Raw genomic sequence first — 72,089 nt, forward strand, 5'->3', positions numbered from 1 at the left:
AAGCAATCATGAAATTCATCTGGAAGAATAAGCTACCCAGAATAGTTAAAGAAATCCTTAGCAGGAAGAGTGAAGCAGGAGGTATCGCTATACCAGACCTTCAATTGTAGTACAAAGCAATAGTAACAAAACAACATGGTTATGGCACCAAAATAGACAGGTGGGTCAATTGTACAGAATACAGGACATGAACACAAACCCAAATAAATACAATTTTCTCATACTAGACAAAGGGGCCAAAAATATGCAATGGAGAAAAGATAGCCTCTTCAACAAATGGTGCTGGGAAAACTGGAAATCCATATGCAACACAATGAAACTAAACCCCTATCACTCACCCTGCACAAAACTCAACTCAAAATGGATCAAGGAACTTGAAATCAGACCAGAGACCCTGCATCTTATAGAAGAAAAAGTAGGTTCAATTCTTCAACATGTTGGCGGAGGATCAGCCTCCCTTAACAGGACTCCCATAGCACAAGAAATAAAAGCAAGAATCAATAATTGGGATAGATTCAAACTAAAAAGCTTTCTCTCAGCAAAGGAAACTATCAGCAATTGGAAGAGATAACCTACAGAGTGGGAGAAAATCTTTGCCACACATTCTTCAGATAGAGCACTAATTTCCAGCATATATAAAGAACTCAAAAAACTCTACACCAAGATTACAAATAACCCAATCAACAAATGGGCTAAGGAAATGAACAGACACTTCATAGAAGAAGATCTACAAGCAATAATCAGACATATGAAAAAATGTTCAACATCTTTAGTAATAAGAGAAATGCAAATCAAAACTACCCTAAGATTCCATCAAACTCCAATTAGAATGGCAATTTTCAAGAATACAAGCAACAATAGGTGTTGGCGAAGATGTGGGGAAAAAGGTACCCTCATACATTGCTGGTGAGGTTTCAAATTAGTAAACTCGGAATTGAACTACCAGTTGACCCAGCTATCCCACTCCTGGTCTATACCCAAAAGACTTAAAATCAGCATACTACAGAGATACAGCCATATCAATGGTCATAGCTGTTCAATTCACAAAAGCCAGATTGTGGAACCAACCTAGATGTCTTTCCGTTGATGAATGGATAAAGAAACTGTGGTATATATATACCATGGAATATTACTCAGCCATAAAGCAGAATAAAATTATGGCATTTGCAGGCAAATGGATGAAATTGGAGAATATCATGCTAAGTGAGATAAGCGAATCTGAAAAAACCAAAGGAGGAATGCTATCTCTGATAAGCGGATGATGACACATAATGGGGGGTGGGACAGAGGCAAGAATGGAGGAAGGAGGGACTGTATAGAGGGATAAGAGGTGTGGGAAGGGTGGAGGAAGAGAAAAATTAAGAGAGTGAATCAAAAGTATTACCCTAGGCGAATGTATGATTACAAAAATGGTATGCCTCTACTTCATGTACAAACAGAGAAACACGATGTATACCATTTATTTACAATAAAAATGTAAAAAAGTTAAATATACTTTGTAGAGCTCCATTTAGAACAGAACTGTTTAAAAACTCTAATGAAAGGAATGAGTAGTAATTGACCTCTAATTCTTACTACCCAGAGTAAAGTTATAATGTGGTGACTTTCTAAATAAATAAATGTTTTTTGATGCATGGGGGAAAAAAAAGAAAATGCTAACTGAGATTATATTAACTCAATATACATAGTAGGGTTCTTCCTATATATGTGACTGAATGAACTGCAACCGAGACGAAGAAAATGTTGGTGCAAAGACCAGAAAGACCAAAATATTGATCTTTCCTTCCCTATTTAACCCCAAATGTTCAGGCAAAATGGTCACCTGAAGTTCAAAATATTTTGCTACTGAAGAGTAAGAAAGGCTGGGGCTGTAACTCAGTGGTAGAGTGCTTGCCGTGCATGTGTGAGGCAATGGGTTCAATGTTCAGCACATTAAAAATAAATAAATAAATAAATAAATAAATAAAGATATCATGTCCATCTGCAAGTAAAAAAAGCCAAGGGTGAATATTCTCTGATATGTTTACGCTAGCTCATAATAAGGGCAGGGTGATAGGGAAGAATAGAAGTATTTTTATTTAGATAAGGTGGAATGAAAGGAAGGGAGGAGGAATGGGAATAGGAGAGTTAGTAGAATGAGTTGGACATACTTTCCTATGTGCATATATGAATGAACGTTAATGTAATTCTACATCATGTACAACCAGAAGAATGGGAAGATGTACTCCATACATGCGTAGTATTTTAAAATACATTGCCATCTATAACTAATAAGAAGAAATAAAATATAAGATAAAATTTAAAAGTTGTTAAAAATTCAGAATGTTATTTACTTTCTCAGCTGGAACCATGGAACCCTTGTGAAATACACTGAATCACATTGAACAAATATGAACAAAATCTGATACTCATGCCCAGACCACCCGTATCCCTGCCAGTGCCTAGGAGACAGTGCATACTCATCCATGTCTGAAGACATTCATGAGTCCTACAATCTGAGTTCTTTCAGGGTCTCCAGTCCCTGTGGTATTCCATGTACCAATGGTGGCTGAAGTGCGATATGGCTGTGACTGACCCATAGTCACAACACTCAGTCTCACTTGCTGACAATAAGAGTTACAAACATGTGAACTGAGAAAGCTTGAAAACATGCATGCAAGTATCTTCTAAATGGCAACACATAAGATTTACAATAGGGTTTCTTGCCAAGTCCATGGTGAAAGGACCTTTGGACCAAAGTATTTGTTGTGGATAAAATAGATTGCACCCTGCACGCTAATAAAACCAGAAACCTTATGTTTACCTACTTAATTCTGATCTAAGAAGAATTTATATCAAAGATGCCATCTGAGTCTTGTAGAGGGAGGAGTCAAACGAACTATGCATATTCACTAATGATGAGTCTGAGGAAAGCAAGAAGGCTGCTCGAAGGTAATGGGGTGGTCACCTGAGTGGCTCACTGGCAGAGTCAGAGGGGATGTAGGACTGTGTCAGGGGCTCTGATCACAATGTCACCCAGTGATGTGTATGGGCATGGACAACAGGGGGCGCTGAAGACCAGTTAAGAGGCATCAGTAACCAGAACTGTCATGAGCCACCTGGCCCTGCCTGATCCTCCTTGTTAGGGCTCACAGCTGTGACCTCCCACACCCCTGAGCCAACACAACTCCACCCCTGCACACCCACTTGACATCTTTATGTACAGGAGTATGACACAGGGCCCAGGGTGCAATAGAAATCCTGGAGGAACCTAATTTGCATGAATAGACCCTCCCCTTCTCACAGTATGAAGAGGGCAAGGGAGAGACTTGAGGGAACCTCTGCTCAACTTCAGGAACAGAAGGCAGAGCTCAGGATGACCTTCACCACAGCCTGGTCCTGTCTCCTCCTGTCATTCCTTGTTCAGTGCACAGGTGACGTGATGTGGAGGAGGGATAGGGTCTGGGAGTTCTCTGATATGGGCCCTGATTCTCCTCTTGTTTCTAGACAAAAATCACCATCTCTGTTTCTCTCCCATTTCCAGGGTCCTGGGCCCAGCTGACTCAGCCGCCCTCACTGTCTGGGACTCCAGGACAGAGGGTCACCATCTCCTGCATTGGAAGCAGCACCAATATTGGGAATGGCTATAGTGTGAACTGGTATCAGCAGCTCCCAGGAACGGCTCCCAAACTCCTCATCTATGGTATTAGTAGTAGACCCTCAGGGATCCCTGATCGCTTCTCAGGCTCCAGATCTGGCAGCTCTGCTTCACTGACCATCGCTGGACTCCAGCCTGAGGATGAGGCTGACTATTTCTGTCAGTCTTATGACAACAGCCTCAGTGCTGACACAGTGCTCCAGTCTCATGGGGAAGTAAGACAAGAACCCCTTTAGCATCTGCCAGGAGGACAATCACCATGCAGCATTGCTCAGGCTTGACCTTTGGCTGCAGATGCTACCACTACTATAGGCCCAGCTGAATCTGCTGGTATTTCTCTGAATGAGGAGCCTCTTCTCTTCTGTCCTCAGAGTCATTCACAGCAGCATGCTCCTAGGAAAATGTCTCCATGTAAACAGAAATTCCTCCTCCTTTTTAGCTTGAGGAGTTGAACAGGATGCTGTGGTCTCTTTGCCCTGAAGTTCAGGTGAGGAGGCAGCCAGTGCAACCCTGATCATCTCAGACTTGACCTCTGATGGGCAATTCTGTGACTCCATCATTTATTGTTCCCTATTTCCAGGAATTCTAGAGCTGAATTATCTTCTCCTTAGCCCTTGTTATGCATGTTTATAATTAATCTTTTAGCCCAAATTTATATAAGTTTTCTAACATGAAGTATTTGACAGATAATAACACACACATGAGTGAAAATTTTGACAGATTTTGAGATATTTTCACACTTTTGTGAACATCTGCAGAATCAGGCCAAGGAATCCATCCCCCACCCCACAAGCCTTTTTGCCATTTGGAAATTCTCCCACCATCTCTGCTCACAGAACCTCCCAGGCAACAATCCATTTTTCTCTCTGTGACTATTGGTCAGGTATCTTTTTATATATCTTTTGTATTTGGAAACCCACAGCAGATATTCTTTCTTGAATGACTTCTTCCACTCTAAATATTCCTCTTGAGACCCTTCCACATTGTGTTTAGTTTCCCTTGATTCTACTGAAAACACATCATGTCCTCTGATGGACACTTCACTCTGATCATGTGAGCATTAAAATTTTACTTTACAACTACATCAGTATAGAGAGCAATATAATCCAGCTTTCAATCTATTCACTGTATTACTGATCTGATCTAAGATCTTTTCTTCAAATATTGATGGAAAACGAGCAGAATCCTATTCCTTTTTTATCTGCTCTCTGTTTGCTCTTCTCAGCATCTCCTCATCTGGCCTGTGGGCATGACTACCTGGGTCCTACCTCTCCTCACTCTGGAGAATGACTGTCCTACTTCAGGGCTTGTGGTGGGACTGAGCTAAAAGTCAAGAGTGCTGACATGGATGACTTCCAGGGAGTTAATTGGAAGCAGAAGACCATTGGAGGACAAGGCTCCTGTTCTTTGTGCTAAGGGATCAGAGAGTCTTGAGATATTGCAAGGACCTCTGCCAGGAACTCCACAACTGCAGCACATTTCCAGAAGCCCATTTCATGAGAAGAATAATCCTATGAAAATTGTGGTATCTGCATATGCTGATAAAACAGCTGACACATAGAAGAAGCTCAGGACAGGGACAGGTGATGAAGGTGTGGATTTCCTGCTGTGTCCAGGACTGTGACACATCCAGGAGAAAAGACGACAAAAGCCATCTTGGCACAAGTCCTGCCTGTGGAACCTCCATATGCAGTTTCTGAAGTTCACTGAGTTAAATAAGAAATGAGGTACTTTCATGTTTCTTTCTTAATCTCATGTCAGCTGAGATTCCCAGCGGTTATAACCCATGTCTGGCAAACATCTCATTTTCCAAGGAGATGTGGTAGGACATCTAAGGAGGATGGTTAAGTTGGCAAGATGTGGACCTTAGACTCTTCCCCTTAGTTCCTTTCAGGGATAAAATGTGGATTTGGGTAGTTGCAGCTAAAAGACAAAATGTTTAACAATCCAGGTGTTCTGAGTGCCATCCTGTTTGCTATGCTTTCGTGCATTCTCTCACGTTAAAACCTACTGAGGTGAATTCAAGGGACATACATGGGAGCCCAAAGTGTCCTTTGTATATTTGGAATACAATAGTCAGAAGATGTTTGGAATATCAAAAAAAGAAACAGGGCTCCCACCTTAGGTGGTCATGGTGAGACTGGAATAGTGTGCCTCCAGAGCTTGCTCTGTACAACAACCAGCTGGAGGAAAAGGTCAAGTGAGTGTTCTTTGTTTCCACGGACATAAGGTGAATACTGAGGAAGATAGCTAGCCAGGAAAACTGGACTACTTCCCATGAGACCCACTAGAGGGTCTTTCCGTGAACTCAACAGTAGGTTTATTTGTAAAGAATACACAGAGAGATGCTCCAGGTGATCTAGTGATTAGGATTTAGGTCTCTCACTGCCATGGCCCAAGTTTCACTTCTGGTCAAGCAAACCTTTCTTTTGTTGGTGCATACCTGTAATCCCAGATACTTTGAAGGCTGAGGCAGTGGGATAGCAGGGTGGAGGCAAGCTTCAACAACTCAGGGAGCACCTGTGCAAAACAAAAGAAAACAAAACAAAACCATAGAGAACCTATTCATCCTAATACTTAACTCAAGACATTGAAGTGGTTTCTTTTATTTTTTATTGTAAACAATGGGATACATGTTTTTTCTCTATTTGTACATGGAGTAATGGAATACCATTTGTGCAATCATAAATTTACATAGGGTAATGTTGTTTGATTCATTATGTCATTATTTTTCTGACCCTCCCACCCCACTTTTCCCTCTATACAGTCCTTCCTTCCTCCATTCTTGCCACTCTCCTTAACCCTAACCCTAACCCTAACGCTAACCCACCCACCTCCCATTGTATGTCATCATCAGCGAGATCATTTGTCCTTTGGTTTTTTGAGATTGTCTTATCTCACTTAGCATGATATTTTCCAATTTCATCCATTTGCCTGCAAATGCCATAATTTTATCATTCTTTATGGCAGAGTAATATTCCATTGTATATATATGCCACAGTTTCTTTATCCATTCGTCAATTGAAGGACTTCTAGGTTGGTTCCAAATCTAGCTATGGTTAATTGAGCAGCAATGAACATTGATGTGGCTGTATCTCTGTAGTATGCTGATTTTAAGTCCTTTGGGTATAGGTCAAGCAGTGGGATAGCTGGGTCAAATGGTGGTTCCATTCTAAGTTTTCTAAGGAATCTCCACACTGCTTTCCAGAGTGGCTGCACTAATTTGCAGCCCCACCAGCAATGTATGAGTGTACCTTTTTCCCCACATCGTCACCAACAACTATTGTTGCTTGTATTCTTAATAATTGCCATTCTAATTGGGGTGAGATGGAATCTTAGGGTAGTTTTGATTTGTATTTCTTTTATGACTAGAGATGCTGAACATTTTTTCATATATCTGTTGATTGCTTGTACATCTTCTTCTGTGAAGTGTATGTTCATATTCTTAGACCATTTGTTGATTGGATTATTTGTATTCTTGGTGTAGAGTTTTTTGAGTTCTTTATATATTCGGGAAATTTGTGCTCTATCTGAAATATGAGTGGCAAAGATTTTCTCCCACTCTCTAAGCTCTCTCTTCACATTACTGATAGTTTCCTTTGCTGAGAGAAAGCTTTTAAGTTTGAATCTATCCCAGTTGTTGATTCTTGCTTTTATTTCTTGTGCTATGGGAGCCCTTTTAAGGAAGTCTGATTGGAAGCCGAAATGTTGAAGATTTGTACCTACTTTTTCTTCTATAAGATGCAGGTTCTCTGGTCTGATTCCAAGGTCCTTGATCCATTTTGAGTTGAGTTTTGTGCAGGGTGAGAGATTGGGTTTTAATGTCACTCTTGCATATGGTTTTCCAGTTTTCCCAGCACCATTTGTTGAAGAGGCTATTTTTTCTCCATTGCATATTTTTGGCCCCTTTGTCTAGTATGAGAAAATTGTATTTATTTGGGTTTGTGTCCATGTCCTCTATTCTGTACCATTGATCTACCTGTCTATTTTGGTACCAATACTATGCGTTTTTTTTTCCTATTGCTTTGTAGTAGAGTTGAAGATCTGGTATTGCGATACCCCCTGCTTCGCTCTTTCTGCTAAGGATTGCTTTAGCTATTCTGGGTTTCTTATTCTTCCAGATGAATTTCATAATTGCTTGCTCTATTTCTGAAAGGTACGTCATTGGGATTTTAATTGGAATTGCACTGAATCTGTATAGCACTTTTGGTAGTATGTCGCTCCCGCCAGCAAGAACGACCCGGAGACGTGATGGGTGGCAAACTTCCTTATTAACAGCTGATTCTTCTTTTTATTTTTTTTAGGGAAGTTATTGTCACTTATATAGGTTATATCAACTAATTAGAATATTCATGATATGTGGGGAGAAGATAGACGTATATGGGTGTAACTTGAAGCACCTAAGAATCACGCAAGAATCATGCAGAGGCCCTGACCAATTACTGAGACTTCCTCAAGGTGAAGTTAGTTGTATACGTGCAGAATAGCAGTTTTTCAACCGCACTGGCAGTTTGCCAGGCGCCATCTTGGCCAGGCTCCACCTAGGGCCAGGGGTCCGGCCGAAACCCCGACAGTTCCCCCTTTTTTCTTTTAAAAGAAAAGCTCGGGACCAAGCCTGTCTTAGGCGGAGTGGTCAACCACTGTCCTTACCCGTCATCGGATAACTGCAGAGCATGCTACAGCTCCTGTCTTAGGTTGGTACGGCGTTACCTACTACCTTACCCGTCTGGTCAATGGTCCAGCCTCGCGAGCCACACTTGTGGGGAGCTGCCGGCCTCTAGGGCAGCCATGGCCTGATGGAAGATGATACGATCTCTCGCTTGACTCTGGCGCACACGCATGATAGTGCGTGAGAGGAAGATAACAGCAATGATCATAAGCATGCATAATGCTCCCGTACCAGCCCACTGCTTAATAAAACTGAAAGAGGAGGATAACCAATTTAGCACTTCAGACATTGGAGCTACATCAACTCTAGTAGCATTAAGGCTAGCAATTTGAGATCTAAGAATAGCAGTAAGATTATCAAATGTATAAGACCAATTTGTTTGTAGCTGAGCAGACAAGATTCTAGACAAGTTTGCTGCATAGCTGAAGTTATGATAAGCTATGGGTGTAACACAAAGTCCTCTTAGGTGATAAATGCATCCTACGCTTAACAGTTCCTGCAAAATGTCCATTTGTTCCTGGAGTAAGTCCACCCTCTGGTTCACCAAGAGAATTCCCGCTTTCATGTGTTGATCTACTGTTTGTTGAGTAGACAGAGCAGTAGCTGTCTGCTGGACCACTTCATTAAGCTTAGTTGCTGACTGTACTGATGTCGTCAAGGCTACAGCTGCTGCGGCTGCTGATGCAACTATGGTGGTAATGACTGCTGCGGTGATTCCAAAGTCTCTCTTGTTTCTAGAAAGCAATACTGGCAATTCATCATCTGTAACATAGACTGGGACTGGTAGGAAGGTAGGAACACACATTAAGTCTGCCAGCAGGAACCTAGAAGCATTTTAACATTGAGAGATAGCACAAATCTGAAGTACAATTGAGAGAAGCAGTTGTTTTGTTACATAGTTGAACTGTTCCTCCTAAGAGACTAAAAAGAGGTAGTAAGTTAGTTTATTCCGTGGAAACACACAAACTGAGCCGCAGCTCCAGTAAAGCACCGGGTTACCCTTATTTCCCAGAGTTAAAAAACCCCAAACAAAGAGACAAAGAGAAAGTTTATCTTTAGGGGACCTGAAGGTCTCCTCTATTCCCCCTTTTTGTTTATAAAGAGCATTTTTGAGGGTGAGATGTGTATGTTCAACAATACCTTGTTTTTGTGGGTTATAAGGTACATCTGTGGTTAGAGTTATTTTAATTTTAGTGAGGAATTGGTTCTTACCAATTTTAGTTTTTAGAGAAAAATTTAGACTTTATAATGCAGTACAATCTTTAACAGTTGCTTAACCATAATTGTATAAACCCCTATTTTTAAGACAATTGTTCTAAAGAATAAAACTTAAGAGACACAAAGTTAAGAGTAAATTAGTGTTTCTAAGAAATCCTTGTCATTTTACCATGTCATTTTACCCTATAGATTGAACTTTGGCTTATATCAGAACATTAGTATTTTACCTTAGGAAAAACCTTAAATAGCTTTAGCTGTTTTACATACATACAACCAACTTAGTTACACACAGATTTGTTGAAACTTGTCCTTTGTTACACACAGACTTTCTTACCCAGAAACATTTCCTTTTACCTTTACTAAATATATTTCTATACCCAAAACCTTTTATTTATTTATTTATTTTATTTTTTATTTTTTATTTTTATTTTTTTTTTATCTGTTGACACCTTTTTGTTCACATTTTGAAACAACTCTTATGAAATTTCTGAATTTAGATAAATCACCCTATTTTAATAAGATTAAATATTTTGTTGTTTATAGTACCCTTAATTGAAACACAGTTGAAACTTTTGGGACCCTTTGTATATAGAATTTCACTTGTTAGGACATAACTCTTAGTAACCTTGTTTCTAGTTTAGTGAGGACATAAAGTAATTGTAAACCCTTTTTATTTACCAACCTATGAAAACACCAATAATGTTTAAGTATGATACCCCATGTAATTTAAGAAGTTAAAAGTACTTGATGTTATTTAACAATTAGCATTTTAACTTTGTAAATTAACCAGACGTCTCTACAAACACATTTGAGTAATCCCATACATGTTAACTCCAATTTATTTATTTTATAAAAACCAAGATATCAGACAAGTGTCCTGAACAGGATCCGTTGCCTCTTTCCTGCTGAAGAAAAGTCCTAGAAGCAATTGATATTAGACATTGTTTAACATTAACATTTCATTAGTTTGACCACCTGGAGACTTGTAAGTTATTTTTAAAGATATTTTACTTTTATTAGTTTACCCAATTTAAATTGAACCTTTTTAAATCACGTGAATAAAAGTATTTGGATCCATTTTTAAATTTTAATTTTAAGAGCGCTCAGTTTTGACAAAACATGACATTAGACAGCACAACATAACACATAACACAAAATCAAAGGCCTTGTAACTTTATAGGTAAATGTTCATTGCAATGAAACAGCTGTTTAAAAACTTCAGTTGAATAAAAAATAGAACTGATCAAAAATAAAATCATTAACCTAGGTATGTAGGATCAAAATAATGAGCTCAAAAATACAGCATTAAAGAAAAAACAAAACAAAACAAGAATCCTGAAGAATAAGTTAGTTTTGTGTAGCGGCCCAGGAGTTTAAAACGGACACTTTTTTTTTTCTTTTCTTCTTATCTTTAGGTTACCCCCCTTTTCTCCTTGAGACGCTGTAGTTACATTCCAATGTGGCAGGGGGAGGGAGGATCACCCAGGACTTTACTTTTTAACCCCTTTTTTACCTGGTTGAGAAATCAGGTTAGGTTTGAATGCAGAAAATCACAAAACATTATTTTTTACTACTTTTAAGGAATGGAGCTGCTGAGCTCTCTGCCTAGGGGGACCCTCCCCTAAACTGATTTTTCTCTTTGTGCTCTGTTTGTGGTTTTATTTGTACTTTCTCCTTTTTTTTTTTTTTTTTTTTACTGTGCCACTGTATATTTTTGTAAGCTCAACTCTTGTAAAGCCTTTTGTAACGCCTTTTTTTTGTCTTCTAACTGCTGCCCTATGCTCTCCAATTCCCTTAATGCCTGTTGACTAATTGAACCAGCTTGAGAACACTTTGTTTCTTCACTAATTTTATTTAACTCCATCTCTGAGAGTCCCTCTTCGCTCTCATCAGAATCTGACTGAGCGCTAACAGAGCCCTTTTGTGACTCTTCTTTTACCTTTTCTAACACTTCCTCTCCCTGCGCAACTGCCTTTTGTAAAGTCTCCCGAGGGGAACGCAAACAAGTTCTGACTAATGACCAAACTGCTAACGTCCCTGGGAGCGTTACCGGACAGCGCTTTAAATCTTCCCCCGGGTGTTCCCACTGTGGGATAGTTAGCAATCCTTCCTCCAGAAACCAAGGTGAAATCTCCTCTACCTGCTTTAAAAATGCCCAAGCAGTTTGTCTTTAAGGAAGTGCCGTTAGCTTTAAGAATTTCTTTCAAGGGACCTTCCATTCTACATCTAGCAACCTCGTTCCCCATTTTTTGAGGAAACTTTAACCTCTCGTTCCTAGGAACTTTATCGCAATCACAATATTCTCGTCTCTAGGAAACTTCCCTGTCCACTGACAGATCTGGGTGCACACTTTCACCGATCCGTTGCTCACCTCACTCACCTCTCCGCGGCACGTAAGATTCCCGGGTTTCGGCACCACTTGTCGCTCCCGCCAGCAAGAACGACCCGGAGACGTGATGGGTGGCAAACTTCCTTATTAACAGCTGATTCTTCTTTTTATTTTTATTAGGGAAGTTATTGTCACTTATATAGGTTATATCAACTAATTAGAATATTCATGATATGTGGGGAGAAGATAGACTTATATGGGTATAACTTGAAGCACCTAAGAATCACGCAAGAATCATGCAGAGGCCCTGACCAATTACTGAGACTTCCTCAAGGTGAAGTTAGTTGTATACGTGCAGAATAGCAGTTTTTCAACCGCACTGGCAGCTTGCCAGGCGCCATCTTGGCCAGGCTCCACCTAGGGCCAGGGGTCCGGCCGAAACCCCGACAGTAGTATGGCCATTTTGACAAAATTAATTCTGCGTATCAAAGAACATGGGAGATCTTTTCATCTTCTAAGGTTTTCTTTAATTTCTTTCTTTAGTTCTCATTTAATTTCTTTCTGTAGTTCTCATTGTAGAGGTCTTTCACCTCTTTTGTTTGATTGATTCTCAAGCATTTTATTTTTTTCGAGGCTATTGTGAATGGGGTAGTTTTCCTAACTTCTCTCTCAGAAGATTCATCACTTATGTATGAAAGTGCATTATATTTATGAGCATTGATCTTGTAACCTGCTACTTTACTAAATTCACTTATGAGTTCTAAAAGTTTTCTGTTGGGATTTCCTGGCTCCTCTAAATATATAATCATGTCATCTGTGAACAGGGATTATTTGAGTTTTTCTATTCCTATTTGTATCCCTTTAATTTGTTTGGTTTGTCTAAATGCTCTGGCTAGAGTTTCAAGGACGATGTTGAATAGAAGCGGTGAAGGAGGGCATCCCTGCCTTGTTCCAGTTTTTAGGGGGAATGCTTTCAGTTTTTCACCATTTAGAATGATATTGATCATGGGCTTAGCGTGGATGGCCTTTATAATGATAAGGAATGTTCCCACTATCCCTATTTTTTCTAGTGTTTTGAGCATGAAGGGATGCTGTATTTTATCAAATGCTTTTTCTGCATCTATTGAAATAATCACGTGATTCTTAACTTTAAGTCTATTGATATGGTGAATGACATTTATTGATTTCCGGATGTTGAACCAACCTTGCATGCCTGGGATAAAACCCACTTGATCATGGTACACTATCTTTTTAAATATATTTTTGTATGCGATTTGCTAAAATTTTGTTGAGAAAATTTGCATCAATGTTCATGAAGGATATTGGTCTGAAATTTTCTTTCCTCGATGTGTCTCTGTCTGGTTTAGGTATCAGGGTGATATTGGCTTCATAAAATGAGTTTGGGAGGGTTCCCTCCTCTTCTACTTCATGGAATAGTTTGAGGAGTATTGGAATGAACTCTTCTTTAAGGGTTTTGTAGAACTCGGCTGAGAACCCATCTGGTCCTGGACGTTTCTTTGTTGGTAGGCTTTTGATGACCTTTTCTATTTCATTGCTTTAAATTGAATTATTTAAGTTGTGTATTTCCTCCTGATTCAGTTGAGGTAATTCATATGTCTCTAGAAACTTGTTGATATCTTTGAGGTTTTCTGTTTTGTTGGAATATAGATTTTCAAAATAGCTTTTAATTATGTTTTGTATTTCACTTGTGTCTGTTGTGATATTTCCTTTATTTCCTTGTTCATTCCAAATTTTAGTAATTTGAGTTTTCTCCCTCTTTCTCCTTGTTAGTGTGGCTAAGGGTTATTCAATTTTGTTTATTTTTTCAAAGAACCAACTATTTATTTTGTTAATTTTTCCAATTTTTTTTTTTGCTTCAATTTCGTTGATTTCAGCTCTGATTTTAACTATTTCCTGTCTTCTACTACTTTTGTTGTTGGTCTGCTCTTCTTTTTCTAGGGCTTTGAGCTGTAGTGTTAAGTGTTTTATTTGTTGATTTTTACTTCTTTTGTTGAATGCGCTCCATGAAATAAATGTTCCTCTAAGTACTGCTTTCATAGTGTCCCAGAGATTTTGATATGATGTGTCTTTGTTCTCGTTGACTTCTAAGAATTTTTTTATTTCCCTCCTGATGTCATCTGTTATCGATTCATTATATAATAGCATATTATTTAATCTGCAGGTATTGGAGACATTTCTGTTTTTTATTCTGTCATTTATTTCTAATTTCAACCCACTATGATCTGATAGAATAGAAGAGAGGATCTCTATTTTCTTGTATTTTCTAAGAGTAGCTTTGTGGCATAAAATATGGTCTATTTTAGAGAAGGATCCATGTGCTGCTGAGAAGAAAGTGTATTCGTTCTTTGTTGGATGGTATATTCTATATATGTCCGTTAAGTCTATATTGTTGATTGTGTTATTGGGATCTATGGTTTCTTTATTCAAATTTTGTTTGGAAGTTCTATCAAGTGGTGAGAGAAGTGTGTTAAAATCGCCTAGTATTATTGTGTTGTGGTCTATTTGATTTCTGGAATTGAGAAGGATTTGTTTGACATTTGTGGATGAGTCATTCTTCAGGACATAGATATTTATGATTGTTATTTCTTGCTGATTTATGCTTCCCTTAAGCAGTATGTAATGTCCCTCTTTATCCCTTCTGACTAGTTTTGGCTTAAAGTCCACATTATCTGAGATGAGGATGGATACTCCAGCTTTTTTGCTGTGTCCATGTGCATGGTATGTTTTTTTCCATCCTTTCACCTTTAGTCTATGGGTTTCTCTTTCTATGAACTGAATCTCTTGCAGGCAGCATATTGTTGTATTTTCTTTTTAATCCAATCTGCCAATCTATGTCTTTTGATTGATGAGTTCAGGCCATTAACATTCAGGGTTATTATTGTGATATGTTTTGTATTCCCAGTCATTTGACTAATTTTTTTTTTGGCATGATTTGGTTTCTCCTTTATTTGGCTATTCCTTTAGGGTTGTTCCTCCCTTTGCTGATTTGCATCGTTGTTTTTCAACTCTTCCTCATGGGATATTTTGCTGAGAATGTTCTGTAATGCCTGCTTTCTTTTTGTAAATTCCTTTAGCTTTTCTTTATCATGGAAGGATTTTATTTTGTCGTCAAATCTGAAAGTAAGTTTTGGTGGGTATAAGATTCTTGTTTAGCATCTGTTTTTTTTCAGGGCTTGGTAAATGTTATTCCAGGTCCTTCTAGCTTTTAGGGTCTTTATTGAAATATCTGCTGATATCCATATTGGTTTCCCTCTGAATGTAATTTGATTCTTTTCTCTTGTGGCATTTTAATTCTGTCTTTATTTTGTATGTTAGGTATTTTCATAATAACGTGTCTTGGTGTGGTTCTGTTGTAATTTTGTGTATTTGGAGTCCTATAAGCCTCTTTCACCTGGGTTTCCATTTCATTCTTCAGATTTGGGCAATTTTCTGATATTATTTTATTGAATAGATATTTCATTCCTTTGGTTTGTTTCTCTAAGCCTTCCTCAATCCCAATAATTCTTAAGTTTGGCCTTTTCATGATATCCCATAATTCTTGGAGATTCTGTTCATGATTTCTTACCATCTTCTCTGTTTGGTCAACTTTGTTTTCAAGATTAAATATTTTTTCTTCAATGTCTGAGGTTCTGTCCTTCAGGTGTTCTATCCTATTGGTTATGCTTTCTATGGAGTTTTTAACTTGGTTTATTGTTTCCTTCATTTCAAGGATTTCTGTTTGGTTTGTTTTTTCAGTATCTCTAACTCTTTATTGAAATGATCTCTTGCTTCCCCTATTTTCTCTCTTAAGTGTTGATTGGTGCGATTATTTAATGCCTGCATTTGCTCTTTCATCTCCTCCTTCAATGCCTGCATTTGCTCTTTCATCTCCTCATTTGCTTCCCTGATTGTTTTAATTATGTAGATTCTGAACTCCCTTTCTGACATTTCTTCTGCTGTGCTGTCATTGGGTTTTATTGATTTAGTATCTAGGTTTGCTTGGGACATTTTCTTCTCTTGTTTTCTCATAGTGGTCAGATGTCAGTGGGACTCTGAGATATTGCAGATTTCCTCTATTGGCTTATTGTCCCTATAGATTTCCAGTATATCACCTCCCAGTCTTCAGTAGCGTGAAGTCTTAGAGGAACTTGATAATGGAGTGCCTCCAAAGAAAGCTGCCCCTAGCCTGCTACTGGTTCCAGGGCTGGGGGTTGGCTCTGTGTTGAAAAGCTCTCACTGGGTGGCCTGCTCCAAGAAGCTGGCTGTGGATGGAGCCTGCTGCCGGAGGGAGCAGGGCTGCTTGGAGGAGTCTCTGGCTGCCCTGCCCTGGTCCCAGAAGCCACCTGCGGGCCGGGCCCCACTCCTGGGTCCGGGTCTTGGAGCTGGCTCTGTGCATAAAGGCTCTCACTGGGTGGCCTGCTCCAAGAAACTGGCTGTGGATCGAGTCTGATGCCGGAGGGAGCAGGGCTGCTTGGAGAAGCCTCTGGCTGCCCTGCTCTGGTCCCAGAAGCTGCCTGTGGGCCAGGGCCCCCTGCTGGGTCCAGGGTTTGGGGATTGGCTCTGTGCGGAAAGGCTCTCACTGGGCAGCCTGCTCCAAGAAGCTGGCTGTGTAACGAGCCTGCTGCTGGAGGGAGCAGGGCTGCTTGGAGAAGAATCTAGTTGCCCTGCTCTGCTCCGAGAAGCAGCTCCTATCCAGGCCTGCCGCTTGGGCCGAGCTTCACCCGGTGGGAGAGACTCACCCTGTGGCTCTATGTTAGTCCAAGTCTCTCAATGCCTCCCCTTCTTGAATCCTGGGTTCTGGAGGGACGGGAGATGCATTCACCCTCTAGTCCGCCATCTTGGATCCCCTGAAGTGGTTTCTGATCATTAATTTTTATGAATGTTGCTTTGGTGAGCAACTTGAAAGGTGTCCAGGAATTTGGTGGACATAAGACTGTGCATCAAATGTGTGCACATATAGTGTCATAGTTTCCAAATGCCAGATCTTTTAGAGGGCTAATCATAATTATCTGCCTCTGTATAGTATGCCTTGGCTCAGGGTCTGCTTTGCCCTATAAAGGAGAATCAGAGGTGGTTTGTGCTAGAGCTGGACATAGCATGACAGGTGGAAGAGCTATTGTCCTTCTTCTCCCCTGCAAGTTTTCTTCTGCATGCTGACAGGCATGTATTGAGTTAAGTATTGAGTTAAGTATCAGGATAAAAATGAACACATGGAGAATCATCATTCATCACACACAGTTGTAAAGTTGTGCGAGCAAAAATTTTGCTGTGTTATTTCACATCACAGAATTGCATTTTTTATTCATGAAGAATGACAAATGGTCTGATAACAAAGGACCATTTCTAAGCCTATGCATCTGAATGCTAATAGATATTGCCATAATGTGTATTTAGTGGGTGTTTGATTTAGTATAAAGCACTACTTGCTCCATATGGGCAGATCAGCAAGATTGAATTTAGATGAGGCAGATGCAAGCAGACAACAGGGAATCTGCTCCTCCTGATCAGCAGTGTGGGAAAGAGTGTCCTCTCTAATATGAGGCTTGTCTCTGACTGTCACCCACATTAGGCACTGGCTTGTGAACATTCTTCTCAATTAAACATGGATTAATTCACAGGTAGGTTATTGGCAGGCCACAAAACAAGTCTTAAGAAATTGAAGAGGAGGGAGTTCTTTTCATCTTTCTCTAAGAGGCTAGTTGTTTTCTCCTGGTATGTGTTACTGACATTGATAATTCTCCTAGAAACAATGTGTGCTGTCATGCATACAGCATTGTCAATTAGGAAAACCCTAAGAGCTGGGCATGTAGGCACACACTTGTAACTCCAGCAGTTTTGGAGGGCCAGGAAGAATGGTCACAAGTTCAAAGCCAGCCTCAGCAACATAGCAATGCCCTAAGAAAGTTAGCAAGACTCTCTTTCTAAAAAACAGCAGTTGTGGGTGTTGCTGGGTATATAGCTCAGTGACTAAGCTTCTCTGGGTTCAATCCCTTACCCCCAAAATGAAAAAACAAAAACAACAAACAAAAACACCAGTAAAGTCCTTCAGAGTTGCTTTTTATTGAGGAGTGTTGTCATGTAGTCTTGGTTGACCATTTGCATAACTGACTTTATCTCCACTGAAATAGTTAAAAAAATGAAAATGGTAAAAAAAGAAAATTTATCCCTCTAACTTGGAGCATTTCCTCTTTCTTTTTTCTTTTATATAACCCTGCAGATTAAATTATCAAAATAATTTTCCACTTAATCCTTCTCTACATCCAATGAGAAGCTCAAAATGAAGAACTTTATCCTCATATTGGCCATGAAAACAATTCCTTTACTCATTCAAAACATTCATGAGTGAGGTCCAATTTTAATTACCTTTTCCCTTGGTAACTTCCACTTATGAAAGAATGAATTGGGTACTTGAAGGGAGAAATGTTGAAGAGGAAGAAATACCAAGGAGGTGGAGAAAAAGAGGGAATGAGCAGTTACTGTGGAAGGACATCAAATGATGCTATGTGTAAATACCAATATATCATAGTGAATCACCATTTTATCAATAATTTCAGTGCAGTAAGTAAAGCAAACCAGAGATGAGATCAGCATAGTAGAGAAATGGGTTTAGGGGAGGGGGTAAGAAAAGAAAATGGAGAATACTGGGGAATGAAATTGATCAAATTATGTTTTCTGTATAAATGTATATGTGTACAGTGAATTCTTCTCTTACATATTATTATAATAAACTAATGAAGCATGTATACAAAATAAAGACAAGTATGTTAATGATAAAAAATTCAGATAAGTTTAAGAGCATGCAATATTAAAATTGAGTCACACACATCTGGGAATAATTTCAACAAACAAAAACAGACACTAGATATAAACGGGAATGCTCAAAAAAAACTCAAGAAAGGAATGTGAGATAGTCTTGGAAATACAGAAGCAATGCCATACAAATAATTCAACAATTCTTAATCCAATGAGTCCTCACAACTTTAGTACATGAGGCCTCCAGGGGGCACTGTGGATATACGTAGAAGTCTGTTAGAAACAAGTGGTTTAGCTTTATTGTGCATGAACAGTTGCTCAGTGGACCATGCACAATGTTAGTGCAGCTGCTTCATGCCATGGGGAAAATCCACAGCACACACCCTGAAAATCTAAGTGCTGTTAGGATGATGGATCTTGTTTTGGAAGTTGATGGTAAAAGGCTCATATTTATATAATACACTACCCAAACATGCCCTTCACCAGGCAATACAGTAGGAAATCACGGGTCAGCAGACGTCTGGCCTAAACCTTAGGGCCAGGGCATCCTTGCACAATGCACACCACAGCCTGGACACATCTTTCCTTCTCATTCAGTGTTCAGGATGATAGAGACGTCAGAGTCCAGCCATTGAAGTGGCCCTCTGTACTCCTTCCTCATTCTAGACACGTTTTGTTTCGATTTTAGTGTCTACTTCTCACATTGTGAGACTGAGGAGCCTTCACTTGCTCAGGAGGGACAGTCACTCTCATCTGTGACTCCATCAAAGCTTTGGTCACCAATGATCACTTCACATACTTGTTGCAGCAGAAGTCTAACCAAGGGCTTGGGAGTCTGATCTGAAACACAATTGACAGACACTCTTGGTCACTTTCCTGGCTATCAGGCTCCCTTGTTGAAGGCAAAGCTGCTTGACCCTCTCAGGTGCCCAGACTGAGGGTGAAACAGATTCAGTGTGTGATACATTACAGTGATGCTCAGCACAGTCAGACCCAGATGGGCAACAGAGACCTAAACCTGCATGTGACTTAGCCAGAATAGGAACGTGATCACAGTATTTGGGAATCAGAAGACCATAAGACAGACATTGACCGCTCTGGCAGCTCAATGATGACTGTCTCCAGAGAAAGGCTAAGAAAAAGGACTTGTTATGTTCTGTTCCTGTTTAAGTGCAAAATGGAGAGTATTTGTGAATTGTTTGTGAGGAAAGGTTCCACAAATTAGGGAATTCAATTATTTTTTGTTCCAAAAGGGTCATTAACATCTGAATCTGATCTGAAGACTGAGGCCAAAGCATTTCTTTTCCAGTGGTTAGCATCTCCAATGATGTTCATTTTGCAATAAGTCTGAAAGAGAAATACCTACTTTCATGTAGTAATAAAATTCATTTCATCGTACTTAATTTTTGTACAATGCAAGGATATACCATGTCACTTTAAAATATACTGAAGAACACATGCTTCCTGAGTTGTCCGTTAGCTTCTTTTAGGTCACCATTGTTAGGGACCTATAGCTGAGTGTTGTGCTGTGGTGTGCCTACCCAGCTAGCAGAGATCATGCCCTGTCCTCTGAATGATGTCTGAGTCCAGGCAGTGCCTCCAAGACACCTCCATCATAAGCAGGGACTGGCAGGCAGCCTGTGCACCCAGAGGACAGCTGCATGAGAAACCTGTGCACTACTTTCAGGGCCAAATCCTGTGGACCTTTAGCTCTGACTCCAAACAGCTGTGCATTGCCTCAGTTAATTTTCCTAAACAAGAGGTATATTATCTCTTAATCAATATATTCACTGGCATTTATTATTGGTCAGCAATGGAAGTGGGGAAATCCATAAGATAGTGGTGAGCATAGGATGGAACCATACTATAACAATATGAAAACGTCTTTCTATCAGAAAAGTCATGGAATGTTTTGACATCTTTCCTTGAAAACCCATCCTCTGCTCTTTCTTGAACTCAACCACAAAAGCCCCAAGTCTGCTGATTTCTTTCTCAAGCCCATTAGTAACTTCCTTTTTATCTCCCATGCTTTCCTTATTTCTATTGAATCCAGTCAGTCATACACTGTACTCTTTTAAAGTCCCAAACACTAAGCCATAAAGCCCATATGCACCAGTCTTAGGAGGAATCAGGTAGGGAGAGAGAACCCTATTTTCACTAGGCGCCTCGGAAATGGGTTCAGAGCTGACCTGATCCCATTCTTCATTTTCAGCATATGTATTTTTTATTGCATGTAGAGTTTGTATATAAGACCCTCCTTCCTCTGTGAATTCCACATAAAAAGGGCTGAATTGTGTTTCCTATTTCCATGGAGTGTATGGTGGGGCAAATAGAAAATTAAAGACTTAGATGAGATAGGAAGCTAGTGCTAGGGCTGTTCCTCACTCTGTCCTGGGGTAGGAGGAAGTGGTACTGAGGAATTTGTGGGTGCAGGAACCTCTGTCAGGACCACCTCTCACCTGGACACAGGTATCATGCACCTAAGTCTGGGCAATGTAGAAAATATTTGTCTGCCATTGAGAGGTTTGGGGCTTGAAAGGGAGAACCTTGACACCTGCCCTCTGGTCTCAGCATAGAGCTCACTATTTCCACAAGCTAGCACCTCTCTAGGCACCTAAAAATTCCCAGGGCAGGCACACTCCAGGTACACCTCTCCCAGAAAAGACACACAGCCAGGAAGGGGCTTGTTGGCCTAAGTAAAGGGCACAGATATGCATGAATGGATCCTCCATTTTCTTCTGGGTTTTGAGTGCTAGTAAGAGCGTCCTGGGGCGTGTTTGCTTCAGCAGAACTCTGTGGTGTGTATACCCTAGCCTGGACCCCAGTCCTCTTCTTCACCCTCCTCCTGTACTGTACAGGTCAGCATGGTCCTCAGGATCCTGACTCATGTTAAATGCTCTTTCTTTTTGAGCTTTTCCAGATATGATGAATTTCTGTGTTTTTAGGTTTCCTCCTCAGCTTGTGCTGACTCAGTCACCCTCTGCATCTGCCTCCCAGAGAGCCTCAGTCAAGCTCACCTGTATCCTGAGCACAGCACCTACTTCATTTCCTGGTACCAGCAACAGCCAGGGAAGGCCCCAGTGTTCCTCATGGATGTTAACAGTGATGGAAGCCACAAGAAGGGGAATGGGATTCCTGATCGCTTCTCTGGCTCCAGTTCTGGGTCTGAACTGCTATTTAAGCAATTCCAACATCCAGCATGAGGATGAAGCTGACTATAACTGTGGTGTATCTCATAGCATTTGGGTAAACTACAGTGACTCAGGTTAATAGAGTAGAGAGACCAAAACTCTTCTTTTCAATTAGCAAGGTTGCCACATGGCTCTCAGAAAGTTTCTGGTGTCCAAAGTATCTGAAATGCTGATTAAAATTTTACAAGAAGCGACCCTGATGCATTTTTGTTCTTGCCACAAATTCCCTGGAAAACAGTTCATTGGGCAAGATTCCTACGGAGTGAAGATATCTGTAGCAATGTGTACATATTGTGACATATTCCACCGTCCCTAGTGGTGCATTTCCTCCATGTCTTGCCATGCAGTTCTCCTTTCCAGATTTCAACACTAGAACTCAGTGTATACATCAAAGTGAAACACTGAGTTTGATTTATTATTATTTTCCAAATGATAATCATATGTGTTTATGGAGTAACACAGTGTGTTTTTTTATTATTAGAGCTTCATAGTTATGCATAGTATATTCCATCAAACTTACACATGCATGGAAACCAATTTCAGTTCATAAGCTCCTACTTTTCCCTCCTTCTTTTCTCTTCTGTCCTCCCTCAGCTGGAAAAATACAACTCTTTACGTGCCCAGAATCTCATTTTTTACAGGGTGGAGAGAAATTGAGGCAGTGAAATATTTAACACTGTGATGGAGAAGTTGAGGCTTCAGGACTCCTTGTTCTATCCAGGGGTTCATGGCCATGTGACTTGCTTTGTTGCCACCCCCACTCTGAGTGTGTCCATCACTCAGTGTTGCTCCTCCTGCACTGGGTTGCCTTTCTATCTCTCTGTGACAATCAGAGTGGGCTCTCCTCCAAAATATGTAAACTATTAAGGAGATTCAGAGTCCCCTCCTCTACTTTGAAACCCTTCTCATTCAAAACATGAACAAATAATTGTTAATTTTTTCTCATTCATTAATTTTATTATTGAGATCAAATTAATACTTAATTTCCTTGTAAATGGTAGCATGACCTCAGAGAAAGTTAGAAATACAATTCCCCAGCCCACATCTTGATTTAGGCAAGTGTGTTGATGGTCTTTAACAAGTTATCAGAAATGTTGTATGACAATTACCAATTAGGAAGCAACTTTGCTTTTATACTTATGAGTGTATTTTTGTGAATCTATGTTTAATATGAAGTCAGACTAACCATAAAGGACTAAGTTACTCCCATTTTGCAATCGATAATCCCCAAAACACTCAAAAAGAAATCTGAAAAATCAAGCCAATGATAAAAATAAAAAAAATGACTTAATTTCAATCTGCAGTCAGAGGATGGGAGGGATTTCTGCAAACATATCTGTTTAAAATATTGACAGGGATCATAAGAATATCTGCACTACAGGAAAACCATCCTACTAGGATTTGCTTCCAGACACACTCTTATCACCCACTGAGCTTACCATTCTGATGCAGGACCCAAAGAGGCAGAACTGGTGTTCATATCTTGATATGGAGAGGTGCTAATGCATTCAGCTCTGCTTGAGCAGTTAAAGGAGAAACGATGTGTGAAAATCATCATGATTTAGTTTTCTACTTTATTAATAAAAATGATATTATAAACTGATGTTGAAGTAATGTACATTGAGAAGGAATGAAAGCCTCATGTAGGAAATTATTGATATGTCCATAATATTGATATGCTATATTGCTTTTATTAGCCTTTTGAAGTCTGAATTTATCCTTTTGGGATTTAAATATATAATGCCACTGGTACAAAAATTCCCTCATGAGTATGAGTTGAGAGTAGTGACATTGCAAGGGAAAAATGCAAGTTGATTCATTCAGTTTATTTTCTAGTCCAAAAAAGTAATTTGATGGAGTTCCCTATCAATCTCTGAAGCACAGCATCTCCTGGAGAAACTTGAAACTTTTCTTCATTGCAGAGAACATCGAATGGAATTTTGGGCTTCTCCATGACATGCTCATGCTGGCAGGTGCACAATACATTTTAGGAGGAACAGGCCAGAGGGAACCAGAGGGAAAGGATGTGCTCTTTGACTATTGCTCCATGGTCAACACCTGTGGTTACCCAAATGGAATAACTGATGATTTGGTTCCACCAATGCCTCTAGTTGCTTGGGTAAATATGAAGTGGTAATAGGAGATTGTACAATAATGTCTTTTATTTCTGTGCCCCCTTGAACTATACAGGCCTTTGAGATCTATTTATATGATCTGAATTAATTCATATAGAAGGAAGTGCCTACAAAGGAACATGAAAATACCTACAATTCATAAAACTGATTATTCTCTTTCTCTTTTTTCATTCATGTTTGTGTGCGTGTGTGGGTGTGTGTGTGTTGTGTATGTGGTATGTACTCTGGGAAGCAAGATTGCTTTTAGAAACACAAACTTATTTGTTGGATTTATTATTATTTTTTTCAGAAAAACTACTGTAAATTTTAAAAAAATTATCAGTCTACTAAAGAAGAACCCATTTGTTCCTTGAAATAATTTCTCTCAAATCTAGAAGGTTTTTTGAATTTGGAGCCTTTGAGGAGCAGGTGCAAGGTGTTCAGATAAGAAGGTGCTTTGGGATGAGAGGAACGTTGGTGAACACAAATAGGAAAGGACAACGGGTGACTTCAAACCACAGCTCTGACACCTTGACAGCATCAGGGGAAGGAAGGATTAGAAAGGAAGAACCTCTGATCACAGACAGATCTGCAGACTGAGTGGCTCCTGGATTCTGGGTGGCCATTAGAAGGATGCTAGTTCCTACAGAGCAACCTGGCAGTAGTCATCCCAGCATTCAGCATTGCCTGTGGGCAGCCAGGAAGGGGCTCTAAATCAGTGGTGGTCTCCCTGCAGTATCCCCTGGAAGACACGTGAGGAATACTTCCTGGTCCACTACCCTGACCTTTGGTGATCCATTTACCCTTAGGACATGGGATGTTCCCTGTTCTCTTTGCCTGCCACTCCAACTGGACCCCAAATGCATTTAAAGCTGAAGTTTTTACAGGGTTTCAGAGTCCTTACTACCTACAAGCCCTGTAGTCACTTAGACACACCCTCTTCTCTGACCTGAATGGGCAGGAGGTCCTCAGGTCTTCAGGGTCCTCTTAAGCTGCTCTATATCCTCCTGTACCCAATTCTTGCTGATCACATAACTTGGGGTAGTCCTAGAATTTCATACATATCTCTAATGTCTCATGAATGTGAGACATCTCTAAGTATATCTTAAAAATGCACAAGTGACCAGTTCAAAAATCAAAAAAGGAAAAAATACATCAATGAAAAAGAAATAAATGACTCTTCTAAGTCCCCTATTGGTGGTTATTTTAACTTCTGCATTATTCATATGTGGGAGAAAAATGCAATCCCGATTGTCTCTGAATCTACTAAATTATTTCCATCTTTTCATAACATGGTCTCAAAATGAGAAGTAATACCCCCACATTTTCAGCAGTCCCTTTGAACTGCTCTTCTATCTAGCCTTACCTTTCTCAGTCTCAACAGAGGCATTGCCTCCACTTACCTTACATTCTGGTCCACCTATCCTCTCTCACCTGAGGTTCAGAGGGCCCAGGTATCCCACCTCAATGGCATGTGACATGTTATTGCATCTGCTGTCATCTTATAACAGCTACCCAGAAATGTTCTCTACTGGAGCTTTCTTCCTCTGTTCTAGAATCCCCCCTCCATCTGGGTAATACTCTGAGACAAAATAATAGGCACAGCCCTTTAAATGTATCCAGGTCAATGAGGAAGTCATCTGAAGGACCTAAATATTGTCTCTGCTGTACATCTGGACCCTAGCTACCTCTGAACCCACATCTCTGTTCCTTATCTTCTGTGCCTGTTGCTTTTGAAAGATTGCACATTCCTGATACATTATTGACTGCCCCATGAACCCCCGTTTCACACTCAGTGAACTCCATTCCGACTCGGAAACCAGAGCGAATGCCCCCTCCTCAGAGACCTTCCCATGAACAGATCTGCTCCATTTCTGCTCTGGGCATTTTGTCCTCAGACTCAGAGTGGTTTGAAGGCTCTTATGGGTCATGTTTCCATGTTTGCCACCCCATTATTCTGCACCCACAGAGAAACGTTTCAGTGATGGCTACCTTAGGACCACAGTTCCATTGTACCTGCTAGATATTCCAATCCAGTGATACAAACAAGAGTCCAAGAAACAAGGTATAGAGGTGAATTTGGTCCATTGTGAAAGAAGTTTGCTCTGAGATCAGTAGGGGTCATGGTGAGACTGTCTCTGGGGGCAGGAGGGTACATATGAGAGAGCTCACAGCTGGGTAGCCCTCAACTAACCTGAGTTCCTGGGCTTGGCCCTTTGGTACCTGTGTGACTTGGTAAACAGGTCCCTTGAGACCTGGCAGAGTCCCATGCACATATAGCTGGGTGTGGGTCCATTAGTTGACTCCTCTTAAATTCAACTATTAGGCAAATTAGTGCACCATACCAGCTTCCTTAGGACAGGAACCCAGACATTGAGTGTCCATGGGGGAAAGACAAGAATGGGAACCCATTTGCATGAGCTTCCCCTCCTCTGTGAGATCAGTGGTGCTGGTATAAGAGAGGCCTGGGCAGCTCTACCCCAGAGGTGAGGTCTAAGAAGGGGCTACGTGCACCATGGCCTGGTCTCCTCTCCTCCTCCTGCTTCTCTCTCAATGCACAGGTAGGGACAGACTTCAGAGGCCCAAGGCACACCCCCAACCTGGGTCATTATCCTGTGACTCAGATTCCCAATCCACTGCCCCCTGGCTCTGCCCTTGACTGTAATGTGTCTGTGTTTGCAGGTTCCCTTTCCCAGACTGTGCTGACTCAGCCACCATACCTCTCTGCCTCCCCGGGATCAACAGCCAGACTCACCTGCACCCTGAGTAGTGACCTCAGTGTTGGTGGTAAAAACATATATTGGTACCAGCAGAAGCCAGGGAGTCCTCCCCAGCTGTACCTGTACTACTACTCAGACTCAGACAAGCAACTGGGGCCTGGGGTCCCCAACAGAGTCTGTGGATCCAAAGATGCTTCAGCCAACACAGCATTTTTGCACATTTCTGGACTCCAGCCTGAGGATGAGGCTGATTATTACTGTCAGGTGTCCACAAGCAATGCTTATCACAGTGGCCCAGGCAGATGAGGAAGTGGGACAAAAACCTTCAGCCCCTGAAATTCTGAACTTATGTCATGTTTACTGGGTGAGTAAGAATCTCACTGATTATAAAATAACACAAGATAGAAGAATGTGGTTTCCAGGTGCCACAAAGTAATTTTCTTCCATTAACTCCCATAGAAACACTAAAATGTAAAAAGGAAAAAGCACAAATAAATATTTGTATTTCTTATCAATTTCTACTAGTAAAGGTATTTTGGCACAGAAGGTGAAATTCATTCAGGTGATAACCCATAATCATTCTCTCTCTATATTATATAAATGTATTTAAGTTGTAAGGTATGCATATAAACTATCAAATTAATTTTTTTATTATTGTATACAAATGGGATACATGTTGTTTCTCTATTTGTACATGGAGTCAAGGCATACCATTTAGTAACATTTCAGCAGATGTCAATGCCTGCCACCAGGACTCAGTGATTTTTTTCCTGTAAATTGTACAATGAATTCTCTGAATTGTCTGTAAATTAAAAGTTATCACAAGGTGAAAATGTAAACAGTCATGATGCCACTGCGGAATGACACACAGGGGCTTGTTTTGTTTTGTATTTCTGTTTGCTTTTTTAATTCCTTAATTTTATAGTCATGCAAACAATCCATGTGGGTAAAGAATTTATGTTTTGATCAAACTGCTTTGCTCCAGAGTAAAAAGAAAAAGAGTTTCAAGCATAAGTTTTCTTGGTCTTTATATTTTTCAAGTGCTCATGTTAACATATTTAAAATTACCAGAGCATTAGAATCTGAGAAATATAAAAGTGATTTATTTTACCTATGAAATAATATTAAATATGTTTGAAATAATATTCTCCTTTTAAAAGTCCTCCAGTTCAATGATCTTAGAAATTGCACTTTAATTCAATGAGGAAAGTGGTTAAAATGGTATGCCGATAGTCTCATTTATGTGACATATCCTCCCTTTCAATAAAGAGTATATGAGAGTATCACTGCAGTAATGCAGAACTTGTCTTTGATCAATAATTGTACCTTTGCTAGCTTGAACATATATTTGCAATCTTTTTATTTTCATGTAAATTTCAGGCACCTGGACTCACAGGAAACAAAGCTTCAGGATTTATTTTTCACACAATATCATCATGGACTTGTTAAATCATTCCAGTGGATGATTTCATTGCTGTTTTAATAGGCACAGTGTAATGGCAGGTGACTTGAGTGTGTCTTCTTTTGTTAGTTTCCATCTGCAATCTTCTTTCCTGAATTTTAGTTATTTAGAAACATTATTTCATGAAGCTCAGTTTTAGGAGTTCTTCACATGTTAGAGAGAATATCCAGCTTTTGATTTTTTGGGACTGGCTTATTTCACTGAGCATGAATGTCTCCAGTTCCATCCATTTAATTGAATTCTTCTTTATGGCCAAATAATATTCTATTGTGTATATATATACCCTGTTGTCTTCATCCATTCATTTTTGAAGGGCACCATATGTTGGTTTCATAACTTAGCCATTGTGAATTGAGCTGCTATAAATATTGACGTGGCTGTATCACTGTACTCTTCTGATTTTTAAAAATATTTTATTTATTTTGACTAATTGTAAACAAATGGGGTATAACTTGTTTCTTTGGTTGTACATGAAGTAGAGTCATACCATTCCTGTAATCATACATGTACATAAGGTAATGATGTTTGACTCATTCTGTTATTTTTCTTTCCCCCCACTCCTCCCACCCCTTCCAACCCTCTTTTTCCTCTATACAATCCATCCATCCTCCATTCTTGCCTCCCTCCCACAACCCATTATATCTCATCATCTGTTTATCACAGAGATCATTCAGCCTTTAGATTTGGGGATTGGCATATCTCACTTAGCATGATATTCTCCAATTTCACTGATTTGCCTGCAAATGCCATAATTTTATTCTTCTTTATGGCTGAATAATATTCCATTGTGTATATATACCACAGTTTCTTTATTCATTCATCAATTGAAGGGCGTCCAGGTTTATTCCATAATCTAGCTATTGTGAATTGAGCAGCTATGAACATTGATGTGACTGCATCACTGTAGTATGCTGATTTTAAGTTCTTTGGGTATAGACCAAGGAGTGGGATATTTGGGTCAAATGGTGGTTCCATTCCAAGTGTTCTAAGGAATCTCCACACTGCTTTCCAGAGTGGCTGCACTAATTTGCAGCCCTACCTGCAATGTATGAGTGTACTTTTTCCCCCACATCCTCACCAACACCTACTGTTGCTTCTATTCTTGAAAATCATCATTCTAAGTGGGGTGTGATGGAATCTTAGGGTAGATTTGATTGGCATTTCTCTTATTACTAGAGATGTTGAACATTTTTTTCATATATCTGTTGATTTCTTGTAGATCTTCTGTGAAGTATCTGCTCATTTCCTTAGCCCATTTGTTGATTGGGTTATTTGTATTCTTGGTATAAAACTTTTTGCATTCTTTATAGATTCTGGAGATTAGTGCTCTACCTGAAGTATGTGTGGCAAAGACTTTCTCCCACTCTGTAGGCTCTCTGCACATTGCTGATACTTTCCTTTGCTAGAAGAAGCTTTTAAATTTGAATCTATACCAATTATTGATTCTTGCTTTTATTTCTTGTGCTTTGGGAGTCACGTTAAGGAAGTTGATCCTAAGTCGACATGAAGATTTGGATCTACTTTTTCTTCTATAAGGTGCAGAGACTCTGGTCTGATTCCTAGGACCTTGATCCATTTTGAGTTGATTTTTGTGCAGGGTGAGAGATAGGGGATTAGTTTCATTCTGCTGCATATGCATTTCCAGTTTTCCCATCACCATTTGTTGAACAGGCTATCTTTTCTCCATTGTATGTTTGTGGCACCTTTGTCTAGTATGAGAAACCTGTATTTATTTGAATTTGTATGTGTCCTCTATTCTGTACCATTGATCTACCTGTCTATTCTGGTGTCAGTACCATGTCTTTTTTGTTACTATTGCTCTGTAGTATAGTTGAAGTTCTTGTATTGTGATATCCCCTGCTTTACTCTGCTAAGAATTGCTTTATCGGGGGCGATCCAAGATGGCGGCCTAGAGGGAGACTGCACCTCCGGTCGCTCCAGAACCCAGGAGTTAAGAAGGGGAGGCATTGAGAGACTCGGACTGAAGTGGAGCCACGGGTGAGTCTGCCCACTGGGTAAAGCTCGGCCCGGGTGGCAGGCCCAGATAGAGGTGGCTTATCGGAGCCGGGCAGGGCAGCTAGAGTCATCCACAGGCAGTCCTGCGCACTCCGGTGGTGGGCCCCGCCCACACAGCCAGCTTCTCCAGGTTCTCGGAACGGAACTGGCCCGCTAGTGAGAGCCTGTCTGAACAGAGCACGCTCCGAGTCCCGGAGCTGCTGCAGTGCAGTGTACTCCTGCAAAGAACCAGCGGAGAGCCTCGATCTGCAATCAGCCTCAGGGATAAGGGCAGGGCAGCCGGAGACCTCTTCAGGCGGCTCTGCCCACTCCGGCTGCGGGCTCTCTTCACGGGGCGATCCAAGATGGCGGCCTAGAGGGAGACTGCACCCCCGGTCGCTCCAGAACCCAGGAGTTAAGAAGGGGAGGCATTGAGAGACTCGGACTGAAGTGGAGCCACGGGTGAGTCTGCCCACTGGGTAAAGCTCAGCCGGGTGGCAGGCCCAGATAGAGGTGGCTTAGCAGAGCCGGGCAGGGCAGCTAGAGTCTTCCCAAGGTAGTCTTCCACACTCCGGCAGTGGGCTCTTCCCACACGGCCAGCTGCACGGTGCAGGCCCACAGTGAGAGCATTTCCGCACAGAGCCAGTTCCAAAACGTGGAACCAGTAGGGGGCTAGGGGCAGTATTCTTCGAATGAGCTGCTTTATCAGATTCCTCCAAGACATCAGGCTACTGAAGGCTGGGAGGTGATACACTGGAAATCTACTGGGACACTATAAGCCAATAGTGGAAAACTGCAATATCTCAGGGTCCCACTGACAACTGACCATTATGAGAAAACAAGGGAAGAAAATGTCCCAAACAAACCTAGATACTACATCAATAAAACCCAATGACAGCAGAGCAGAAGAAATGTCAGAAAGGGAGTTCAGAATGTACGTAATTAAAACGATCAGGGAAGCTAATGAGGAGATGAAAGAGCAAATGCAGGCATTGAAGGAGGAGATGAAAGAGCAAATGCAGGCATTAAATGATCGCACCAATCAACAGTTAAAAGACCATATATGGGAAGCAAGAGATCATTTCAATAAAGAGTTAGAGATACTGAAAAAAAACCAAACTGAAATCCTTGAAATGAAGGAAACAATAAACCAAGTTAAAAACTCCATAGAAAGCATAACCAATAGGATAGAACACCTGGAAGACAGAACCTCAGACATTGAAGACAAAATATTTAACCTTGAAAACAAAGTGGAACAAACAGAGAAGATGGTAAGAAATCATGAACAGAATCTCCAAGAACTATGGGATATCATGAAAAGGCCAAATTTGAGAATTATTGGGATTGAGGAAGGCTTAGAGAAACAAACCAAAGGAATGAACAATCTATTCAATGAAATAATAACAGAAAATTTCCCAAATCTGAAGAACGAAATGGAAAACCAAGTACAAGAGGCTTATAGAACTCCAAACATACAAAATTACAACAGACCCACACCAAGGCACATTATTATGAAAATACCTAACATACAAAATAAAGACAGAATTTTAAAGGCCGCGAGAGAAAAGAATCAAATTACATTCAGAGGGAAACCAATAAGAATATCAGCAGATTTTTCAATCCAGACCCTAAAAGCTAGAAGGGCCTGGAACAACATATACCAAGCCCTGAAAGAAAATGGATGCCAACCAAGAATCTTATACCCAGCAAAACTTACCTTCAAATTTGACGATGAAATAAGATCCTTCCATGATAAACAAAAGCTAAAGGAATTTACAAAAAGAAAGCCAGCATTACAGAACATTCTCAGCAAAATATTCCATGAGGAAGAGATGAAAAACAACGATGCAAATCAGCAACAGGAGGCGCTAGCCTAAAGGAATAGCCAAATAAAGGAGAAACCAAATCATGTCAAAAACAAATATGAGTCAATTGACTGGGAATACAAATCATATCACAATAATAACCCTGAATGTTAATGGCCTGAATTCATCAATCAAAAGACACAGACTGGCAGATTGGATTAAAAAGAAAAATCCAACAATATGCTGCCTGCAAGAGACACATCTCATAGAAAGAGACACCCATAGACTAAAGGTGAAAGGATGGGGAAAAACATACCATGCACACGGACACAGCAAAAAAGCTGGAGTATCCATCCTCATCTCAGATAATGTGGACTTCAAACCAAAACTAGTCAGAAGGGATAAAGAAGGACACTACATGCTGCTTAAGGGAAGCATAAATCAGCAAGACATAACAATCATAAATATCTATGCCCCGAACATTGGCTCATCCACGTACGTCAAACAAATCCTTCTCAATTCCAGAAATCAAATAGACCACAACACAATAATACTAGGCGATTTTAACACACCTCTCTCACCACTGGATAGATCGTCCAAACAAAAATTGAATAAAGAAACTATAGATCTCAACAACACAATCAGCAATTTAGACTTAACGGACATATATAGAATATACCATCCAACAAAGAATGGATACACTTTCTTCTCAGCAGCACATGGATCCTTCTCTAAAATAGACCATATTTTATGCCACAAAGCTACTGTTAGTAAATACAAGAAGATAGAGATACTACCTTGCACTCTATCAGATCATAATGGATTGAAATTAGAAATCAATGACAGAATAAAAAACAGAAACTTCTCCAATACCTGGAGACTAAATAATACACTATTATATGATGAATGGATAACAGAAGACATCAGGAGGGAAATAAAAAAATTCTTAGAAGTAAACGAGAACAAAGACACATCATATCAAAATCTCTGGGACACTATGAAAGCAGTACTTAGAGGAAGATTTATTTCATGGGGTGCATTCAAAAAAAGAAGTAGAAATCAACAAATAAACGAGTTAACACTACAGCTCAAAGCACTAGAAAAAGAAGAGCAGACCAATACCAAAAGTAGTAGAAGACAGGAAATAGTTAAAATCAGAGCCGAAATCAACGAAATCGAAACAAAAGAAACAATCGGAAAAATTAATAAAATAAATAGTTGGTTTTTTGAAAAAATAAATAAAATTGATAAACCCTTAGCCACACTAACAAAGAGAAAGAGGGAGAAAACTCAAATTACTAAAATTCGGAATGAACAAGGAAACATCACAACAGACACGAGTGAAATACAAAACATAATTAGAAGCTATTTCGAAAATCTATACTCCAACAAAACAGAAAACCTTGAAGACATCAACAAATTTCTAGAGACATATGAACTACCTAAACTGAACGAGGAGGACATACACAACTTAAATAAACCAATTTCAAGCAATGAAATAGAAGAGGTCATCAAAAGCCTACCAACAAAGAAAAGTCCAGGACCAGATGGATTCTCAGCCGAGTTCTACAAAACCTTTAAAGAAGAGCTCATTCCAATACTCCTCAAACTATTCCATGAAATAGAAGAGGAGGGAACCCTACCAAACTCGTTCTATGAAGCCAATATCACCCTGATACCTAAACCAGACAGAGACACATCAAGGAAAGAAAATTTCAGACCAATATCCTTAATGAACATCGATGCAAAAATTCTCAACAAAATTTTAGCAAATCGCATACAAATATATATTAAAAAGATAGTGCACCATGATCAAGTGGGTTTTATCCCAGGGATGCAAGGTTGGTTCAACATTCGGAAATCAATAAATGTCATTCACCATATCAACAGACTTAAAGTTAAGAATCACATGATTATTTCAATAGATGCAGAAAAAGCATTTGATAAAATACAGCATCCCTTCATGCTCAAAACACTAGAAAAAATTGGGGTAATGGGAACATTCCTAAACATTATAAAGGCCATCTACGCTAAGCCCATGGCTAATATCATTCTAAATGGTGAAAAACTGAAAGCGTTCCCCCTAAAAACTGGAACAAGGCAGGGATGCCCTCTTTCACCGCTTCTATTCAACATCGTCCTTGAGACTCTAGCCAGAGCAATCAGACAAACCAAAGAAATTAAAGGGATACAAATAGGAAAAGAAGAACTCAAACTATCCCTGTTCGCTGATGACATGATTATATATTTAGAGGAACGTGGAAATTCCACCAGAAAACTTTTAGAACTCATAAGTGAATTCAGTAAAGTAGCAGGTTACAAGATCAATGCTCATAAATCCAATGCATTTTTATACATAAGTGATGAATCTTCAGAAAGAGAAATTAGGAAAACTACTCCATTCACAATAGCATCGAAAAAAATAAAATACTTGGGAATCAATCTCACAAAAGAGGTGAAAGACCTGTACAATGAGAACTACAGAACACTAAAGAAAGAAATTCAAGAAAACCTTAGAAGATGGAAAGATCTCCCATGTTCCTGGATAGACAGAATTAATATCGTCAAAATGGCTATACTACCTAAAGTTCTATACAGATTCAATGCAATTCCAATTAAAATCCCAATGATGTACCTTGCAGAAATAGAGCAAGCAATTATGAAATTCATCTGGAAGAATAAAAAACCTAGAATAGCTAAAGCAATCCTCAGTAGCAAGAGCGAAGCAGGGGGTATTGCAATACCAGATCTTCAACTCTACTACAAAGCAATAGTAACAAAAACGGCATGGTATTGGTACCAAAATAGACAGGTAGATCAATGGTACAGAATAGAGGACATGGACACAAACCCAAATAAATACAATTTTCTCATACTAGACAAAGGTTCCAACAATATGCAATGGAGAAAAGATAGCCTCTTCAACAAATGGTGCTGGGAAAACTGGAAAACTATATGCAATAGAATGAAACTAAACCCCTATCTCTCACCCTACACAAAACTCAACTCAAAATGGATCAAGGACCTCAGAATCAGACCAGAGACACTGCATCTTATAGAAGAAAAAGTAGGTCCAAATCTTCAACTTGTTGGCTCAGGATCAGATTTCCTTAACAGGACTCCCATAGCACAAGAAATAAAAGCAAGAATAAACAACTGGGATAGATTCAAACTAAAAAGCTTTCTCTCAGCAAAGGAAACTATCAGAAATGTGAAGAGAGAGCCTACAGAGTGGGAGAATATCTTTGCCAACCATACCTCAGATAGAGCGCTAATTTCCAGAATCTATAAAGAACTCAAAAAACTCTACACGAAGAATACAAATAATCCAATCAACAAATGGGCTAAGGAAATGAACAGACACTTCACAGAAGAAGATGTACAAGTAATCACCAGATATATGAAAAAATGTTCAACATCCCTAGTAATAAGGGAAATGCAAATCAAAACTACCCTAAGATTTCATCTCACCCCAATTAGAATGGCGATTATCAAGAATACAAGCAACAACAGGTGTTGGCGAGGATGTGGTGAAAAAGGTACACTCATACATTGCTGGTGGGGTTGCAAATTAGTGCAGCCACTCTGGAAAGCAGTGTGGAGATTCCTCAGAAAGCTTGGAATGGAAACACCATTTGACCCAGCTATCCCACTCCTTGGCCTATACCCAAAGGACTTAAAATCAGCATACTACAGAGATACAGCCACATCAATGTTCATTGCTGCTCAATTCACCATAGCCAGATTGTGGAACCAACCTAGATGTCCTTCAGTTGATGAATGGATAAAGAAACTGTGGCATATTTATACAATGGATTATTACTCCGCAATGAAGAATGATAAAATTATGGCATTTGTAGGCAAATGGTCGAAATTGGAGAATATCATGCTAAGTGAGATAAGCCAATCTCAAAAAACTAAAGGTCGAATGATCTCGCTGATAAGCGGATGAGGACATATAATGGGGGGTGGGAGGGGCTAGCATTAGGTTTAGGGTTAGGTTTAGAGTTAGGCTAAGGAGAGCAGTAAGAATGAAGGAAAGAAGGACTGTGTAGAGGGAAAAGAGGGGTGGGAGGGGTGGGAGGGGTGGGAGGGGTGGGGGGGAGGGGAAAAATATAATAAACATCATTACCCTATGTAAACGTAAAAAAAAATAAATAAATAAAAAAAAAAAAGAATTGCTTTATCTATTCCCCATCTCTTATTTTTCTAAAAGAATTTCATGATTGCTTGCTCTATTTCTATGAGGTACATCATTGGGATTTTAATTGGAATTGCATTGAATCTGTATAGCACTTTTGGTAGTATGACCATTTTGAAAATATTAATTCTGCCTATCCAGAACATGGGAGATCTTTCCATCTTCTAAGGTTTTCTTGAATTTCTTTCTTTAGTATTCTGTAGTTCTCATTGTGGAGGTCTTTCATCTCTTTTGTGAGATTGATTCCCAAGTATTTTATTTTTTTTTGAGGCTATCATGAATGGGGTAGTTTTCCTAAATTCTCTTTCAGAGGATTCAACACTTACGAAAAAAAAATGCATTAGATTTATGAGTATTGATTTTATGTCCTGCTACTTTACTGAATTCATTTATGAGTTCTAGAAGTTTTCTGGTGGAATTTCCTGGTTCCTCTAAATATGTAATAATGTCATCAGCAAATAGGGATAGTTTGAGTTCTTCTTTTCCTATTTGTATCCCTTTAATTTTTTTGGTCTGTCTAATTACTCTGGCTAGAGTTTCAAGGATGATGTTGAATAGAAGTGGTGAGAGAGAGCCTCCCTGCTTTGTTCCAGTTTTAGGGGGAATACTTTCAGTTTTTCTCCATTTAAAATGATGTTTGCCATGGGCTTGGCATAGACAGCCTTTTCAATGTTGAGGAATATTCCCACATCCCTATTTTTTGAGTGTTTTGATCATGAAGTGGTGCTGTATTTTATCAAATGCTTTTTTGCATCAATTGAAGTAATCATTTGATTCTTAACTTTAAGTCTGGTGATATGGTGAATGACATTTATTGATTTCCAGATGTTGAATCAAACTTGCATCCCTGGGGTAAAACCCTGGTGATCATGGTGCACTATCTTTCTAATATATTTTTGTATGCGATTTGCTAAAATTTTGTTAAGAATTTTTCCATGTATGTTCATTAGGTATATTGGTCTGAAATTTTCTTTCCTCAATGTGTCTCTGTCTGGTTTAGGTATCAGGGTTATATTGGCTTCATAGAATGAATTTGGATGGGTTCCTTCCTCTTCTATTTCATGGACTACTTTGAGGAGTATTGGAATGAGCTCTTCTTTGAAGGTCTTGTAGAAACCAGCTGAGACTCTATCTGGTCCTGGACTTTTCTTTGTTGGTAGACTTTTGATGACTTCCTTTATTGCTTGAAATTGATCTATTTAAATTGTGTATGTCCTCCTGATTCAGTTTGGGTGGACACATCTTCCAAGCAAAAATTGGACCAAAAAACCATATCTCTATAGCACTATTGATCATTTAGACTTAACAGACATATATGGAATATTCCATCCATCAATGGGTGAATACACTTTCTTCTCAGCAGCACATGAATCCTTCTCTAAAATAGACCACATGTTATGCCACAAAGTTACTCTTAGCAAATACAAAATAATAGAGATACAACCTTGTATTCTATCAGATCATAATGGAATGAAATTAGAAATCAATGACAAAATAAAAAACAGAATGTACTTCAACACCTGTAGATTAAATAATATGCTATTGAATGATACATGGATAACAGAAGACATCAGGGGGGAAATAAAAAATTCTTAGAGATAAATGAGAACAAAGATACAACAAATCAGTATTGAAATCTCTGGGACACTATGAAAGCAGTACTAAGAGGAGAATTCATTTTACGTACAAATAAACGATCTAACACTACAGCCTGAAGTCCTAGAAAAAGAAGGAAAGATCAACATCAAAAGTAGTAGAAGACAGGAAAGAGTTAAAATCAGAACTGATATCAATGAAATTGAAACAAAAAAAACCATTGAAAAAATTGACACAATAAGTTTGTTCTTTGAAAAAATAAACAGAATTTATAAATCCTTAGCCACCTTAACAAACATAAGGAGAGAGAAAACTCAAATTACTAAAATTCGTAATGAAAAAGGAAATATCACGACAGACGCTATTGAAATACCAAACATAATTAGGAGCTATTTTGAAAATCTATACTCCAACAAATTAGAAAATCTCAAAGACATCCACAGGTTCCTTTTCTGATTTTAAATCCCTTGAGTATATATCAAAAGTGTGGGAAAATTGGTTTAAATTGTGGTTCCATTCCATTTTTTCTAAAGAATGTCCATACTACTTTCCAGATTGGTTGCACCACTTTGCAGTGTCACCTGCAATGTACGAGGGTACCTTTTTCCCCCACATCCTTGCCAACGCTTATTGTTACTTTATTGTTTATAATTTCTGTTCTGACTGGAGTGAGATGAAATCTTAGTTTTAATTTACATTTCTCTAATTGCTAATATGTGGAACAGTTTTCATACATTTGTTGATCAATCATATTTCTACATCTGTCATGTGTCTGTTCAATTCATTTTCCCATTTATTAATTGGGTTATTTGTGTGTGTGTGTGTGTGTGTGTGTGTGTGTGTGTGTGTTAAGATTTTTGAGTTCTTTATGTGTCCTGGAGATTAATGTTCTATCTGAGGTACAGTTAGCAAAGATTTTCTCCCATTCCTTAGGCTCTCTCTTTTCTTTCTTGTTTGTTTCCTTTGCTGTAAAGACACTTTTCAGTTTGATACCCTCCCATTTATTGAGTCTTGATTATACTTCTTGCACTTTAGGAGTCTTGTTGAGGAATGTGTTTCCTTAACTGACATGACAGAAGGTTTGGTCCATTTTTCTTCTAGTTGGCACAGGGTCTCTGATCTAATGCTAAGGTCCTTGGATCCCCTTTTAGTTGGGTTTTGTGCAGGATGAGAGATAGGGGTACTATTTCATTTTGTTACTTATGGATTTCCAGTTTTCCCAGAACCATTAGTTAAAGAGGCTATATTTCTCCAATGTATGTTTAGGGTGCCTCTGTCTATTTTGAGATAACTCTATTTTTATGGGTTTGTCTCTGTCTCTTCTATTCTGTACCATTGGTCTGTGTGTCTGTTCCAATACTATTCCATTTTTCTTACTATAGCTCTCTAGTGTAAACAGAGGTGTGGCATTGTGATGCCTCCTGCTTTCATTTTCTTAATGAGGATTGCTTTGGCTATTCTGGTCCTTTTATTTTTTCCAAATAAATTTCATGGCTGATTTTTCTATTTCTGTGAAGAATATAATTGGAATTTTAATTGGAAATGCATTAAATCTCTATAGCTTTTTGACCATTTTGACAATATTAATTCTGCCTATCCATGAATATAGGAGATCTTTCCATTTTTTAAGATCTTCTTATTTCTTTAGTGTTCTGTAGTTTTCAGTGTAGAGTGTCTTTCATCTCTTTTATTAGGTTGATTCCCAATTTTTTTTTTAGGATATTCTGAATGGGATAATTTTCCTGATTTCTCTTTCAGCAGATTCAACATTAGCGTATAGGAATGCAAGTGATTTATGGGTATTAATTTTATATCCTGCTATTGTGTGGGATTCATTTATGAGCTCTTGAAGCTTTCTGGTGGAGTTTCTTAGTTCTCCTAAATATAGAATCATGTCATCAGGAAATAGGAATAGTTCAAGCTTTTGTTTCCTATTTCTGTCCCTTAAATTTAGGTCTTCTGTCTAATTCCTTTGGCTGGGGTCTCAATGACTATGTCAAACAGGAGTGGTAAAAGATGACATCCCTGTCTTGGTTCAGGTTTAAAGGGAATGCTTTCAGTTTTTCTTCATTTAGAATGATGTTGGCCTTGGATTTTTCATACAATGCATTTATAATTTTGAGGTATAGTCCTACTATATGTAGATTTTCTTCTGTTATGAACATGAATGGATGCTGAATTTTGTCAAATGCTTTTTTTCTGCATCTATTAAGAAAATCGTGATTCTTGTCTTTACATTAATTGATGAGACAAATTGTATTAATTTATTTCCATAGGTTGACCCAAACTTGAATATCTGGAATTAACCCAAATTCATCATGGTGCACTATCTTTTAAAAAAATTCTAGTTATACATGACAGTAGAATGCATTTATGCATCTTGATATAACATATATAAATGGGGTATGATTTCTCATTTTTGTGATTGTAAATGTAGGATCCCATTGGTCATGCAGCGATATACGTACAGGAGGCAATGAGGCCTGTTTCATTCTACTATCCTTCTTATCACCATATCCCCTCCTTTCCATTCATTCCCATCTACATAAATTAACTTTATTCTTTCCTAGTGCCCCCCCATTGTGAATTTACATCTGTATATCAGAGAAAACATTCAGCCTTGGTTTTATGGAATTGGCTTATTTCACTTAGCATGATATTCTCCAACTGCATCCATTTGCCTGAAGATGCCATATTTTTTTTTCTTTTTTATGACTGAGTGGTATTCCATTGCATATATATACCTCGGTTTCTTCATTCATTCATCATTTGAAGGGCATCTAGGTTGGTTCCACAATCTAGCTATTGTGAATTGAGCAGCTATAAACATTTAGGTGACTGTGTCACTGTGGTATATTGATTTTAAGTCCTTTGGGTTTAAAATGAGGAATGGGATAACCAGACAATTGGTCATTCCATTCCAAGTTTTCTGAGGAATCTCCATACTGCTTTCCAGAGTGGTTGCACCAATTTGCATTCCCACCAGTAACTTATGAGTGTACCTTTTTTCCACATCTTCGCCAATATTTGTTGTTTTTTGTATTTTTGATAATTGTTATTCTGATTGGAGTGAGATGAAATCTTAGGGTAGTTTTGATATGCATTTCTTTGATTTCTAGAGATGTTGAACATTTTTTCATATATTTGTTGATCAGCTGTATATCTTCTGTGAAGTGTCTGTTCAATACCTTCACCCATTTATTGGTTGACTTATTTGTTTTTATGATGATACGCTTTTTGAGTTCTTTACATATCCTAGAGATTAATTCTTTATCTGAGGTGCATATAGTAAATATTTTCTCCAATCTCTAGGCTCTCATTTCTCATTATTGATAATTTCTTTTGCTGAGAAGAAGCTTTCTAGTTTGATTCAATCTCATATATTGATTCTTGATTTTCACTTCTTGCACTTTACAGGTCTTGTTATGGGAGTTATATCCTAGGCAGACATGGTCAAGTTTTGGGCCACATTTTTCTTCTAGTAGGTGCAGGCTCTCTGTTCTAGTGCCTAAGTTTTTATCCACTTTGAGTTGAGTTTTGTGCATGGTGAGATAAATGTTTAATTTTATTTTGTTATATGTGGCTTTCCATTGTTTCCCAGAATCCTATGTTAAATAGGTTATTTTTTCTTCAGTGAAAGTTTTTGGTACCTTTGTCTAGTATGAGATAACTGTAGTTGTATTGGTTTTTCTCTGTGTCTTCTTTTCTGTTCTACATGTCTGTTTTGGTAAACACAACATATCGTTTTTTGCTCTAACTCTATAGTACAGTTTAAGGTCTAATATTGTTATACCTCCTGCTTCATCTTTCTTGCTAGGATTGGTTTGGGCATACTGGGTCTCTTATTTTTGCAATTGAGTTTCCTTGATTGCTTTTCCTGGTGCTATGAAGCATGTCATTGGGATTTTAATAGGAAGTACATTCAATATGTATAATGCTTTTGATAGTATGGCCATTTTGACAATATTATTTCTTCCTATGCAGGAGCATGGGAAGTGTTTCCATATTCTAACATCTTCTTCAAATTCCTTCTTTTGTGTTTTACATATTTCATCATAGGGGTCTTTCACCTCTTTTGTTAGATTGATTTCCAATATTTTATTTTTTTCCAGATGATTGAGAATGGGGTGTTTTTCCTACAATCCCTGTGAGTGGATTCATTGCTGATGTATAGGAATACATTTGACTTATGGGTGTTGAATTTATATCCTGCTACTTTGCTAATTCACTTATGAGTTCTTTAAGTTTTCTGAAATTTTATAGATCTTCTACATATAGAATCATGTCATCAGCAATGTCATAGTGATAGTTTGTGTTTTTCTTTACGTTTGTATTGCTTTAATTTCTTTGTTCTGTGTAATTTCTATGGCTAGAGGTTCAAGGATGATGTTGAATAAAATTTTTGAAAGAGAGCATTCTTATCTTGTTTCAGTTTTTAGAGGGAATGCTTTGAATTTGGCTCCATTTATAATTGTGCTGGTCTTGGGTTTAGAATATAGCTTTTAATATGTTGAGATATGTTTGTAATAGCCCTACTATTTGTAGAATTTTGAACATGGAGGTGTTTCCTATTTTATCAAATGCTTTTTCTGCACCTATTGAGATGATAATATGATTCCTGATTTTAAATATATTGATATGATGATTATATAAATTGATGCCATATGTTGAACTAACACTGCGTCAGCGGTGCACTACTTTTTATATATATAGTATAAATTCTATAATTATTATATATAAATATTTATAGTTATTAAATTACATGTAATTAAATTATATATTATTGAATATTATATATTCATATATTAGATATTAATATATGTATTTTACTTTTTTTGTTTGGTCCTAGGGGTTGAACTCAGGGGCACTTGACCACTGAGTCATATCCATAGCCCTATTTTCTATTTTATTTAGTGACAGGGTCTCATTGTGTCACTTAGTGCCTTGCTTTTGCTGAGACTGTCTTTGATCTCCTAGTCCTTCTGCCTCAGTCTCCCAAGCTACTGGGATTACAGGATGCTCCACAGTGCCCAGCTTTAATATGTTTTGTGTATATTTTGTCAGTATTTTAAAGGACCTTAACATTTATGTTCATCAGGGATATTGGATTAAATATTTCTTTCCTTGACTATCTTTGACTGGTTTTGGTATCAGGGTGGTAACAGCTTTGTGGAATATATTTGGAAGGGTCTTTCCTTTCCATTTCATGGAATAATTTGAGGCAGTTGGTGTTAGTTCTTCTTTGAGGTCCAGTAGAACTTGACTGAGAAAGTTTCTGGTCCTCAGATTTTCTCTCTCAGTGTACTTTGAATGGTGACTTCAATTTCATTGCTTGAAATTGATTTGTTTAAATGTTCTATGTCCTCCTGATACAATTTATGTAGGTCATATGTCTCTAGAAATGTCAATGTCATCATGATTTTCTATTTCATATAGATTAAAAAGCACTTTCTGATTATCATGTGTATTTCAATAGTTTCTATTGTGATATACAGTTTTTCATCACAAATTTTAGTGATTTGAGTTTTCTCTCTCTTTTTCTTCATTGGTTTGCCTAAGAGTTTATCAATTTAATTTATTTTTCCAAAGGACTTTTTGTTTTCTCCATTTTGAATTGTTTAGTTTCAATTTTATTGCTTTTGAATGTGATTTTAATTTTTTCCTGCCTTCTATTGCTTTTAGAGTTGATTTGTTCTTGTTTCTCTAGGGTTTTCAGATGTAAAACTAGGTAGTTTGATGAATTTCTATTTCTTTAATGAATGTGCTCAGTGCAATAAACTTTCCTCTTAAAACTGCCTTCTTAGTGTCCTAGAGATTTTGATAATTTTGTCACAAGTCTCACTTACCTGTAATTTTTAAATTCATTGCTGCTTTTGTCTACTATCCTTTGCTCATTTAATAGCATAGTATGAAAATATGAATAAATTTGTATACTTAAAAAATAGCATAGTATATATTCTGTGTGTGTTAGAGTAGCTTCTGTTTTTTTTTGTTTTATTATTAATTTCCAATTTCATTCCATTTTGATTTGATAGAATAAAAGACATTATCCCTATTTGTTTTGTATTTGCTAAGAGCTGCTTTTGGGCCTATAATCAGTTTATTTTAGAGAAGGATCCATGTGCTGTTGAGAAGAAAGCATATTTAGTCATTAAGAGAAGAAATATTCTATATACATCTGTTAAGTCTAAATTTCTAATTGTATTAATTTGTCTATAGCTTCTTTCTTTAGATTTTCTTTGGAGGAAAAGAGGGGTGTGTTAAAGTCACCCAGAATTGTCTTCCTGTGGTTCATTTGATTCTCGAATTTGTGAAGTGTTTGATGTATGTAGGTGCTCCACTCTTTGGAGCATATATATAATTGTTATATATTGTTGATGTATAGTTCATTTCAGCAGTATGAAATAAACTTTTTGGGCCCAATGATTATTTCTGACTTGAAATCCACTTTATCTGCTATGAGGATAGAAACTTCTGCTTGATCACAAGATCAATGTGAATGATATGTTTTTTCCAAAACTTTTACTTTCAGTCTCTGGATATCTTTGACTATGAGGTGAGTATCTTGGAGAAATCATATTTTTGAGTATTGTTTTTTAATTTTATCTGCCAGTCAATGTCTTTTGGTTAATGAGTTTAGGCCATTTACATTAAATATTATTATTGAGATATGATGTTTGTTCCCTGTCATTTTGATTTATACTTGTTTTTAAATTTGAATTATTTTCTCCTTTGATTGACTACTACTTTAGTGTAGTTCTTCCTTTTACTGGTTTTCACTTTCATTTTTATTTCTACTTCATGAATATCTTGTTGAGTATGTTTTGAAGTGTAGGCTTTCTTTTGCAAACTCTTTTAACTTTTTTGTCATCAAAGGTTTTTCTTTCATCATCCTTTTTGAAGATTAATTTTGCTGGGCATATTATTTTTGGCTGTCATCTATTTTATTCCCAAGCTCGATATATATTGTTCCAAGACCTCTGGCTTTGAGTGTTTGGGTTGAGAAATCAGTTAATGTCCAGATTGTTTTCCCTCTCAATATGACCTGTTGTTTTTTTTCTCTGGCAGACTTTAAAATTCTCTCTTTATTGTGTATCTTAGGCATTTTCACAATAATGTGCCTGGTGTGGATTTGTTAAAATTTTGTATTTTTGTGGTCCTGTAATCTCCTCTTTTTGTTTATCCATTTCATTCTTTAGGTTTGGAACATTTTCTGATATTATTCACTGAAAAGTTTGCATATTCCTTTGGTTTGTATCACCAAGCCTTCATCAGTCCTGATATATCCTATATTTGGTCTTTTTATGTTATCGCACATTTCTTGGAAGTTCTGTTCATGGTCTCTTAACACCTTTATTCCATGGTGATCTTTGTCTTCAAGATTTTATATTTTGTGTTCATTGCCTGAGGTTCTGTCTTCCTAGCAGTCTGGTCTGTTGTTTATGGATTCAATTGAATTTTTAACATGGTTTATTGATTCCCTCATTTTAAGGATTTCTTATTGCTTTTTTTTTTTTTTACAGATTCTCTCTTTTAATTATCTTTTACTTCCTGTGTTTTCTTTCTTATTTTACTCCTTATATTGTCCTTTGCCTTGGTTATCAGTTCATGTACATTCTAAATTCCTTCTCTGACATTACTTCCACTGCGATATCAAAGGATTCTGTTCTTGAAGTACATTGATTGTTTGTGGTGATTTTTTCCCTTGCCTTTTCAAGGGCTTTTTATGCCTACCCATCTAAGAGTATGGATCTGAGGCAGTACACTTTCTGCCCTGTGGAGCTACAATGTCCTTGAAATTTTTTTTACTCTTCACTTAGGGGGAGACAAATAATAACAACAACCAATGCAAACAATATACAGCACTAACCCAAAGAGTTGTTGCTATGGTGTCCCCAATGTTGTCACATTGAACAGAAATGATATGATCAATTTTGCCTACAATAATAACTATAAGTTTGCAAGAGGGTGTACAATTTTGAATAGTGAACAGGGAGATTACTAAATTAATTTAGAATTTGATGATTATAAGGGAGGAGGAGAGAAGGTAGAAGTCCAAATTTAAAGGCACATTGAAAGAGAAAATAAAAGAGATATGCTCCACCAAATAAAGAGACTTATTGTAAATACAGAAGTTAAAGTGTTATAGTATATGGTCTAGGAGAGAGGTACTTACCAATATCTGTTGGAAGTGCATTCTCTCTCTCACCTTCTCTCTCTCTCTCCCTCTCTCTCTCTCTTTCATTGCTGGGGATTGAGCCCAGGGCCATGTGTTTGTGAGGCAAGCACTATACCAATTGAGCTATATTTCCGGCACATGGGAATTGTGATGGAGCAAACTAACTGTTACATGTATGTGAATCCATCACTTTAATAATGAAAACTAAAGCAAACACTTGGCTTTATGCATGAAAGACATTGATTGATACAGGATCTTGTTTCGCATCATTAGTAAATGAAAAAAAAATGAATGAAAAATAGTTTCAAAAGTAAAAGAGTTCAGTAATAATAAATGTGCATAAATATTTTTTGGACTCAAAATATTGACCATAATAGAAAAATTGGGCAATTCAGATATATTAATATTAAGGAATTTTGTTCATTAGAAAAACAGTAAATTATGTTCTGATGTTGACACATATAGAGGGATATCAGAACATAATGGGTTAACAAAAATAAAAAGATAAGCTACAAGCTGAGAAACAAAGTCAGTTATATATTAACAACAAAGCATCAATATCAAGAATATATAAAGATCTAGAATGGATAAAGAAACTGTGGTATATATATACAATGGAATATTACTCAGCTATAAAGAATAATAAAATTATGGCATTTGCAGGCAAATGGATGAAATTGGAGAATATCATGTTAAGTGAGATAAGCCAATCTCAAAAATCCAAAAGACGAATGATCTCACTGATAAGTGGATGATGACACATATTGGGGGGTGGGAGGGGGGCAAGCATGGAGGAAGGAGGGACTGAATAGAGGGAAAAGAGAGGTGGGAGGGGTGGGGGGAAGGAAAAAAAATAACAGAATGAACCAAACATCATTACTCTGTGTAAATGTATGAATATGCAAATGACATGCTGTTACTCCATGTACAAACAGAAACAACATGTATCCCATTTGTTAACAATAAAAATAATTAAAAGAAGGAAAAATATATATATAAAGATCCAAAAATCAACCAAGATAAGACAAAAACCTGTCAAGAAATTGATACAATTATGAATAGGTATTTTTCAGAAGAGGAAATTCAATGTCAAAATAGTATACACAATGATGCCCAGATTTGTAATACTCAGGAAAAACCAGGAATACTTCAACAGGTACGATTTTCCTTTTGTGGATCATAAATTTCAGAGTAATATTTAGTATAAATGTCACAAAGTATGAACCTTGGGTTTTACTATCAAAAGAAAAGAAAAGAAATACAAGGAAGGCTCACCAAATTTTCAGTCCTGCTGATGGTTTTAATTTTTCACCAATTGCCATAAGGAACCATGGCACTAAGTTTAGCTCCAGAAAGTCTCCTCTGTTAAACATCCAAACATCCCCACCTGCTAAAAAACCTGTTATGTTGGTTTTGTATTTCCTCCATGGAATACCTGACTGTGCTAACAATGCTCCTGTGAAATGACAGAAAGCAACTGAGAACTATGACGTTCTACGTTGCCAAGACTGGCAATCAGCAACTTTGGTTTCAAAGGCAAGGCCTGGTGATTCCAGGTGCTGGTAGAAGACTGCAAATGCTTTTTTTCTCTTGCCAGGTCCTTCTGAGCCTTGGGCAGCAACAGTCCTGCTTAGAGCCTGCTATGTTATCCCTGCTGTTCTCTAGGAAACTCCTGATGTCACAAACAAGTGGACTGGCTGCACTGTGACTTCATCTCACCTGGCAAGTAGAAGAGCCCCAGAAGAAAGCTCAAGACAAGTACCCGCCCAGCTGTGCTGCAATGTGGGGGAGGCCCTAGTGACTGAACCCCAGAAGCCTGTCTTTGGCATCTCGTCCCCAACTTTTCATCTGCCAGAAGTGGACTGAGCACCTGCGCCATCTTGCTAGGGTGATCTGGGCTCTTCCATGGCCCTCAACCACACTGGTGTTTGCAGGCCAGTACCACCCTTATGGTCAGGAGCATGAGCAGGTCATGAGTAACTGCACAAGGCTTGTGTGGCACAACCCCAGCACCCCATGGCCAGCATATGGTTCACCACAGGTTCAATGGAACTTGGAGTGCCAGTGGGTGGTGGGAGGGTGTTAGGAGTAGCCATAATTGACACTGGACCCAGTCACAGAGCTCTCCCACCTTGCTCCTCCAGGCCTCAGCTCACCTTAGATATTGCCCAGTCTGGAAACTGGCCCAGGACTCCACCTGTATCATGGAACAGCAGCTGTTGACAGCTGAGGTGGTGCTGCATCCAGGGACACTGAAGGGTGTGGGCTATGGGAATTTTGAGCTTGAATAATCACTCAAACTCTGGCAGTGTGACCTTCCATTTATAAAAATTCAACAGTGGTGACAACTTGTACCTGAGAGTGAACACTAAGGGAGTGTTCACTGTAAGGTTTCCCTATTGGATTCAACTGGTCAAAGGTGAACACTTCGTATACTATGGAACCAGAAGGAGTCCTAGTATTGTCCCCAGAACAGCTAAACAGTAAAGACACTCAAATATTTGAAGAATCTTGATGCCAAGATTCCAAGAAAGCAGTGCAAACATGAATAAAACCAGATTTTGTGAGCACGTGAGCTTGGTTTTTCTGGTTTCCGTGTCTAGGAAAACAATCATGTGGTAAAGGTTCACTCTGGTGAACCTCTCAGCCAGACACTGAGTAGTTCCCATGCTTATGTTCTCAGTGGCTATCCACTCAAGTGTCCCCAGGGGAAGTGCAGAAGGACATCAGGCCTGATCCCCAAGCTACATGGATGTGGATGTACAGGAAAAACAGGTCTGCCTTGTTTCACAAAAACATCTAGACCTAGGACCCAGCACTGTACCAGGCACACTATGTAAACCTTTAGAGTGAGAAAAGACACAAGATCTGACACAATGTTCTTCAGCTCATAAAAATCTAATACAAGTGACAACTAGGACATGAAGAGTGAACACTAAAGTGAACTACATATCTGTATGATTTTCTGTATTTTCTGGCCTCAGCAAACAGGACCTCCTAGAGGACTAGGAATTGATTCAGATCCCTAGCATTGTTCCCAGGCAATTTCACTCAAGAATATTTGGAGAACCACAGTGTCTAGAAGATAGGAAGGAAATGGCTCCAACTTACACATATGAGAACACAGCTTGGTTTTTCTGGCTTTAATAACTATAAAAGTATTATGAGTCACAGGGTAGTCAGTTGTCCCTCCCAGGCTGCCCTGCTCCACTGTTCAGTTGTCACCCTAGGCAGGCACTTGGTGGTGCCTGTACTTCAGTGGCCATTCCCTCTGATTCTCCCAGGGCAGGGGCAGGAGGCCACAAAGGTCCTGATCCTGAAGTTACCTCCTGATGCAGTTCCTGCTGGGCTAGGGACACTGCTCCAAAGTAGCTCGCCCAAAGTGGAGTGTGGACCATTCCTGACTGCACCTTGATAACTCTGGGGCCAGGATATGTGTGGAGGGATCCCTCCATTGGGATACCTGCTGAAACTAAATCCCAACATCTTCCTCCCTCACAGGAGATTAGGAGACCTCACCGGTCAGCTGGAGTGACAGTGGAATCTTGATTCACAGCCTCAGCACTTGTGCTCCATAGTTCCCCAACACCACACCTGCACCCCTGCCTCTCTGTCCCACAACAGGTGCATGCTCATGAACCTTCAGTGTGCTCATCCCTTCCTGGGATGATCATTCCTCATGCCATGGGCAGCTGGTTTTCTGCATGTCCATCCATTCTCTGCTGTATCCTGGCAACAGATCTCATGTTACCATGTCACCTTCAGCCACATTGTCAGTTGAAAGAGGACCCTTTGTTTTCACCTTTGAAACTTCAGAATTCTACCTTTCCTAACTATAGTCAGTTCCCAGGGCAAACTTTGTCCCTCACACCTTCTCTCAACCTTAGGGGGCAAGGACCTGACAGAAGGGTTCCATATGAAGTCAGTTCACAGCACCAACTGACATACCTCCACTGGTTGGCCATGCTTACGTGCCTAGGGCTGTGAGGACCACACACAGGTCGTCCTGCTGGCATGGGAGTTTGGGATATGTGCCTCCTAGGTGTTTATCCCAGGTCCTGTAGACCTTTGATCCTTTCTGGGAGACCTGGCCTCCATGCTCTGCATGTCTGTTTTCCAGAAGGTGTTGCAGTTCTCTGCCCCTTTCAAGACTCTCTGCAGCTCCAACACCTATTCAGTCAACTGACACCTTTTTTGGCACAGGAGTAGGAAGTCTCTCATTGGTACCCTGCAGCACCCTGGCCTTCCCAAAAACCCAGCAGAGTAGACTATATTCAGCACTCCTGGATACAGTAGTCAGGTTTTGGATGAGCAAGTGAAAGACTCTGCAGATAGAAAGCATATGATGTAGAAGTTAAGGCAACAGATCTGGTTCACTCTGACATAGACACAGCACCCTGCACTGCACACTGTAGAAAGCATTAGAGTGGTCACCATGCCAATGAGGGTGCATAGTTTGTCTTCAGGCCCTGGTGGTCCACAAACATCTGTCTTCTTTGTGCCTAGGTCTGGGGTTCAACAAGAAAACCTTGGCACCCAGAGCTCACAAAGTAGAGCTGAGATCTCCTGGGCCTCCTTTTTGAGCTCCAGCCCCCAATGAAATGACATTGCCAGTTCACACACTGCACTTGATGTTTCCCTTTTCTGAAGAGGAGAACTCCAGGCTTTTCCAAGTGCAGGTTGTTACTCTTCTGCCCCAGTGATTTTCTGGAAGAAGGCCCAGTGTGAGAAGGTGGCAGAAGCATTGACTGGGTAGACAGTGACATGGAATAAGTGCTCATCCATGGAAGACAATTGTAGGCCGAGAAATGAAAGTTTCCTCTGCTACCATGCTGCTGAGGGGACCCTCTGAGACTGTCATCACCTGTAGAACTGGCCTTTCCAGTCACTGCTAAGGTCCTACACTGGGAGAAGAAAGCACTGAAGCACATCAACTGTGTTCTGAGGAGTGAGAGTCAGTGCAACCAGGGCAACTGTACCATGTCTCCCTAAGTCCCTCTAAGGGGCCCCTCTGTATGGGGTGAGGCCCCGTCTCTGGCATCACTGGTTTCACACCTGAACTTTCATTTCCACCCCAGCCTGTCCACCATGGAGGCCTCCACCCAGATGTGGGTGGGTTTGCTTTCTTTTCCCATAGCTGCCCTCCCACCTCCAACCCTAATGTGCCCCTTTTCCCCAGACTGCCAATTGCTGCTTCTGACCTTCTTCCCAGGTCCTCACATAACATGTTTCCAGGCTTGGGTCACCCAGAGGGACAGCACTTTGCCTTCCCAGTCACTCCTCTTGGGGTCTCCATTTAGTCTCAAACCCCAACAGTACCCAAACAACCTCAGTTATGGGTTCCTCCAGCCCACCAACTCCAAGGGTCTGGCAACGGATTCCACATTTGAAGTATTTCTCATCCCTAGAGCCACCATCCAGCCCATCATTGGGTTCCTGGTGGAAAGAAATCCAGGGCCCTGACCTTGACCAGCTGTGTACAGTTTGGACACCTGGGAGCTACAGGTCCATTTCCAGCCCTAATCTCATTCTTGGCTGCAGTCCCCTCAGCATTGGGCAACCTAACCCACTCAGCCCTTGGGCTTTACACATCCAGAAATCACTCCTTGGGTAATCATGCCAGCACCCGGGCACATTCTGTTGTCAGCTAGGCTGCATGGCCCACTCGTGCATATAATTCATCTGCCTCTGCCTCTGTCTTTGGAGTACCTCCCAAAGACCAGGGCCTGTGGCCAGTGCTTGCTCAAATCTAGGCAGCCCCAGTCAACATGAGTTAACCAAAGTTCATTGCCATCAAGGTTTGCAGTGTCAGTGACCTAAATGGAGACTGGGAAGATAGAATTGTCCCCAGATCCGACATCTGCCATATGAGGAACATATTCTAAAAACATAGAGGAACACCAAGAACCACACAGCACTGTAGGGAAGCTTGAGTTTGAACAACTACAGTTCTCCTAACCAGAGTACCTATCTGTTTTGGGACCCAGGGGCACGAGACAAAGATCAAACAGGGGCAAGAAACCACTAGTATTCCTACCCTTAGTGCCATCTCCCAAGGCCTACCCATGCATAAATCTCTTGACTCACCTCAGTGAACCAGTACCAACCCTAGAAAGACCTCGTCCCATGTGGGGATAAGGGTACTCACATTCACTGATTTTTAAAAAAACTTTACATTTTATTTGTTCTAATTAGTTGTACATGACAGTAAAATGCCTTTATACATTTTGACAGATCATACATAGAGTGTAATCTCTCATTTTTCAATTAAACATAGCAGAATCAAATCAGTCATGGAATCATACATGACAGGAGATAATGATGTCTGTTTCATTGTACTATCATTGCTTCCTCCATACCCTAACCTCTCCTTTCACTCCCGTCTAACCAATATAAAGTAAGTCTATTCTTCCCCATCCCCCAAATTGTTGTGAATTAGCTTACATATATCAGAGAAAATATTTGGCCTTTTTTTTGTTATAGCATATTTCACTTAGCATGATATTCTCTAACTCCATCCATTTACCAGTAAATGCCAGGATTTCATTCTTCTTTAGAGCTAAGTGATATGTATATATATATATGTATATATATATATATATATATATATATAGCTATCATTTTTTTTTATCCATTTATCTGTTGAAGGACATCTAGGTTGGTTCCATAGTTTAGCTATTGTGAATTTAGCTGCTATAAAAATTGATGTGACTGCATCATGGTAGTATGCTGATTTTAAGTCTTTGGGTTTCAACTGAGGAGTGGGATAACTGGGTCTAATGATGATTTCATTCCATGTTTACTAAGAAATCTCCATACTGCTTTCCAGAGTGGTTGCACCAATTTGCATTCCCACCATCAATGTATGAGTGTACCTTTTCCCCCACATCCTCAACAACATTTATTGTTGCTTCTGTTCTTCATAATTGTCATTCTGATTACAGTGAGACAAAATCTTAGAGTTTTGATTTGCATTTCTCTAATTGATAAAGATATTGAACATTTTTTCATGTATTTGTTCATGAATTATATACATTCTTCTGTGAAGGGTCTGTTCAGTGCCTTAGTCAATTTATCGATTGAGTTATTTGATTTTTGGTGTTAAGATTTTTTAGTTCTTCATATATTCTAGAGAATAATACTTTATCTGAGGTGCATGTGGTAAATATTTTCTCCCAATCTGTAGGTTCTCTCTTCACATTATGGATTGTTTCTTTTCCTGAGAAACTTTCATCTGAATCCATCCCATTTATTGATTCTTGATTTAACTTCTGGCCCTTTAGGGGTCTTGTTAAGGAAATCAGGTCCTACGTTGAGATGGTGAAGATTTGGTCCTACATTTTCTTCAGGTCGTCACAGGGTCTCTGTTGTAGTGCCTAAATCTTTGATCCACAGTGCGTTGAGTTTCACACAGGGTGAGAGATAAGGGTTTAATTTCATTTTGTTACATGTGGCTTTCCATATTTCCCAGCACTCTATGTTGAACAGGCTATCTTTTGTCCAGTGCATGTTTTGGCACCTTAGTCTAGTAGGAGATACCTGTATTTATGTGGGTTTGTCTCTGTGTCTTCTATTGTGTACGATTGGTCCACAAGTCTGTTTTGATGCCAATACCATGCAGTTTTATTACTGTAGCTCTGTCTTATAGTTTGAGGTCTAGTATTGTGATGACTCCTACTTCACTTTCTTGCTAGGACTGCTTTGGTTATTCTGGGTCTCTTATTTTTGCATGTGAATTTCATGATTCCTTTTTCTAGTTCTATAAAAAATGTCATTTTGATTTTAATAGGAATTGCATTAAATTTGTATAACACTTTTGGTAGTATGGTCATTTTTTAAAAATTAAAGTCTCTTTTATTTTTACAGACTGCATTTTGATTCATTGTATACAAATAGGGTACAACATTTCCTTTCTGTGGTTGTATGGTCATTTTGACCATATCGGTTCTGCCTATCCAGGAGCTTGGGAGGTTTTTCCAACTTCTAAGGTCTTCTTCAATTTCATTTTAGTGTTGTGTATTTTTCAGTGTAGAGGTCTTTCACTTCTTTTTTTAATTGATTCCCCAGTATTTTTTTGAGGCGATTATGAATGGGGTAGTATTCTTTATTTGTCTTTCAGTGCATTCTTTAGTGATGTATAGGAATGCATTTGACTTATGGGTGTTGATTTTATATCCTGCTACTTTGGTGAATTCAATTTTCAGTTCTAGAAATTTTTTGATAAAAATTTTTTGATCTTCCAAATATAGAATGATATCCCTTGCAAACAAGGATAGTTTGAGTTATTCTTAACCAATTTGTATGCCTTTAACTTCTTTCTTATTGCTCTGGCTACAGTTTCAAGGACAATATTGAATAAAAGTAGTGAAAGAGGACATCCTTGTCTTTTTCCAGTTTTTAGAGGAAATGCCTTCAATTTCTCTAAATTTAGATGATGTTAGCCTTGGGGTGAGTGTGTATGGCTTTTGTTTTTAAGGCCTACAGATCTTTATTAGGTTTGTTTGCCTCTACTAGTATATAACTATATTCTAACAACATGAACCAACAAATATTTTGTTCTAAGAATTATTACATGTTAAGCACTCATTGTTGACATTGCTATTCATGAAACAGATTGATCATTTTGATTCTGATTTTTAAGATTTTTAATAGCACATTTAGAAGAGTCTTTAGAGCAAGCTTAGGCCCTGACATGACAAGCACTCTTAGGAGTGACTACTAAATGCCCTGGACTTAAGATAACGTTTCTCCATTCTGGGTGGCAGACAGGAAGCTTTCTCAGCCCTGGGGGTTGATGCTTAGGGAAGTGCCCTGCTCAGAGCTTTCCCTCAATGATCCTGTCCACTGTAGTCCTCCTTTGTCTGGCCTCTTTCATTTTCATGTAGTGCATGCAGAGATTGATATTAAGCCCCAAGTACAGAAAGGAGTGATTCCTCAGAGTGATGGGGTTTGTTCCTAGTATCTTCAGTGTGCTGTCCCACACGTTCCAGCTGCCATCCATTTCCTTAAATAAAATTCAAGTATCTTTTCTCCACCAAGATTGCTGGTCTCCCTTTGCGTTCTCTTCCCCTTGTTATGACCAAGCCGTTTGTTATCTCCCTCAGAAGGCCACCTTGATGGTAGAACTCATTTCTGTTTTCTTACTCTGAGATCAATTTTACCCTACTGTTGTCAAATAACTGGAAACAATGGCTTTATGCATTTTCCCCAGTTTTCTGTTTGCTTAATTTCTGTTTGCATCTTCAGAGATGGAAACTGTTCAAAATTTGCTCCCCACCTCATCAGCAGTAGCAACTGGCAAGTGTTCTGTGTGTGCATGTGTATGTGTACATATCACTTTATAGAAGAGTAGGGTTCCCTGCAGCATATTCATACATAAATATAATTTGATCAATTTCACATCCCAATTCCTCTCCTTGGCCATTCCTCTTCCTTCCCCTCATTCCCTTCCTCTAGTCTGCTGATCTCCCTTTTATTTTCTTGAGATCCACACCATTTTTCTCTCTAGGTCCAACATGTAAGACCAAATATATGGCATTCACCTTTCTGAGTGTGACTTATTTCAGTTAACATAATACTCTCCTGTTCCATTCATTTTCCTGAAAATGAGATATTTTATTTTTAACTCTTCAAACAATTTTTATTTTAATGTTTATATATTAAATTATTTAGAATAATTCAAAAATACAAATTTGATGAATAGTAAATAGTAGATTGGAGAAAATAAAAGTATTTCATATACATAAAAGGCCTATAGTATAGGCCATGCTTAATTCATTTTCTCTTTTAAAATTTTGTACATAGCAGCATTTGAATTTTGGGGTGTTTGGGAGGGTTATGTTCTTAGCACACCATAATTATGCATAATATTGAGGTTCAGTTTGACATCATAATACAAACATTAATATAATTTACTCCAAGTCAGTCCCCAGTAATTCTCTTTTCCCTCCTCTCCTTCTCCCTGTTCCCTTTCTTCTATTCTGCTCTTTTTTTAGATTTCCATTGCTTTAATTACTTTTAAAAAATTTTTAAATTTTTTCAGACTGCATTTTGATTCATTGTACACAAATGGAGCACATCTTTTCATTTGTATGGTTGTGCACAATGTAGATTCATACCATTCGTGTAATCATACATGTACATAGGGTAATGATGTCTGTCTCATTCCACCATTTTTATACTCCTCACTCCCTCTCATTTCCCTCTACATATTCTAAAGTTCCTCCATTCTTCTCTCACCCCTCACTCCCCACCCCCATTATGTTTCACCTCCCCCATTATATATCATCTTCCACTTATCAGAGAAATCGTTTGGCCTTTGTTTTTCTTTATGGCCAAATAAAGTTCCATTTTGTCTATCTACCACATTTTTTTTTTTATCTATTCAGCTGTTGGTAGACAGCTAGGTTGGTTTCTAATGGATATGGAGAATAAAAAGATCCCCAAGATAATGAGACCTGGGAAAAGGGAGTGAAAATGGAGGTCAGGTATTGACAGCCTTCGTCTCTCAGGACAAATGTTTTCCAGGCACTGGCCAGGTGTAGATGCACCCTTAAAAGAAGCAATCTCTGGGAGGAGTTAACCTCCATTAAAGTAAACTCTCTTCAGTGTATGGCTTTTTTGATGTTGAGGTATGTTCCCACTGTCCCTGATTTTTTTTTTCTTGTAAACAAATGGGATACATGTTGTTTCTCTGTTTGTACATGGCGTAAAGGCATACCATTTGTGTAATCATAAATTTACATAGGGTAATGATGCTTGATTCATTCTGTAACTTTTTTCCTTCCCCACTCCCACCCCTCTTTTCCCTCTATACAGTCCTTCCTTCCTCCATTGTTGCCCCCCTCCAAAACACTAATCCTAAACCTACCCCTAACCCTAACGCTAACCCCTCACACTCCCCATTATATGTCATCATCCGCTTATCAGCGAGATCATTTGTCCTTTAGTTTTTTGAGATTGGCTTATCTCACTTAGCATGATATTCTCCAAATTCATCCATTTGCCTGCAAATGCCATAATTTTATCATTCTTTATGGCAGAGTAATATTCCATTGTATATATATGCCACAGTTTCTTTATCCATTCATCAATTGAAGGGCAACTAGTTGGTTTCACAATCTGGCTATGGTGAATTGAGCAGCAATGAACATTGATGTGACTGTATCTCTGTAGTATGCTGATTTTAATGCCTTTGGGTATAGGCCAAGGAGTGGGATAGCTGGGTCAAATGGTGGTTCCATTCCAAGCTTTCTGAGGAATCTCCATACTGCTTTCCAGAGTGGCTGCACTAATTTGCAACTCCACCAGCAATGTAAGAGTGTATCGTTTTCCCCACATCCTCGCCAACACCTGTTGTTGCTTGTATTCTTGATAATCGCCATTCTAATTGGGGTGAGATGGAATCTTAGGGTAGTTTTGATTTGCATTTCTCTTATTACTAGAGATGTTGAACATTTTTTCATATATCTGTTGATTGCTTGTATATCTTCTTCTGTGAAATGTCTGTACATTTCCTTAGCCTATTTTTTGATTGGATTATTTGCATTCTTGGTGTAGAGTTTTTTGAGTTTTTTATATATTCTTGAAATTAGTGCTCTATCTGAAGTATGAGTGTCAAAGATATTCTACTACTCTGTAGGCTCTCTCTTCACATTGCTGATAGTTTTCTTTGCTGAGAGAAAGCTTTTTAGTTTGAATTTATCCCAGTTGTTGATTCTTGCTTTTGTTTCTTTTGCTATGGGAGTCCAGTTAAGGAAGTCTGATCCTAAGCAGACATGTTGAAGGTTTGGACCTACTTTTTCTTCTATAAGATGCAGGGTCTCTGGTCTGATTCCCAGGACCTGGATCCATTTATAGTTGAGTTTTGTGCAGGGTGAGAGATAGGGGTTTAATTTCGTTCTGATGCATATGGTTTTCCAGTTTTCCCAGCACCATTTGTTGAAGAGGCTATCTTTTCTCCATTGCATATTTTTGGCCCCTTTGTCTAGTATGAGAATATTGTATTTATTTGGGGTTGTATCCATGTCCTCTATTCTGTACCATTGATCTATCTGTCTATTTTGGTATCAATACCATGCCATTTTTGTTAGTATTGCTTTGTAGTAGCGTTGAAGATCTGGTATTGTGATACCCCCTGCTTCGCTCTTTCTACTGAGGATTGCTTTAGCTATTCTGGGTTTCTTATTCTTCCAGATAAATTTCATGATTGCTTGCTCTATTTCTGTAAAGTGCATCATTGGGATTTTAATTGGAATTGCATTGAATCTGTATAGCACTGTAGGCAGTATGGCCATTTTGACAATATTAATTCTGCCTATCCAAGAACATGGAAGATATTTCCATCTTCTAAGATTTTCTTTAATATCTTTTTTCAGTGTTCTGTAGTTCTCATTGTAGAGGTTTTTCAACTCCTTTGTGAGATTGATTCCCAAATATTTTGTTTTTTTCGATGCTAATGTGAATGGGGTAGTTTTCCTAACTTGGATTTATGAGCATTGATATTGTAACCTGCTACATTACTGAATTCACTTATGAGTTCTAAAGTTTTCTGGTGGAATTTCCAATTTCCTCTAAATGTACAATCATGTCATCTGCGAACAGGGATAGTTTGAGGTCTTCTTTTCCAATTCATATCCCTTTAATTTCTTTGGTTTGTCTAATTGCTCTAGCTAGAGTTTCAAGGACAATGTTGAATAGAAGTGGTGAAAGAGGACATCCCTGCCTTGTTCCAGTTATTAGGGGAAATGCTTTCTGTTTTTCACCATTTAGAATGATATTGGCCATAGGCTTAGCGTAGATGGCCTTTACAATGTTAAGGAATATTTCCACTACCCCAATTGTTTATAGTGTTTTGAGCATGAAAGGATGCTGTATTTTATTGAATGCTTTTTCTGCATCTATTGAAATAATCATGTGATTCTTAACTTTAAGTTTGTTGATATGGTGAATGACATTTATTGATTTCCGGATGTTGAACCAACCTTGCATCCCTGGGATAAAACCCACTTGATCGTGGTACACTATCTTTTTAATGATATATTTTTAATATATCATTTAATATATTTTTGGATGTGACTTGCTAAAATTTTGTTGAGAATTTTTGCATCAATTTTCATTAAGGATATTGGTCTGAAATTTTCTTTCCTCGATGTGTCTCTGTCTGGTTTAGGTATCAGGGTGATACTGGCTTCATAGAAAGAGTTTGGGAGGGTTCCCTCCTCTTCTATTTCATGGAATACTTTGAGGAGTATTGGAATGAGCTCTTCTTTAAAGGTTTTGTAGAACTCGGCTGAGAATCCATCTGTTCCCGGACTTTACTTTGTTGATAGGCTTTTGATGACCTTTTCTATTTCATTGTTTGAAACTGATTTATTTAAGTTGTGTATATGATCCTCCTTCAGTTTAGGTAATTCACATGTCTCTAGAAACTTGTTGATGTCTTCAAGGTTTTCTGTTTTATGGAATATAGATTTTCAAAATAGCTTCTAATTATGTTTTGTATTTCACTCGTGTCTGTTGTGATATTTCCTTGTTCATTCCAAATTTTAGTAATTTTTCTCCCTCTTTCTCTTTGTTAGTGTGGCTAAGGATTTATAAATTTTGTTTATTTTTTCAAAGAACGAACTATTTATTTTGTTAATTTTTTGATTGCTTCTTTTGTTTCCATTTTGTGATTTCGGTTCTGATTTTAACTATTTCCTGTCTTCTACTACTTTTGGTGTTGGTCTGCTCTTCTTTTTCTAGGACTTTGAGCTGTAGTATTAATTCGTTTATTTGTTCATTTCTACTTCTTTTGTTGAATGTGCCCCATGAAATAAATCTTCCTCTAAGTACTGCTTTCATAGTGTCCCAGAGATTTTGATATGATGTGTCTTTGTTCTAGTTTACTTCTGAGAATTTTTTTATTTCCCTCCTGATGTCTTCTGTTATCCATTCATCATATAATAGTGTATTATTTAATCTCCAGGTATTGGAGAAGTTTCTGTTTTTTATTCTGTCATTGATTTCTAACTTCAACCCATTATGATCTGATAGAGTACAAGGTAGTATCTCTATCTTCTTGTATTTGCTAACAGTAGCTTTGTGGCATAAAATATGGTCTATTTTAGAGAAGAATCCATGTGCTGCTGAGAAGAAAGTGTATTCGTTCTTTGTTGGATGGTATATTCTATATATGTAGGTTAAGTCTAAATTGTTGAATGTGTTATTGAGATCTACGGTTTCTTTATTCAATTTTTGTTTGGAAGATCTATCCAGTGGTGAGAGAGATGTGTTAAAATCGCCTAGCATTATTGTGTTGTGGTCTATTTGATTTCTGGAATTGAGAAGGATTTGTTTGATGTACGTGGATGAGCCAATGTTCGGGGCATAGATATTTATGATTGTTATGTCTTGCTGATTTATGCTTCCCTTAAGCAGCATGTAATGTCCTTCTTTATCCCTTCTGACTAACATTGACTTGAAGTCCACATTATCTGAAATGAGGATGGATACTCCAGCTGTTTTGCTGTATCCGTGTGCATGGTGTTTTTTCCCATCCTTTCACTTTTAGTCTGTGGGTATCTCTTTCTATGACATGAGTCTCTTGCAGGCAGCATATTGTTGGATTTTTCTTTTTAATCCAATCTGCCAGTGTATGTCTTTTGATTGATGAGTTCAGGCCATTAACATTCAGGGTTATTATTGTGATATGATTTGTATTCCCAGTCATTTGACTCATTTTTTTTTGACATGATTTGGTTTCTCCTTTATTTGGCTATTCCTTTAGGTTAGTTCCTCCCGTTGCTGATTTGCTTCATTGTTTTTCATCTCTTCCTCATGGAATATTTTGCTGAGAATGTCCTGTAATGCCGGCTTTCTTTTTGTAAGTTCCTTTAGTTTTTGTTTATCATGGAAGGATCTTATTTCATCGTCAAATCTGAAAGTTAGTTTTGCTGGGTATAAGATTCTTGGTTGGCATCCATTTTCTTTCAGGGTTTGGTAAATGTTGTTCCAGGCCCTTCTAGGTTTTAGGGTCTGGATTGAAAAATCTGCTGATATTCTTATTGGTTTCCTCCCAAATGTAATTTGATTCTTTTCTCTCGCAGTCTTTAAAATTCTGTCTTTATTTTGTATGTTAGTTATTTTCGTAATAATGTGCCTTGGTGTGGGTCTGTTGTAATTTTGTATATTTGGAATCCTATAAGCCTCTTGTACCTGTTTTTCCATTTCATTCTTCAGATTTGGAAAATTTTCTGATATTATATCATTGAATAGATTGTTCATTCCTTTGGTGTGTTTCTCTAAGCCTTCCTCAATCCCAATAATTCTTAAATCTGGCCTTTTCATGATATCCCATAATTCTTGTAGATTCTGTTCATGATTTCTTAACATCTTCTCTGTTCAATTTTGTTTTCAAGGTTAAATATTTTGTCTTCAATGTCTGAGGTTCTGTTTTCCAGGTGTTCTATCCTATTGGTAATGCTTTCTATGTAGTTTTTAACTTGGTTTATTGTTTCCTTCATTTCATGGATTTCTGTTTGTTTGGTTTTTTTTTTTTTTGCAATATCTCTAACTCTTTATTGAAATGATCTCTTGCTTCCCATATTTGCTCTTTTAACTGTTGATTGTTGCGATCATTTAATGCCTGCATTTGCACTTTCATCTCCTCCTTCAATGCCTACATTTGCTCTTTCATCTCCTCATTTGCTTCTCTGATTGTTTTAATTATGTACATTCTGAACTCCCTTTCTGACATTTCTTCTGCTGTGCTGTCTTTGGGTTTTATTGATATAGTATCTAGGTTTGTTTGGGACATTTTCTTCCCTTGTTTTCTCATATTGGTCAGATGTCAGTGGGACTCTGAGATATTGCAGATTTCCTCTATTGGTTTATAGTGTCCTGGTAGATTTCCAGTATATCACCTCCCAGCCTTCAGTAGCGTGAAGTCTTGGAGGAACTTGATAATGCAGTGCTTTTGAAGAAAGCTGCCCCTAGCCTGCTACTAGTTCCAGGACTTGGAGTTGGCTCTGTTCGGAAAGGCTCTCACTGGGCTGTCTGCTCCAATAAGCTGTCCGTGGAAGGAGCCTGCTGCAGGAGGTAGCAGGACTGCTTGGAGAAGACTCTGGCTGCCCTGCCCTGGTCCCAGAGGCTGCCTGCAGGCCGGAGCTCACCGCTGGTTCCGTGAGTTGGAGCTGGCTGTGTTCAGAAAGGCTCTCACTGGGGACCTGCTCTGAGAAGCTGGCCGTGGGAAGGAACCCCCCACCGGAGGGTGCAGGGCTGCCTGGTGAAGACTCTATCTGCCCTGCCCTGCTCTGAGAAGCTGCCCCTGTCCAGGCCTGCTGCCCAGGCCAAACTTCACCTGGTGGGGGAGACTCGCCCCGTGGCTCTATTTTAGTCTGAGTCTCTCAATGACTCCCCTTCTTGAATCCTGGTTTCTGGAGCGACAGGAGATGTAGTCACCCTGTAGTCCTCCATCTTGGATCACTCCGTGGAAGGAGCCTGCTGCCGGAGGGAGCAGGGCTCCTTGGAGAAGTCTCTGGCTTCCTGCTCTGGTCCTAGAGTCTGCCTGCGGGCTGAAGCTCGCCACTGGCTCCCGGACTTGGAGCTGGCTCTGTGCAGAAAGGCTCTCACCGGGCGGCCTACTCCGAGAAGCTGGCCGTGGGAAGGAGCCCGCCGCCAGAGGGAGCAGGGCTGCCTGGGGAAGACTCTATCTGACCTACTCTTCTCTGAGAAGCCACCGCGTCTGGGTCTGCCATCCTGGCCGAGTTTCACCCGGTGGGGGAGGCTCACCCCGTGGCTCTATGTCTGTCCGAGTCTCTCAATGCCTCCCCTTCTTGAATCCTGGGTTCTGGAGCAACTGGAGATGCAGTCACCCTCTATTCTGCCATCTTGGGTCACCTATCCCTAATTTTTTTAGTATTTTGATCATGAAGGGATGCTGTAGTTTGTCAAATGTTTTTTCTGCCTCCATTGAGATTGTTATGTCATTCTTGTTTTAAGTCTGTTGATACTATGAATTATGCTTATTCATTTCTGTATGTTGAACTAACCCTACATCCCTGGGCTGAGCCCCACTTGATTGTGAAGCACTAACTTTTAAAAATGTTTTTGTATGTTTGTTGACAGAATTTTATTGAGAATTTTTATATCTTTGCTCATCAGGGATATTTTTTGAAGATTTTTTTTTCCTTTAGCACACATATACAGAATATTTTATCTATCAATGAGCAAATACACTTTTTTGTCAGCAGTACATGAATCCTCCTCTAAAATAGAACATATCTTATACTACAAATGAACTCTTAGTAAGTACAAAAAATGGAGATAATGCCTTGCAGTCTATCAATCATAATGGACTGAAAGTAGAAATCAATAATAAAATAAACAATAGAAGTTGTTCTACCACATGGAGACTAAATAATACAATATTCAATGATGAATGGATAGTAGAAGAAATCAAGGATGAAATGAGATTGCTAATACAACATACCAAAATCTCTGGGACACTGTGAAGGCAGTACTAAGAGGACAGTTCATTGCATTGAGCTCATTTATTAAAAGAATAAAAAGTCAACAAATAAATGACCTACCATTATATCTCAAAGCCCTAGAAAGAGAAGAACAAAGCAACACCAAAAACAGTAGAAGAAAAGAAATAATTAAAATCAGAGTTGAAATCAATGAAATTGAAACAAAGGAACAATTGAAAAAACTGACAAAACATAAAGTTGGTTCTTTGAAAAAAATCAATACAATCGATAAACCCCTAGCCACACTAATGAAGAGAAAAAGAGAGGAGACCCAAGTTACTAAAATACATGATGAAAAAGGAAATATCACAATGGATGCAACTTAAATACAGAACACAATTAGAAACTATTATGAAAATTTATATTCCAATAAAATTAAAAATATTGAAGACACTGACAAAGTTCTAGAGACATATGATCTACCTAAACTGAATGAAGAGGTCATACTTGATTTAAACAGATTTCAAGTAATGAAATAGAAAATGCCATTAAAAACTACCAATTAAAAAAAGCCCAGGACCAGATGGATTCTCAGCCAACTTCTCCAGGACCTTCAAAGTAGAATTAATATCAATACTCCTCAAATTATTCCATGAAATAGAAAATGAGGAAACCCTTCTAAACTATAGAGCAATATCTCTAATACAGATTTTTGTATGTAGATAGAGCTAAGGACTACTACTACAATAGAAAAATAATATTAAACAAAAAAAATTTTAGAAAAAGGAGTTGTAAAAGATATTCACATTTGCAAGTAATAAAATTTGTCTTTTTAGTTCACTAGCTGAACAGAAAAAATATTGGTATGTGTGGTCCTTGAGATTGTGACTCAGGTCTTTCTCCATCCTAAGTTCATACTCCTCACCACTTGAAAACATGAATAGGGATTGCATGTCCCCTATGCAAGAAACTTCTGAGAAAAAAAAATACATTCGTTTGGAAAAAACCAAATAGAACTGTCAAAATTAATGTCACTTTAGTAAATTACACAATATATCAGATCATTTTATTATAAAGTGCATAACAGTTTTAAAATTTTTATGCAGTTAAAGTTTGTGAAAATCTACACAGACTGAATCAGAGTGGACAAGATTTATTAGTCTAGTAACCAGCAATATCAGCAATGCAATGCTATTCTAGGGCCATGGAGAGCAACAGTTCACAAGTAAACAGACATGGATAAGAAGATTTCCTGGCTTCATTAATTTGGGGATCAGGTTTATTAACTTGGTGCTTCCTATATTAAGAAATTAAGAAGGGTGATAATTGCCATTTCTAAAATATATGAGTTCGTTTCCTGTTTGGGGACCTGTAGGAGGCCAACCACATGATCACAGAGTTTGTACATGGAAAAGGGATTGTTTGACTGTTAGTGACAACAGATCCTTTGTGCACTATCTGTACTTTGCCAGGATTCTCTTTTTTATGGAGTGGGGTGCATAGTGGCCATCCTTGGAATTCCTGATAGCCAACATGTTTCTGATGAATGTATGAGTAATGATTAGTGAATCTATACTCATATTTGAAGATTGATCCTTTTCTGTCTAAAGCTGCAATTTGAAGAAAAGAATGATGCCAATAGAATTTTATAAGCACAGATTTATAAAACCCAAAGGAAAGAGAGCTAGATGTATAATGTGTTGTGTAACTTTCTTACACAGCAAGAATGCAATGGGGCATACATCATTTTTGAAAACAGACAAGATGATTCTTACAAAGGAAAGTACCTTTTAACATAATCAACCAATCATATTGGGTATTTGTCCCATCAAATCGGAAATGTGCGTTCTTATAACAACATCTATAGAAATGTTGATCACTGCTTTATTCATAAATACTCAATTGGAAATAATCAAAATGTCATTCACTGAGTGAATGGATAAACAAACCAATATTCATCCCCAGAATGAAATAATAGTGAATAGAAATAAATATAATTTTGTACACAGTGACATGGAGGAAACAAACATTTTTATAGAAAGGAAGATACGCTGAAACAGCTATGTTTTGTATTGTCTGAAGAATAAAATTTTCTGGAAAAGGTAAATTATGGAAATAATGAAGAGTCTGGCATTTGGGAAAAGGAGAAAGGGATGAATTGACAGAGCAAAGAGAATATGAAGGGCAGTATAACTACTCTGTCATTTTCCTCTATTGATGGGCACATGACTATATGCATTTTGACAAACACATAGAGCACACAGAACTCCTAACCAGGATGATCCAAAGTGATCAGCTTAACCATGATTCTAGAACTTACATTCCTCAGGTAGATCATAGACTCTGGAGGGATCATGGACTGTGGATACAGCAGGAGGTGCTGTAGGACTATCTTCAGAAGGAGACTCTTCTGGGGTATCCAGGTGCAAATTGCCTTAGAGTGTCCTGCACATTGTACAAATGTGTTTTCATCTGGAGGAATTATAGATATTTTCTTAACTAAAAGTAAAGAAAACAAAATAAAAGACCTCTGCCAAGAATGTCTTTACAGTTCTATCTCTGCTTCTGCGTATCAGTGACTCTATAGGAGATAAAGAGAGACTAGATCAAGTTGGAACAGCAGCACCATATGGGATGTTGTATGCCATTGGGGTGAGGGATGTGAAACATAGAACTCAAGAAAGCCTAATCTATAGGTGTTGTGTCTGATGAAGGTTTTTAGGGATGATTAGGAATTATTTGGAGAGGGAAGGTCAGAGGTAAGAGTTCAAAGGAGAACACATCATTGAATATATTATTCAATCATATTAATGAAGAAGTTTTATTTGTCCTATGTATGGGGTTATTAAATGGGGTGGGTTATTAAAGGGGATTACTGGAGTTGATGCTGTATAGCTGGAGAGGCAAGTAGAGATCAAACCATCAGGATGACCTCCACTAAGAAGAACAGGCAGAAACACCAAAGAACTGTAAGGTGAGAGGAAAAAACTCACATTGGCATTTAACCAGTTTATCTCTCCCAGTAAAACTGGCAAAGCAAAACTGAGCAAGATCCTGGGATAGAAAGACAAGTTCCCTACTAGGGAGAGGCTGTGGGCAGATCTAGGTCACTGAGAGTGCAGATGTAGAGGAGACAGCAACTCAAGATCTCTCTTTTTAGTGAATTCACTGGGGATTGCTTAGGTATTTACACATGCAAGTGTATTGGATGGCATTCACTTTTTCACTGAGATTTTGGATGAAAAATTATGATCAAAATAAACGCGGGGCATTGATATATTTTACTCACAATTTGAGGACAGCAAATACTAGTTTTGTTTTGTTTTCCTGTAGGGAAAAAGGATGTTTTAAGGACAAAAAATCATTTACTAATCCATGATTAGTTAGAAATACTCAGAAGGAAATCAGTGTTTAAAGGGTGAAAAGTTTTTCCAAGATTGTGGGCATTCATTGGGATTTTCAGACTCACCATAAGAGATAATATGATGAACATTTCTGTGATTTGTTAAAGTGGACATTTACTCTGCTTGTAAGTATGCATCTGTGTATATACTCTATTCTTCATATGAAACATAAGATATTATACTAATATTGTATAATATTACTTATGGATTAGGTGACCAGAGGCAATAACTGCAATAATATTCATAATATAAATACAATTTCTGACATATAATAAGTTCCACAAAATATCTGTGTAATAATGAAATTTAGTGACACTGTGAGCATAAGTATCAAGTATAAGCCTGTTTGTGGAATATCTGGATTTTTTTTTTTTTTTTGGTATTTGCAATTGAACCCAGTAGTGCTAAAACACTGAGCAACATCCCCAGATCTTTTTTATTTTTTATTTTGAGACAGATTCTCACTAATATGCTGAGACTGACTTTGAACCTGCAAGACTCCTGCTTCAGCCTTCCAAGTCACTGGGATTAGAGGCATGCACCACTGTGCCCAGCTGGAGAATCTATTTAAATCTCATGAATCTCCAACCCTCTGCCCTTCGCCCAAGTCCCACTCTATCAGGGTGTGCATGCCTCACCTGATGAGGGAGACCATGAGCCCTGGATTCCACTCTGAGACTGGCTGTGTGCTGCCTCCTGGGAGGCTTGTGTCCTCCATCACCTTCCCTAGGTAGAAAGGAACAGGGACAGCAAGCATTTCTTTCAATAATAATATGAAGACTTTCTTGAGGAGCCCTATTTGCATTTTAATTCATGAAATCTACCCAATGTAGGGTGAATAGTGAAATGGGCTAAGGAGGCTGGCCTGCCATAATGGGAAGGGGTGTGTCAAGAGGAAGGGAAACGGCAAAATTCATTAAGCCCATAGAGAGGCTGTGGAGGGCTTGCTAATATCCTCTGTCCTTATGCTATGGGTGAAGCACATGCTGTCTCTGAGTGCCTCTCAACTGTGGCCCCAATCACCAAATAACCAGAAGCATAGAAAGACAGCATGATGCTTTTATGCTGATGGGGCTGTGTCTTTGAAGTCCAAGGAACACTGTTTAAACAATAAGGGATCCCCAGGTGATGTGAGCTTTTCCTCTCTGTGGGGACAATATGTGCAGAACCATGCTGATGTCCAGTGCATCTCTCATCTAATCCAAGACATTCATCTCAGATACAATGAAGTTGACCTTCAGAAGTTCTTTGGGGGTCTCAGATGGATATTGAGACCCTGGAGTCCTTCCCAGTGTCCTCTTTATGTGCTCACTATGCTCAGCAGCTGTTGCCTCCCTGAACTCTGGTGAGCCTCCCCCAAACCTCCCCACAAGAGGTATTCACCAAACTCATGCTCAGGAATACCAGGTATAGGGCAGTGATTTGCAGGAAAAATTGCTTTCTGTCTTCTCAATGGGGAGAGGATAAGAGAGACTGGGCAATTCTGCTTGGCTTGTGGGCTGAGAAAGCAGAGCCTAGGGAAACTCCACCATGGTCTCCACTCCTCTACACCTCACCCTCCTCACTACCTGTTCATGTGACTGTTCATTGTGTATTGGATTGATTTGACCTTTTGGCATGGGGAACATGGTGCAGAAAATTGCACCACCATCATCTATCTGTGTCTCTCCCTCCTCTGTTCCAGAGTTCTGGGCATAGTCAGAGCTGAGTAAATAGCCTCAGTGTCAGGGACTGTGTGACAGAAGGTCATCCTCTCCTGCACAGGTAACAGCAATGCTGTTGGATTCTATGGTGCAGCCTGGTACCAACACATTCTGGGTACTACTCTCAAAAGTGTGATGCTCAGTACTTCCCAGTCTGCAGGAATCCCTAACTGCTTCTCTGACTCTAAGATTGGCAACGTGGCCTCTCTGAACATCACTAGGCTGCAGCCTGAGGATGAGGCTGAGTATTACTGTTCAACATGGGCTAGAAGTGCCAATCTTCACACTGTGCTCCAGACAGCATGGGGAACTGATAAAACCAAACCAAACCAACCAAATCTGCCCTTGGCCTCAGGTAAGAATAAGAACCCCGTGGCTCCCTATGGCAGGACGGGTAAGTGTTGCAGAATGGGCATCTAAGGATCTGTCTCTCAGAGCACAGGCCCAGCTTAAAAGTCTGTCTTTGGAGCTGGGAATATAGCTTGGTTGGTAGAGTGATGGCCTCACATGCATAGAGCCCTGGATTCAATCCGAAACACCAAAAAAAAAAAAAAAAAAGTCTGTCTTTGTTAATCACTTCTGTATTGTTTTTAAAATTTTTACTGAAACCGAATTTACATACCATTAAGTGCACCTGAGTGCTATGTACAATTCAATGTTTTCAGGGTGTTTACAAGTTTGCCCAATCATCACCATGATCTGAATTTGGAATATTTTTATCACTCTCACATTAAACAATAATTCTACAGAGTGAACATTATTTTTACTTTTGTTCATAATTAAAATTTGTATTCTCTGTGTGACATGAGAGAAGAACGCATCAATTGGAATGATTAGTGTGTTGTGACACAAGATATATGACAATTTATTAGGTGATATCAGTAATCTATTTTTATTATAAAATATGCTGCCTTGCATGGATCTCCCACGAGTCTTTTTGTTCTTCTCACGAATTATTAGATATTTTGAATGCTTAAACTTTTTGTGGCGATTCACATTGTTTTCATGAACATTTGTGTGAGACATTTTCTGTGACAAACTATTTCCATTTCTTTAGTACTTAGCTTGGAAAGGAATTTCTGAACAATTTGGTAAGTTTTTTGAGGAAATGCTGAACTGCTTCAGAAAGTGGATGCACCAGTGTTTACCAGTAAACCGTAGAGGAGAGCTCTAATTTCCCCACATATTGTCCAAAACTTGTCTGTATTTCTGATAACAACTTTCTTAGTTGAAGTGAAGTGATTTCATACCATGGCTTTGATTTTTCCTTAAGAAATGGTGATGTTAACATCTTTTCATGAGCTACACTATTTTATCATACTATGAGTGAACGAGGATCTGAGACTCTCCCAGGAATCATCAACTTTAAGAGGATTTAGACTGAACCTTGGTGTGGTGCCAAAGGTCTAAAATGCAGTTGGAATCCAACTTTTGCAACTTAGGGAGACCCTTATTCAAACAAAAAAATAAACAAATAAAAAGGAATGGGATGTAGCTGAGTGATAGAGCACACCTGGGTTCAATCCTCAGTACTAGAAAAAATAAAGGATATTTAGTCTTGTCTATTAAGGAAATCACATCAGGCTGTTCATCCCAACACAGCAGAGCAGCTTTCTTTGTTCAAAAATGTAATTTCTCTCAGATAGTAGAATGGGCCAAATGAGGCACTCTGGCCACGGTAGGATCAGAATATAGGAACATAGAATCTCAGGGCTCAAGATCTCCCTAGGGCCTCCTCCTGTGTCATTCATTCAGTCAACAAGGAGATAAACACCAGACCCACCCTCTGTCTCCCAATGCCTTAGCATCTGGTGTTTCACTGGCAAGAAGGAATTGGATGAAGACTTGGTGCTAGCCCTTTCTCCTTCACTCAAGCTGCCATCTTCCTTAAGCCCTTGACCCACATGGCATTTGGAAAAGCACCTGAAAAGGAATTTCTATGGTTAGGCTATGTAGACATACAATTTCTATTAAAGAGAATGAAATACAGCCTACATACATACGGAGAGAGATAACTGCCCTTGTGCCTACTAGGTGAAGTACATGTTCTCTTCAAGGGTCACTCACCTCTGGCCCCAATGAGCAAATAATCTGAGAAGTAGAAAGAATAATGTCTTCAGGTTGATGAGGCTGTCTCTCTGAAGTGTGATGAGCACTGTTTAGAACAATAAGCAGTCCCAAGTGATGTGAGCTCTTCCCCTGTGTAGGATAGGTGTGTGCAGAGCAAAGCTTAAGTCCAGTGTATCTCTTGTCAAACCAGAATATTCATTCAATTTATGTTGAAATTCACCTTCAGATGTTCTTTGGGAAACTCACATGGCAATGGGATCCTTGCATCCTGCTTTGTATCCTCTGGTAGGCTATGTATAAATACAATTTCTAAGAAAGATAATTAAAAACAGTCCAAGTGTGTGTGTTTAAGTATATCTTTATTACTTGATTGGATGCCTTTATAGTATCAACATTGAAAGGTATGCTTATGTAACATATCAACATATGAAATGCATTTGAATAAGTATCAATGAAATTGGGGGCTTTTAATTTTCTTTTAACTGATATGTGGAACTAAACGTAAAGTCATAGGGGAGAAAGGAAGAATAGACATTCAGTAGATTAGACAAAGGGGAATGAAGGGAAGGAGGGGGATAGGAAAAGAAATGATAGTGGAATATGTCCAAAATAATTTTCCTGTGTACTTATATGAGCACAACAAAGTGAGTCCCACCATCATTTACATGTGTAAGAACAGGGTCAGAATTAGAATAAAATGTACTTCATGTTTTTATAATAATATCAAATTAATTGTACCTATGTATGATCTATCAAAATGAATAATGCATTCTACTGTCATGAACAACTAATGAGAACAAAAAAAAAAATAAAAAGAAAGGTTATATCTAGAGGTGGCTTAGAATATTTTGTAAATGAATATAAAAGGAGTGGAACACATTGTATATATTTAGACATACCTTTAGACACCACTTATTTCAACAGTGTGAAGATTTTGCCGGCAAAAGAAAGCAAAATGTTATCAATGTTTCAGAAACATACCAATGCATGGACTTTGATACCATGCATTCTTAAGGCACAATGAACCCATTGACAAGAGAGGCATGATCACATTTAAAGGTTTAATTTTCAATATATAAAACGAAATCAAGGATGTAATGATGGCTAGGATAAATGTTACTTACATAAATTTGGAAATAGGAGCACAGTCCCAGTCCTGGCGGAGTGAAGTGGAAAGGATTTAACCACTCAATATGATTCGCTGGAAGAATGCACAGTAGTGCTGGAAACTTGTTTTTCCAACAGTGAATAAAGTCAATAATCTGATGACTTGCAAAAGCCCCCTGCGCTCTCAGTCTGTGTTCCATCAGGAGGTGTGTGTACTGTGGGCAGCAGGGGGCACTGTGGGACTGCGCTGTGCTAAGGTGAAGGAAATTCTTGTTGAATCTTGATTTGGATTTCCTTAGGATTTGGAACATTTAGAAGGTATCTGTCATTCTTTAGTTTTGGCTCCCTTTGGAGGGGCTGGGGCAAGGAGTCACTCCTCTAGTTGTTATGAACTTCCCAGCAGCTGGTTTTGGTTTATAGGGCAGGTACTTGTTCCTGACTGCTCATAGGATGCAGGGTTGTGTCTGTGGGTTATTCTGTTGT

General features: G+C 38.8%; 2 gene segments (V, D, J or C); both read left to right on the forward strand.

Moving 5' to 3' along the window:
- Positions 1-3,334: 3,334 nt before the first annotated feature.
- Positions 3,335-21,809, forward strand: LOC124991440 (immunoglobulin lambda variable 1-40-like). The segment is given in 3 exon segments: positions 3,335-3,413; positions 3,524-3,852; positions 21,552-21,809. Coding segments are annotated over 3 exon segments (645 nt in total).
- Positions 21,810-26,363: 4,554 nt separating this feature from the next.
- Positions 26,364-26,937, forward strand: LOC124991441 (probable non-functional immunoglobulin lambda variable 11-55). The segment is given in 2 exon segments: positions 26,364-26,472; positions 26,594-26,937. Coding segments are annotated over 2 exon segments (390 nt in total).
- The last annotated feature ends 45,152 nt before the right edge of the window (positions 26,938-72,089 follow it).

This window comes from Sciurus carolinensis, chromosome 8 (genome assembly GCF_902686445.1).
Source record: "Sciurus carolinensis chromosome 8, mSciCar1.2, whole genome shotgun sequence".
Lineage (NCBI taxonomy): Eukaryota > Metazoa > Chordata > Mammalia > Rodentia > Sciuridae > Sciurus > Sciurus carolinensis.